The sequence below is a fragment of the Glycine max genome, chromosome 5 (genome assembly GCF_000004515.6).
Source record: "Glycine max cultivar Williams 82 chromosome 5, Glycine_max_v4.0, whole genome shotgun sequence".
In the NCBI taxonomy this organism is placed as follows: Eukaryota; Viridiplantae; Streptophyta; class Magnoliopsida; order Fabales; family Fabaceae; genus Glycine; species Glycine max.
In genome coordinates, this window is record NC_038241.2 from 4,101,225 (window position 1) to 4,153,699 (window position 52,475).

General features: G+C 31.7%; 7 protein-coding genes and 1 pseudogene across 9 annotated transcripts; 5 read left to right on the top strand and 3 right to left on the bottom strand.

Annotated features, from left to right (window-relative positions):
• The first annotated feature begins 5,634 nt into the window (after nt 1-5,634).
• LOC100791667 (GDSL esterase/lipase At3g48460) lies at nt 5,635-7,362 on the top strand. Its single transcript, XM_003525578.5, has 2 exons — nt 5,635-6,323; nt 6,694-7,362. The coding sequence occupies exons 1-2, from the start codon at nt 5,688-5,690 to the stop codon at nt 7,198-7,200; spliced, it is 1,143 nt and encodes a 380-aa protein (XP_003525626.1). The 5' UTR covers nt 5,635-5,687; the 3' UTR covers nt 7,201-7,362.
• A 3,117-nt stretch (nt 7,363-10,479) lies between these two features.
• LOC100787245 (E3 ubiquitin-protein ligase AIRP2-like) lies at nt 10,480-12,786 on the bottom strand (annotated as a pseudogene).
• A 3,314-nt stretch (nt 12,787-16,100) lies between these two features.
• LOC102661132 (30S ribosomal protein S21, chloroplastic) lies at nt 16,101-17,268 on the top strand. The gene is made up of 2 exons (XM_006579527.4): nt 16,101-16,532; nt 16,750-17,268. Exons 1-2 carry the CDS (start codon nt 16,132-16,134, stop codon nt 16,868-16,870), a joined length of 522 nt encoding a protein of 173 aa, XP_006579590.1. The 5' UTR covers nt 16,101-16,131; the 3' UTR covers nt 16,871-17,268.
• A 5,666-nt stretch (nt 17,269-22,934) lies between these two features.
• On the top strand, nt 22,935-27,228 carry LOC100802610 (26S proteasome non-ATPase regulatory subunit 6 homolog). The gene is made up of 8 exons (XM_003525598.3): nt 22,935-23,168; nt 23,250-23,364; nt 25,554-25,644; nt 25,724-25,869; nt 25,964-26,183; nt 26,303-26,411; nt 26,638-26,806; nt 26,889-27,228. The coding sequence occupies exons 1-8, from the start codon at nt 23,039-23,041 to the stop codon at nt 27,061-27,063; spliced, it is 1,155 nt and encodes a 384-aa protein (XP_003525646.1). The 5' UTR covers nt 22,935-23,038; the 3' UTR covers nt 27,064-27,228.
• A 1,148-nt stretch (nt 27,229-28,376) lies between these two features.
• On the top strand, nt 28,377-36,088 carry LOC100797467 (aarF domain-containing kinase 1). Of its 3 annotated transcripts, none has more exons than XR_414191.4 (12): nt 28,377-28,665; nt 28,760-28,888; nt 29,078-29,272; nt 30,374-30,421; nt 30,498-30,626; nt 31,543-31,667; nt 32,405-32,515; nt 33,470-33,578; nt 33,800-33,918; nt 34,719-34,872; nt 35,173-35,292; nt 35,458-35,598. XR_414191.4 is itself a non-coding variant. In XM_041015911.1 (12 exons), exons 1-11 carry the CDS (start codon nt 28,543-28,545, stop codon nt 35,623-35,625), a joined length of 1,410 nt encoding a protein of 469 aa, XP_040871845.1. In that variant the 5' UTR covers nt 28,377-28,542; the 3' UTR covers nt 35,626-35,643; nt 35,774-36,088. The 3 variants fall into 3 exon arrangements, 2 of the variants coding, with proteins under 2 accessions (XP_040871845.1, XP_003525637.1); XM_041015911.1 differs by lacking the exon at nt 35,173-35,292 and adding an exon at nt 35,774-36,088 and having other exon boundaries at nt 35,458-35,643; XM_003525589.5 differs by lacking the exon at nt 35,173-35,292 and having other exon boundaries at nt 28,378-28,665; nt 35,458-35,964.
• A 1,852-nt stretch (nt 36,089-37,940) lies between these two features.
• Nucleotides 37,941-39,018, top strand: LOC100807388 (uncharacterized). The gene is made up of 2 exons (XM_003525606.5): nt 37,941-38,081; nt 38,259-39,018. Exons 1-2 carry the CDS (start codon nt 37,988-37,990, stop codon nt 38,684-38,686), a joined length of 522 nt encoding a protein of 173 aa, XP_003525654.1. The 5' UTR covers nt 37,941-37,987; the 3' UTR covers nt 38,687-39,018.
• A 231-nt stretch (nt 39,019-39,249) lies between these two features.
• LOC100500478 (nucleoside diphosphate kinase 2, chloroplastic) lies at nt 39,250-43,282 on the bottom strand. The gene is made up of 7 exons (XM_003525611.4): nt 42,949-43,282; nt 42,800-42,856; nt 42,552-42,638; nt 41,127-41,207; nt 40,940-41,052; nt 40,758-40,807; nt 39,250-39,464 (listed from the first exon to the last, which is right to left on the bottom strand). Exons 1-7 carry the CDS (start codon nt 43,168-43,170, stop codon nt 39,397-39,399), a joined length of 678 nt encoding a protein of 225 aa, XP_003525659.1. The 5' UTR covers nt 43,171-43,282; the 3' UTR covers nt 39,250-39,396.
• Nucleotides 43,283-44,184: 902 nt separating this feature from the next.
• Nucleotides 44,185-46,198, bottom strand: LOC100815959 (GRAS family protein RAD1). The gene has a single exon (XM_003525617.5). It carries the CDS (start codon nt 45,987-45,989, stop codon nt 44,454-44,456), a length of 1,536 nt encoding a protein of 511 aa, XP_003525665.1. The 5' UTR covers nt 45,990-46,198; the 3' UTR covers nt 44,185-44,453.
• Nucleotides 46,199-52,475: the final 6,277 nt, after the last annotated feature.

The following is a 52,475-nucleotide window of genomic DNA, read 5'->3' on the forward strand; positions in this document are numbered from 1 at the left end:
GGTTAGATGATAATGTGGTATTTGAATATTCTAAATAAACAAATAAATTTAGAATAAATAAAAATGGAAGTATTTATATTTAGAAGAGAGATCAAGTTACGTTAGAAATAATTCTTAATAAAATACTTCATGTATATATGCAGAGTGTTCATCAAATCAAATTAAATTGATGAACCCACTAATTCACACAATTGAAAAAATTTAAATGCCATTTGTACCTACTTAGTTGACATGTAGATATTAAATTGTCAACATATAAATCAAAACTAAGTGCTGGTCTTCAAGCTCTAGCTTAAATGCTTTTAATCTTGATGCCAAATTAGATATTTTTATTGTGTACACTCTTATATAACTTTTTCCTTTTTTTTTTTTTTTATTTTTTAAACCAAAATAAAAAAATAAAAACAAAAATTGCATGCACAATATATATATTATATGAACAATGGCATGAGAGAAGTCGTTCACAAAATCAAATACACTCGAATTTAAATCAAATATCCAATATGACAATATATGAATTTATTGACAATTAATATGTGTTGTTCCAAAAAAAAATGGATTCATAGAACCAAAGCAATAGGTATAATTAGAATCAAATAACTTTAAATCTTAATAATCTAATAATAATGATGGCTTTGATATCACTTGTTTGAATTCTAAGATATCCTTATAAAATACCAATATAACCTCTAGGAACATATCAAGAAGAGTTTTTAGGAATATCTAGATCCATAATGATTGATCAAACAAATGTAACGGAATCTAAATCCGTAGGTAATTTTTTTTATTTATGTACTCTTCTTAGGATCTATTACAGAATGAATAATTGACAGCGTAATCGGTGGCTTCATGGTTCTTCCTCAACCAGAACTTCTTTATTCCTTAATAAGAAGACTTTCGTAACTCTTTAGATGAGAGAAGAAAAACTGTGTGGTGGCTCGGTATATTGGAAACCATAACCTTCTTATAATGTTTTAATAGGGTTCTTGTTATCCCTTAATGAATCTACAATAGCATTGTTTATGTAAATCCATATCATGTGATTTGATTATTTAACGTACTCACTTAATTTGATTACATAAAATAAAACTCACTAATGATATATATCTAATATAATTATCTTATAATATTAGTCACAAATAATTATTCAAATAGAAAAATCCAACAATTCGATCATGATGACTTGATCGAATAGACAAGAAAACTACACCACTTACTTTCTTAACATGTTTTTCTAAAGAAAAAAGTGGGTGAACGTTAATAAATCATATTTTAGTTTTGAATCTTGTGATAAGTTTTTTTAAGTAATGATGCGCTTCGTGTATTGGACAGAAGGGTCCTAGTTATGGAATATATTGATGGGATTCCTATAATGAGCCTTGTTGATGAAATAGCAAGAGGGGCATAAATCCTCATGGCAAGGTTGCAGCAGCAGCTAAACAGTAAGTCCTGAAAGTAGTCTTTTACACCAAACTTTTGTTTTAGTTAATAACTTATACATGACCTAAATTCTGACTTATGACATTTACTTTTAGCTCTCGTCTTTTTAAAATCATCAAGATAAACTTATTCATTCACTCATAGGTGTCTTTTACATAAAAAAATAAGTTTGAGAAGGAAAGCAAAACTATGGGGCTAGGATGTCCTCTAAAAAGAAAAGGACAGCATAAACAAGAACAAAATTAGTAATGCAACAAGGTGGTAGTCATAATGTAAAATGGGCACTACTCGAATAAACTATGATAATGAATACTAATTATTAATTTAAATAGTTCTTTTGATTAATTTAATTTAAAATATTGTTAAACTTGATTGATAATAGCCTAATAAGAATTTTTAACTAATATTTATTGATTGATTTAAATTATAACACCCGGTATTAATTAGGTGAGTTGTATATTTACTTTGATTAGTTTAGAATAGTGCTAGAATTATAATTACTGACATATAACATTATTTTAGTTAGGAAGAGGATAATTATGATACATGGCCAAAACTCTTAAATAATTTTCTTAAAGAAAAAGCAACATTTTAGTAAATATATGAAAGAGAAACTCTTGGGTAGACAGAACTTAACACATCATTTTTTAGGCACAACCAATAAGAATTGTACGACTAATAAAATAAAAAAATAAATAAAAATCACAATATCAAGTAAAATTTGATATTTTTTTCGTTTTTTTCCTAATCTTCTTCCGGATTTTTTCGGTAAATTAAAGATACAGAATATGAGAAAAATTTCTTAAATAACAAAATTTTGTTCTTTATAATAATTTTTACCAATATAAAAATATGCCAAAAATATTTTATAAAATATATTAATAATATTTTCTTTTTTATGATAAGAAAAATTTTAATCACATACACAAACACTATTAAAAAAAATGCATAACTTAAATTATAGAAACAATTAAACACCTAATTTAAATTAATTAATTATAATGACAACAAATTGAAATAAAACTTTCTTTAAAATTATTTTGTTAATATATAATACTCGTGTTTTCTATTAATGTTGAAGGTAAGTCGAAAACTTTTCATAGAATTTTGATTTGATGAAGTGCATGAAATGCGGAAACGGACAACAAAAATATGTATAGCAGCATATTAAAAAAAATGAAGTGAGACTTTATTCTATTTATAATTATAATTATAATTAATAATCATTTTTAAAAATAAAAAATTATAAACAGTAAGTTAAAAACTAAAACACTCTACAAATTGAGAGTTTTTTTTTCTTAATTTTAAATTTTTATTTATAATTTTTATTTTTAAAAATTATTTAATTATAACTATAGTTTGATTTTAATTTTAAACTTTTGATATATTGTATTAACTGAATATGTCTTCATTTTGTAAATGCACTGAATATTAATATTACAGTAATACTTATCAATCCTAATTAAAATTGTATTCTAAAAATTTAAATTATAAATTCAATGGCAACAAAGTCTTACAATCGCTTAAAATTAACGTGTTTATTTGCATTAATAAAATTATTATTTAAAATAAAATACTCTACAATTTTACACCACCAAAACATATTATTTTGAGATTTAAATTATATTTTCTAAATTTGAATTATAATCCTTTATATTTCAATTTCAATGCAATTTAGAAAAAAAATAGAAAGAAGATTATAAAATAAAACAAAAAAAAATCATCAAATTTAATTTTTATATTCTGATTTATTTATTTTATTTTATTAGTTGTAAAATTCTTATTGGTCGTATCTAAAAACGAGTGTTGGATTGGTGTCTAGCTAAGAGTTTCTCTATATGAAAAATTGATACGGTCGTGAATTTACCTTTCTGAACTTTCGATCATTTATTCCTTTACTATTCAAATTGCATAGTCCACAACAAAGATCCTTCAATCGTTGGAGGATATTATCCTCAAATTATTTTTCTTTTTATTTAATTCTTAGTCCAAAAACAAAAAAAAAAATAATATTCCCTAAACCGATATTTATAAAAATAGACCGGTCATTGAATTCATGTAAGTAATGACTAAAAATTAAACGATCTATGGTTAAACTGATAATAATTAAATAATATTTTTTTAATAAAATGTATTAAGTAATTTAAAATATATAATTTATATATAAAAATACAGCTTGTAAACATATCATAAAATGATTTTTTTAGACTCTTTCAAACAATTAAATAAATATTTATACAAAAAATTAAATTCAAAATTCTTCTAATATGGTAAACAGTGGTCGTTGTTGGCCATTAATGAATGACACACCAAAGTAACCAAAGTTGGCTCGCAAATTTACTTCCAACATAACAAAAGAAAGGGCTACGGTACGGATGTTTCTCCCGCCGCTCACCATAAAATCACCGTGAAAAAACAGTTGGTCTGGTGCCAACATGCTCATTTAATGCCTCAATTATTAGAAATTCAATGATTTAATTTTTTTTCCCTAATCAATCTCCTCACCAATATATTTATGGAGCATACTACTTTTTTTTTTTTTACTGCAAGAGATAGTTGTATTTTTTATAAAACGCAAGAGCATGCTACTATTAAATAACCAGTAAATAAATATATAATATTAATAATATAATTTAGTTTTGATTTTAATAAAAATATATTTACTAAATTTTCAACCTGTACTTTTAAAGTACCACTTGTTAGTAAGTTTCCATTTATATTATTAAATACAAATTTGTACTATTAGATTTTATTTTTAAAAATTTAAATATCTCCATTTTTATTTAAAAACTATGGGTTTTGTTAATCAATAAAAATAAAAAATATTTATCATATAAATTATAAGAAAATGTAAAAAAAAAATTATGCTGTCATATCATATATCTTCCAAGAAAAACTGATCAGCATTTATAAAAAAATATTATGATGTCAACCTAGTTAATAAGTCTAGCTCCCCAGCTACCCCTCTCAAACCACAAGTATTAATAGGATTATTAATGTAAGATGAACACTACTAGCTTAGATCTGCATAGACTGCACTGCAAGACGGTGCATGACAAAAGAGTAAGGAAAAAGTTACACCCTAACAGTGTCACACTTTTAATAGACACCAGTGAGTTAGCATTAAAATGTAATATTTTTTTATTTAATATAATAATATAAAATAATATAATAATACATTTTATTCCACAGAAGCAGTGGTCGGATAAATAACTATTACTGTAGAACGTTATGTGACATAAACCAAAAAAAGAGACTCATGTAACACTAACAAAAGCACAATGCTCGGACAGTCTTGAAAACAATACGTAATTTGTTGTTTTCTAAATTTTAGTTTTGAAAAATAACTCTTATTTTATAAATTTTTATTTTTGAATGAAATTGTTTTAAGAATTATATTCCTTTTATTTGGTCCAAATTATTTCTTACTTTTATTCTTTAATGGAAATTTTTTCATAAAAGAACATTAAAAAAATTATTTATTTTTATTTCTCCTTTTCTTTTTTTATTTCAGTTATTAAATCTAAAAACATATTATTTGAGAAATTTTAACTTGAAAATAATTTTTAAACTTAAAAGAACTATAAAGGTATTAAATAATCTTAACATTGAATTTGTATTTATATTTTTAACTTCAATTTTAAGTAGTTTTTAAATTTCATAAAAGTTAAGTCAAATTATTTTAAGTATTTTTTTTATTATACATGTTTTTTCCTTTGTAATTCAGAACACTTATAAAACATGAAGGAGTCTAATTCTAGTAGTTGACAATAGGTTATTTAGGAGAAAAATATGTCACCAACATTTTTGTTTTTTAATCTTACTTTTATGTCCTTGTACAATATACAGTTTGTTTTAAGTGCTTACCGTTTGGCCGACCATTAAAATAAATGATAGTAAAAGTAATTTTTTTTGGGTGATCATAATATGATAGAAAATGTCTATTAAATTTACCAATTATATAGTTCATGAGAGAAAAAAACCTGATTATTATCTCTAATAAAATAGTCTTTTTAATTATATATTTTTTTATCTAAAAGATTTCAACCTTGTTTAGTTTTACTCAGATAAACAACATGTCAGCAGGAAAAGTAATTTTTTTATAAGAAACTAAAAGTAAAATTCGTTATAGTTAATGACTTAATGTTTAAACCTTAAAGTAATGAAATTGTTGTATATATAAGCTGAAAACTCTAGCTAAACTGGCAAAGACTCGTGGGAAACCAAGTAAGGTATACCATTTGAAAATGGCTTCTTGTGTGTCATCCATGTCTTCTACCATCCTCATCCTAATTGCCATCTGCACACTGTCCTCACTTCTGTCAGCTGCATCTGCAGCAACAGAGGAGGGACGAACAAGGCCCTTCAAAAGGGTCTATGCCTTTGGAGACTCTTTCACAGACACTGGCAACACCAAAAATGCCGAAGGTCCAAGTGGCTTTGGTCATGTTTCAAACTCTCCCTACGGCACCACTTTCTTCAACCACTCCACAAACAGGTACTCAGATGGTAGGCTTGTGATTGATTTTGTAGCTGAAGCACTTTCACTGCCTTACTTGCCCCCCTACCGTCACAGCAAAGGCAATGACACTTTTGGTGTTAACTTTGCTGTTGCTGGCTCCACAGCCATAAACCATTTGTTCTTTGTGAAGCACAACCTCTCCCTTGATATCACTGCTCAGTCCATCCAAACCCAGATGATATGGTTCAACAGGTACCTAGAGAGCCAGGAATGTCAAGAATCAAAGTGTAATGATTTTGATGACACTCTGTTTTGGTTTGGGGAGATTGGAGTCAATGACTATGCCTACACTCTTGGATCTACTGTCTCAGATGAGACCATAAGGAAGCTTGCAATCAGCAGTGTCTCAGGAGCTTTACAGGTATGATTTAGGACAAAATTTACAAATAATTTTTTAGGTGCTTATTGTGTTGCTCTCCCATCAAAATTGAAGTCTCACTTCTTTAGTTGTATTTGGTGTTATTCTCTTATCAGAATTGCTGTTTCACCTCGATAATTTGTGTTGACCTTTAATTCAAACTTTTATTAACTGAGTTATCGAGGTAGAAACTCTAATTTCAATTGAAAAACAACACTAAAAGCATCTATAGATCTTCATCTAAGTTTTGTGGTATCGTTTATTGTCCTAATTGTTCTTTAATTTATTCTAAGTAGTTAAAACTCAAAAACTTGAAATTTTGTGCACAGATCATCTAATCCTAATTTTATAATATTCATTCTTTGCGTTGCAGACGTTGCTTGAGAAGGGTGCCAAGTACCTAGTTGTGCAGGGTATGCCTCTAACTGGGTGCTTGACATTGTCCATGTACCTGGCTCCTCCAGATGATAGGGATGACATTAGATGTGTTAAAAGTGTTAACAACCAAAGCTACTACCACAATCTTGTGCTACAAGACAAATTACAAGAATTCAGGAAACAGTACCCTCAAGCTGTCATACTTTATGCTGATTACTATGATGCCTACCGCACTGTCATGAAGAATCCAAGCAAATACGGATTCAAAGAGACCTTCAACGTTTGCTGTGGATCAGGAGAACCACCTTATAACTTCACTGTGTTTGCCACATGTGGCACACCTAATGCCACTGTGTGTTCAAGCCCTTCTCAGTACATCAATTGGGATGGTGTTCATCTCACGGAGGCCATGTACAAAGTAATTTCTAGTATGTTTTTGCAAGGAAATTTCACCCAACCTCCGTTTAATTTTTTGTTGGAAAAAAAGGAGAGGGTGGGGTGAATGGTTAGTATTTGGGATTTGCTTGTCCCTATGACTTTAATGCATCAGCTAATGTAACTATAAGTGAGGGAATCAGGTCTTACCTGTTTTGCTACAACTTGTGTCCTCTGCACATCATATATGATGAGAAGTTCTAAGGAATATGTTGTATTTGTATTAGTATCTGCCAAGGCTGTCTTAAACTCGGTATTAGCTAGTGCTTACTTTGTTTAGATTAGTTGATTTTGGGTTAATAAAGTGTTTTTTCTTTTCTTTTTACAAATAAATTTAAAGAAAATGTAATTTTATAATTTTATTCAATAAAAAATTATCAGGATGAATTTATTAACTTTTACAAAAATTATTTAAAAATTATATTAACCATAATTTTTTATTAGTTGACACTTTACAATTTAAAAACTCTTTACACATTCCATGCATAGAAGTTAAGCTTTTAAGAGTAAAGAATTGAGGTCGTGAATGTGGGAAAAACTTAATTGCCCCAAAGAATTCCTACGCCTTCATATATTTTTAGATGTTTTACCCTTTTTTATTATAAAATTATTGATTTTTAGAATTTCATAATTAATAATTTCTTAAATATGCTATTTTTTAATGTCAACTATTAGTGGTGTACTAGTACTTCATCTGATTTTGAATATAAGCAAAAAAAAAAAAAGTGGATTGGTTTCAAATAAAAGTAATTATCAACTAATTATGAAGGCAGTTTGGCTCAATTGATTAAACATGTTACAAAGTTATTATAGTATCCATTTTTTATTCTCACGGATTAAAAAATTTATCAACTAACTTTATTTTATTTAATAAGACTATTCTTAAAATTTCTTTCAATATTTTTAATAATTCTCTTTTATTTTTGGTGTAGTTTCTCACTATCATATGAAGTATTGTACACACCAAAAAAAGTAGTGTATGCAATTATTTTCTCTAAAGAATACAATACTTCTTTTGGACTTGATTATAAATAAAAATATTTAATTTCATATTGATTAAGGATATTAATTAAGTTTATTTAATTTTATTCATTTCATATAAAAATGAACCATGTTTCTTAAACTGCACTTGATCATATTTATTGAAGATTTTGTTCACATTTAAATTAAATTAAGGATATTTTTAAAGTAATACTTCCTTTTATATTATTTATAAGACTTAAATAAAAAGTTATACTTATTTTTTTTTAGAAGACTCATGATATTTTATATTAATTATTTTTAAATTAAAATTCCCATGGTTGAAAGAGATATTGAAATGAAAAATAATAAGAAAAGAAAGAAAAGAGTACTAAAAACAATGATAATTATTTTACAAAAATATAAATTTAAGACATATTTATTACTATAAATTAAATTAATCATTTTCCTTAAATCTAATAAATTAGATAATTAGATCTAGGATCAAAGAGTAACATTAAATAGAGTTGAATGAATCAAATTTACTTAGAGTATTTTACTAAAATTAGATTTTTTTAAGGTGAAATGACATATTTGGTCCTTTATTTTTTTTTCTTTGTTCAATTTAGTTCTTAATTTGATTGATCATTTATCTTTTTCTTTGTTCAATTTAGTTCTTAATTTTTTTAAAAATTATTTTGATTATTTATCTTTTTTTTTTTTTCAGTTTAATCATTTCATTCATTTAGGATTGATGTGTTAATCATTTAAGAATGAATTTTTTTTGATAAAAAAGAAATGGAGGGAAAGGAAAGAAAATTGAACCAAAAAAATTATTTTTAAATAATTAATAACATTAATCTTAAATATATTAAAGAGACAAACTAAAATAAAAAATAAGATAAAAGATCAAACTGAAAAAAAAATAAAAGACTAATAAAATTTTTAAAAAGATAAAAAACTAAACCGAAGAAACAATACGATAAAGAATTAAATTAGTTTTTTTTAAAGATAAAGGAATAAATTAGAAAAAAAGAAAAATAAATGAATAAATATGTCATTTACTTTTTTTATTTATATTTGAATTCAGATGTAGTATTCAAAGACAAAGGGTGGAGAGTTTCAGAGAAAGTCAGAGAAAAATGAATCCTAAACATACATTTTTGGCCTTACTTCTTCCAAATTAAGGGTAGGCCTCTTGGAACCCGTGAAAGGAATTAAAGGATGGAGGAATCTAGAATACCACATAGTCACATACTATTAAATTCAAGCCATAATTTTGACTTCGTTCATTGCAGTCTGATGCATTCAAGTCTGCTTGATGTTTGCAGAACTTGATCAAAAGTAATTAGCACATGCTGGTGGTTGTGGACAGTTACCTCCTTTAGGAAAGAAAAATTAAAAGGAGCACATCAAACACAAAATCATACTACTATTAACAACATTGGGGAACATTTAATGCTTACCTAAGTCGACGGCCATAATAATTGAAAAAGATAGATATTATACATGAATACATCCCCTTCTGTTGCTCTCAGTACGGTAATTGGTCATTTGCATTTTGCTGCATTAATTCAAACTCCACAATTTCTTTTAATCTATAAATGTTAATTTGTTAATACAACAACAACTCACCATATGTGACCAAAACACATTTTTACCAGTCTGCAAATATGAAGTGTTTATAAAAAGGGAATTTTAAGCACTCTAATAAACATATACTGTACATTACCTCACAATTACCAGTCCTGAAATGGTAGTGGATCTCCTCATCATCATATAAATTATAACTAATAAATACATATTTCATCTTATCTCATTATAAGAAAAAAGAATACTTTTACATTTATAAAAAAAATAGTTAAAAATCATTTAATTGTATCAATCTCATTTTAAAAATATTTTTTCTAAATTATTCATCATTAAATAAAGTCAAATTAATTGAGATTTATTTATATTTAAAACAAAATATATCTAATTTTTGTTGCTCATGTTGGATACAAGAGAGAAAATATAGGGGTTGTCTAACTTATTTCACAAAAAATATAGATAAACAACTCCATGGCAAATTATTAGTACATTCTTTTATATATTTCAAAATTATTGATATTTATAATAATTGTTTAACCTCATTTTTACTATAGATAAATTAGACATATTCGGTATACATATCTCGCTTTATTAATACTAATAGCTCTGTTTATCTCCACTTCAATAAGGATTTTCTCTTTCCTTTCTACTCAACCATACAAGGAAGATGTTAATGCATAAGAAATCTGAAAGTAAGTGTCACCTCATTTTTTTATGATATATGGTTAAATACACGCAAAATTTGTAACAATTGAAAACTCGACAAATAAAATCAAGGAGATTAGGGGGGAAATGAACGAACTCTATAAACATATGATTAACATTTTTTCTTCAATTACAGTAAGTACTCGTAATACATAAGAAAAAGAGCATCTGGGGTATATTGGGGAAGGTTGTTTATAAAGAGATAGAGACGCAACAAATCTTCTGTGTGTATGGGTTGTATATCAATCACATCTCTAGTGCATGTTAGAACCCACAAATCCCCCGACTTAACTCTTTATACTTCCCCGGCATAATGGACAAGATTCTGACCTTGTGTTCCTGTATCATAAAGAGATTAAAAAAAATAAAAGATGTATTAAATATTAATTGCTAAGAATAACTCCATTCTTATAACAACAATTACAAGTTAATTTAAGGGAAATTGAGCTTATGATTACCCGTCACTGTAACAATTTATACACATGGCGTGGCAGCAATTAGGAAAAACCATTTTGGTGCAAGACTCTAAGCAAATGCCACACTCATGTTCTCTCTCCAAGTCCAAATCAGATGACTTCCTCTTATCCTCTTCACTCCTATTGGAAATCATCTCAATGCTGTGATCATTTTCTTGAGTAGTGTCAGCTTCTACTAAATCACCATGAAGGCGCTGAAGTGAGGGTAATATAACATCTGTATTTTGTAGATCAATGAATGCATCTAGTTAAACGCTGAAAGAAAAACGAGAACACTATTGAATGTACTCACTGCTCACTCCTTCATAAAGAAAAGTAAACAATAATGCAAGGTTTACACCACTAAATTGAGTATATCAAAGGGGGAGAGGGGGGTATAATTGTATAAAGCAAAATGCAATAATACTACAAGACAAAACTTTTATGCAGTTACTTAAATGTTGTTAGTACTATTTTCTAATAATAACTGAAGTTCATCTAACTTATGTAAATGTAAACCTTTATTATACACATTATTGAATTGAAATTTTAATATCAAAAGTACTCAAGGAACTGAAGTTTTAATATTAATAGTTTCATGGCATCCATGTATGTAAATTGTGAGTTTGCAACCTTCTATATGCAGTAACATAGTGAATGTAAGCGGAAGAAAGGGTTAGCACTTACTGTAGAACTCCCTTATGGTTGCTTTCCTTCCACTAGAATAGATATCTGACTTTCCATTGCTGTGCACCTAGAAACGAAAACAAAAATAAAAAAGATAGGTCAATAAAAATAAGAAAATTGAAGAAAGAAGCCAAGAATTAGGCATAGATAAGAAAGAAGGGGAGAGACATTAACCTTGTACGCAACTACTCGGTAAAAGATTCAAATGTGTAGAGAGCACAGATAGACACGAGCGTGAGTAATCCATCCATTGAAATAAGAACAGAAAAACTGGTGCCAGTTTATTGTAAACTAACTTCATTTGAAGGCAAGCCCTGCCCTTGCCCCTTGGAATAGAAGCTGCCCTGCAAATGGTATCAAATTTAAACCAAAATATAGTATATCCTAATCCAATCATCTCAACATTTATGATAAATTTATAAGTATTCTCAGTTCCTACATGTAAGTAAACTAACCTAAAATTATTAAATGGATACAGTGCCAAGGTCACATAGATGCCCTGTCCTGTTAGCAACAAGATTGATTTTTAATTGTCAAGAATTTGTATTAGAATTTAATTCAATCTCAAAACGTAGTTTATAAGGTGAAAATTATTTAAATTATATATACTGTTTTGGTTTGATGATAGTATATTATTATTTATTAATTAATGTGAAATATTTGACACATATCTTCGTGACGATGTTTGGATATATCAAACAATAATCACTATGATAGACTTTAATATATTTATTTTAAAATTTAAGTTTAAATCTAATTTGACTCTAAAATCTAATTCATAAGACAAGAGTTAGTCTCTCGTTTATATAAAGCTCTATCGCTACTCAACGTGAAATTTCTACAAATTGAGTATTCAATTTTCACTAAACTACAACTACTCAAGAGGCATGGTAAGGGTGAACTTGACTTATAGAATGTCAATAACATCAGTTCACAAAATGAAACCGTATCCCCTACTATGCTATGAGCATAGCAACAAAACACGAAAGAGAGAAAAAGAGAACTCACAGCACATTGGCATGTTGGATATCAGTCTCAAGTGTCTTGAGGGAGTCTAGGAAAGAGGGTGCTGAATCGAGCATTTGGTAACGCAACATTGCTCAAACTTGGAATTGTGTTTGTGTTTGTGAAAGGAAAATGGAGAATAAAGGGGGTGGCACAACACTGAAAAATGGCATGGAAATTTGTTGGGAGTTGACCAAAATTATGAAGAGGGAGAGAAAAGGTCCTTTGAGCCTTGGAGACGTTAGTGGCGCTTTGTTGACCTGCAGTCCCGTTTCGGACAGAACACTGTTATCATTGACTAAATACATGCACACATGCATGAGAGGGATTCAACTCAACATTTGAACATGGACATTTCTTTTGAAAATTGGTCTTTTGTTTGTTTGCCTATAAATTTTTTAATACCTACCATGAAACTATTAGATTGGTAAAAATTCTGCCTAAAATACACTTTTATTTCAATTTAGTCATTTAATTAGTTTTAAATGACTTAAAATGATTCCTTCATCATCAGTTTAGGATTAACATCGTTTATTATTTTAATATAATGATTTTTAATAGTCACAACTGACAAATTATTTTTTTTCTGAAATATTTTCGTCGTGTAATTACTATAACGACAGTTTTTAAGTGTCACTATAACCCCTAAAAACAAAAAAAAATAATATTAAAAAGACTTTCATTAATTAATATTTCACTTAAATGCTTAAATTGATTCATAACAATATTTTAACTCTTTTTGTTGAAGATATTTTTGTCAAAAATAACTTTTATTATTGTGATTTGTGCAATTAATAATTTTTTTTAAGAAACGTGTATTATCTTGAAAGACAAATAATATGAGATGACGAGACTGGTAAAAAATAAATGAGATGACGAGAGTGAATGAATTTACAACTAAACTCTAACTCCTTTAATCAGAGGTAATTTTTACAAAGAAAATTATGTTGTCTTAATAATTTGTATAATTAGTAGTATTTTTTTTCAAATAACACTACCTTGAAAGTAAATGATACTACTATCTATACAGGAGAAACAATCTATACCTCAAATTTTTACTTGAAATACTTCATTCGTTTTATATCATTTGTTTTTTATGTAATATATATATATATATATATATATATATATATATATATATATATTTAAGAAAGGTTATATATATTTTAAAAAAATATTAAATACATAAATTACTATAATTATATTTTCTGAAACATATAATTTTGAAACCGAGGAAGTATTACGTAAAAATTATATTTTCACCGCAAGTATTTATTATGACTTTATATCTAAGCTTGCAATTGCATTAGTACAGTACTACATGTCTTCGACTTTTCTTTGATCTGTGTCGAGCTCTTAATTATTATTGTCTTCGGTTGTTTCACTTATTTAATGCTCTCTCTTATGCCACCGCCGGGGAGGAAATAGAGAAACAAAAATACTCCTTCCATTTCAAAATACTAATTGTTAAGATTTTCTTACAAAAATCAAAAAATATTTTAAGAGAATTAATATTTATTAGCACATAATTTTATTAAAATATCTTTTTCTCTTAATTGTAATAAATATATTATTAAATCTTCCAAGACAACGTTTGTTAATATAGGATAAAATTGAAATAGATGTTTTAATATCATATTAAAAAAACAAGAATATCAATCAATTTAAATTTTTTTCAAAAGTTAAAATTACAGTTATTTTGAGCGGGATGAAGTATGATTTGTTTAGACGAAATAAAAAAAATGGAATTTGTGTTAATAGATATAAATTTTATTAAAATTGTTTTCTTTTTAAGAGACACTTATGAAATGGGGTGAAAATGACTAATGGTATTTTATAATCTTTTCACTATTTTTATTCATTCAAAGGGAGTAGTGATAGGATGATATAAGAAATAAGTAATCGATAAAATTAATAGTATGTCATGACAAGAAGAAAAAGAAGAAAAAAAGTGTTTGCGAAATGTTTGTAAATTTTGGGTATCTAAATATCACTTGCTCATTCAAACAATGTCTTTCAAAGAAAAGAACATCCAATGCCTCAACCCGTGAGGGAGAGGGTACAGCCTAGGGCTCGGGGTGCTAGTAGCGGCTTTAAAGGTTCTTCCTTATGTTTTTCATTGGGCAATTGAAACTGCCCACCATCTGTCGTTGGTCCATTGTGTCTTTCAAACAAATTGTCAACGTTTATTCCTTGCTTGGAAAGACGGATCATCTTTTATTTATAGTTACTTTGATGGTCTCATTCATGATTGTGCTTTGTTGCTAAACCAGAATTCTCAAAATTCTTTGGTTTCTGCTAACTGGCAAGCTAATAGAGTTGCGGATTCCCTAGCGAGATTAATCTTTTTGGTTAAGGATTTTGTTTGGATTGAGGATGTTCCTCCACAAGTTTTGGTTACTGTAGAAGATGATGTAAGGCTTATTTGCCTCTTCTATTTTATCTCAATGAATTATCATCTTTTACCTCAAATAATAATAAATAAATAAAACAAAAAGAACATTCGAACCCTAATTCATGACCTTCTGTCTCGCTAGCCTTCCCGTTATCACTAAACTACCAGCCCACCACCGGTGGGACTATACTCCCTTTAGAAGAACCTTCTTTTCAGCAACTGAGTTAATGTAGCAGTTGAACCACTATCTTCTTTCATGTCTTTTTTCATTAGGGTCTTTCAAGTATACCTTATACATTTTATCCATAATATTTTTATTTAGCTGATAAAAAAATTGACCCGTATTGCAGTAAAAAAATAATAAAAATCGATCTATATGACATGTAAGTGCCTATGTATATATTTCTAATGCAAATCGATGTCTCACTAATTACTATGCTAGTTGAGTTGAACAATTATTTTGGACAGTAGAGCTTTTTAAACATTAACACTTATAATTTTCTTCATATATCTTTTTTCCTATCTCATCATATTACTTATAATATTTATATTTTTTTCTTTTATTTCTCTTCCATTAAATGTCAAATAGATTTTTGGATGTTCAAAATACTTTAGTTTAAAAATTTAAGCTGGTATATCATGAGAAAAAAAAGTTGAAGTTATATTTTAAAGCATTTCAATTCAATCAAAATGTTCTATATTATTTAAAAAGTGTGGTTTTTGAAAAAATATATAATGATAATAATATTTTTTTATTAATGTACAACCTTTTATACGATAAAATGTTATATTTATATTGATATTGTTTATCTTAAAATACATATTATAAAATATACCTTAATCATGATTTATATTTTGAATTTTGTAATTTAATTATTAATATATTAAGCCAAAAAATTAAATTCATCCCATCTCATTGCATATATTACCAAATTTTAATTACATAAAATTAAAAAATAGAGAAATTAAACTCTTGGATAAAAGAATTATAAAAATAAATTAATTTCAAACCATTCCACAAATACCCATTACAGACTTATTAAAAAACAATGAAAGCCCAATCCTGGGACTATATAGACAAGATAAGAGTCCAGTCCACGTTGTTGGTATTTGCCACTAACCGTGGGACCCAAAACCTGAGCCCACAGTACACAATATTTAGTCCCGAAAGCAGACCAAAATCCAAAAACCTGAGACTACAATGGCTGTCTCCAAAATGTTCCTCTCTTGGTCTTGGGCGTTACAACGCTCACAGTCACACCCTGTTCAACTTCCCAAAACCTCGTCACGGTCTTCAGCGGTTGCCGTCACAGCATCAGCATCAGCATCTGCGCGTGCAATTGGAATCGATAACGATGTTTCAGTTAAGAGTATATTATACCCTGCACTCTCCCTTTCCAACATTCTTCACTTCAAGTCAACCTACAACGTGCAGATCGTGGTGGGCGAGGACGAGCCTGAGGACAGAATCGTCAACCGCTTTAAGAAGGAGGTCCTCAAAGCCGGTGTGCTTCAGGAGTGCAGACGCAGAAGGTTCTTTGAGAACAAACACGACAAGATCAAGAGGAAGGCCCGCGAAGCTTCTAGAAGGAACCGAAAGAGGTTGTTTACTTTCCTTTCCCTATCTAAATAAAAGCAAATTTATATTTTTTTTAGTTGTTTTTTTATTGACAAATTAGTTTGATATTTTTTTTTCTGCGGGAAGAGGGTTCGGACCTACGATCTTTTTTCCTTCCTTTCTTTTTCAATCACGCGGCCAACTTTATATTTCCTATGTTTATTTAGTTTTATTGAATTTTTCTGATTGTTGTCATGTCAGGAAGCCACAATCAAGAGCTTGGGCACAGAATAAACACGGTTCTGAAAAGAAGAAAAAGGATGCTGATGATGATGATATTGATAATTGGGAACTTCCACATGTAGATATTCCATATACTTGAAGTTCTGATACAGAAACAAACACAGAAGAAGAGAAAATATCACACTCTCTCTCCTAACTTCAATGCCTTGTGGTGTATAATTTTTACTCCAGTCAACTACAGTTACATCCTTCTAGGAAAGTGGAAAACATTTGTTAATTGTATTTTAATCTGATGATTGTACAGGCCTTCCTTGTGTCTTAGCTAGTTGGATAAGAAGGTGACTTCAGATGAGTGTTGTCTGAAAGCTGATCATAGCTGTTCATAGTTCTCAAATTTTACTTGTACCTAATGTAGCTCAAAGTGTTTATATAGGACTCTTAATCCATGAAAATGTAAAATTTTCACCTTGGTGTCAGTCATATATGTTGTTTGACACTGGACACGTTAATCTTTGGAAAAAGGACTAATTGATTTTACATGTATGGTTTTTAGGCATCGTGATAGAGTTTTTGCGTTTACTAAATAACTAATGTAGCTGTTACTAAATATCTTGAAAACGAATTTGAAACTTGGAAGTGTGCTTCTTAGGAATCAATCTCACTGGAGAGGAAGAAAGGAGGTGAAGTAGAGGGAAAGAGAGGCAAGGAACCAATATGCAAAGAATGCAATTTCATATTATTTGATGATCTGTACAGGTGAGGTACAATTATGCGAATGTGCATGAAAGTTAGCATAGTGAGCTAACTGACAGAATACTATATAACACAACGATAATGCAGTTACGAGAGCTAACAAGTAACTGAATGTAGTTTGTTTACACATTCAATATGTGTGTTTCTAGCAAAATTTCCACACAAATGACTAGAGAAAATATATATAGAAGCAACTTTGAATCCAATTTTTATCAAATGTAGAAGCAAACAAGCACTTAGCGTGTGCAGCATGAGATTGTGAAGTAGCAATAGCATGTGCAGCGATATCATTAAATTATGAGGCCACATTAGATAAGAAAATATAATTTTTTTCCTCTTGTAAGAATGCAACAATTGGAATTCCAAGTGCCTTCGAAACTGTTATTTACATTTTCTCACCTACTGTGTATTCGGTTTAGAAAATGTTATTTTTAAGGGGGTTTAGAAGATGTTATTTTTAAGCCTTAATTAAGTTTTTTCTTTCTGAAATATAAGCCGATTTTAGATTATTACCTAACATTTATTATTTTTTTCAATCTAGTACCTGAAAAATAATCCAAAACATTATTCATTTTATCGTTTGGGAGATGATAAATGAAGGGACCTTACCAGAAAAATAAAGAGTAATGGAAGAAATTCAACTAGTGAGATCTACTCCAAAATTCAAGACATTATTCATTTTATCGTTTGGAATAAAATTAACTTCTGACAGTAGTTTATTTGAACCGAGAGTGCGTATTGGTCTGGGTATCGAAGTAAAAATCCTCTTTAATGTTGTAGACAAAACATTGGTGGTGAAACTTGTAAGTAAGAAAATTCTTCTGAAATGTGGTATAAAAAAAGCTTACAGAGAAAACATACATTTGTCTGAATTTCAAATATGAAAAACTTTCAACATCATATTGTTGTTGTGAGTATCTAACAATGAGAAAAAACTACATGAAAATGCTTATGTAGAATATGAGACGGGGAGATATTATTGAGCGAATCAAAATTACCTTAGTCTTTTATTTGTGTTTTAGCTGTAAGTATGTAGCTTAGCAATTTTTTTTTTACAAAAGTAGAAAATCGTGCAATGGAATGAATGCAAGTTATTTGAGTTTCTTTTTGTAATGGACTTACAGAAAATGGAATCATATCAATATCATGGCTTTGTAATGCTTTTCACCTGTGCATGCATGCGAAGAAATTGGTTAACCATTTGCTACTCATTGTAAGTAATCAATGGTGAACATTTATTCCTTAAAGATTCGCTTCTTTTGGTAGTTACCTGAGCTGTAGTTGAATTCTGTGAACTCAGGGATTTATGTATAAAGGTTTACACTACTCGGAAAATGTAAAATAGAACACTTTGCTGCAGTTGCAACTTCTAATTCAGAACATCGTTGCCTTTCTGAAGACCAAACATTATTTACTTAAAATTCTTCTGATCTGATACAGGTACCTATATGGTACGCCTAAACGACAGGAGATATTGCTTACGTGATTCTCTGAGAGTAAAAGCAATCCCTGATTGTGTCTGTTTGCAACTTTTAACTTACTACTTGCACTGAGTGCTTTCCATGTTTTGAATTTCTTGTCATGCTGGAAAAATAATAGTCATTTTAGAAACATAAGTAGATACAAAGTCTTGTTGCACTTCTTCCTTTTGTTTCTCTCAGCCAAAGACATTCATCCTTGGATTTAGCAAAGGTGGAACAGTACGTGCATCGTGCTTAACCAGATATTGGATGTAATGCGAATTCACCAGGTGTGGGACACCCTATCCCTATGGACAAAAGGTTCAGTAGATCCAAGGAGATTAATTTGTATCTAAAACAAAGGAAGGCTTACTAAACAACATCAGCGAGATTCATTATGTTGATGTTGGTGTGAACACTGCTGAGGCATACTTAATTACTAACGATGATGTGTTTAAGAGAATCTCCAAAAGGCTCATTGAATCTTTTATCCCTTCTTACATGTCAGACTATATGTAAAGACTAATTGCAAATGATTATATTCTGTAAAAAAAAAAAAAAAAGCATTGTAATTATAAGTTTATAACTTTCCACTTTCAGCATGATTTTGCTGTGTAAATTTCCAACAGCTGGATTGTTTAAACTAAAACTGTGACACAAGTAAACAGAACATAAATAAACACAAAGTTGTTTTTTTCTTTTTTATGAGATATCAAAGAGCAATAAACTGGATATAGAGAGTGTGTATTGGTTTGACTGTCAGAAGTAAGAATCCTCCTGAATGTTGTAGATAAAATATTGGTGATAAAAAAAGTTCCTCTTAAATGTTGTATAAGAACTGCTTGCAGAAAAGATACAATTTTTGGGTGAATTTCAATTATGAAAATTGCTGTGGGTATATATGGACAATGGAAAAAAAAAAAACCAAGACGGAAATGGATGTCTTACCTGTGTATGTTATGTGAGAGCTAGATAATACCCTTGGTAATAGATGTCCATAAGAAGAGTTTAGTTTTTCATAAAAAGAAAAGAAAAAAGTGATGGTTCAAGAACAAATGCTGGGTGTAAGAAGAGAAAGTCGTGCCCTTACTTAGGTCATAGGTTGGCATAACTCAACTCAAGCAGTCCATGTAGCTTGTCAGAGTGTTTATAAACATAAGAAGATAGCTCATGCCTTCTTTTTAGCCGATGAAATAGAAGATAAAATAATGATACCCATACATCTATATTTTTTAAACACCTAACTAACACTTATAATTTCTCTATCTCTTTTTATGTCACATCATAATATCTATAATATTTGTATTTTTCTTTATATTTTCTCTCACACTAAGTATAATAGCATATTAGGTATCCATAAATATATTTTTTCAAGGATAGATTATAAGAATATATAATGTTGCCACTAATAGCATATTGGATTAACTTCTTTCTTGTAGACCATTCCTAATGTTCGCTATAGTATAAGAATATATGACGTTGCGACTAATTTCTCTTGAGACAAAATTCAATAGCCAAACTACAACCATCTTGTCACGTTGCCATGCATGACATCAGACCTTAGTTTCATCAAATTATTAACTAATGTTGCCATATCAACAAAACCAAGTTAATTTATTCCAGTCTAGAATATGGCTATGAGGGCCATTAGCATGGCTCTTCTACTTGTGTTCTAATTAATTGTTACCTACCAATAAAAAAGAACGCAATGAAATGGCTGTTCTCCTCTCCTTAATTTGTTATAAACGAGTGAAGTCTTGACAACTTGCCAAATCATAGGGGACTTGAACATCATATGGATAAGTCCTTTGAGGATTGAACAACCTAGATATGAGTTCCAGTTTCACTGTTCGTAATTCTCGGCTTCTAAGACTACACCTACAACCATATGAACAACCACAATATAAGGATTAGGTTCTGTTGCAATGTTAATGATCTCTTGAAGAAAGGATCGGAAATTAGAGAGTAACTATTTAACTAGCAATGATAATGACATCTTAAAAAGAGGGGATTTAATCCAGACACAGTTGCTCGAAAAATTTGCCATTGTAGAATTCAAATGAAACGAAAATGCCATTTAGCAGGAAAAGGAGCAACAAATTGGAACAAAATGGGATAGAACATCCATGACACTGACACTAATCACCAATCAATGAACATGGATCAACAACAATTGAAGGTCTGAATCTAGTAAGGATGTGAGAAACGCATGCAACTTCGTTACCCGATATCAGACCTGACATTTGGGCAACTTCGATCAATAGTTATCGAGAATATCAAGCACAATGACTATGAGAATATCATTAAAAGGATTTAAAGAATTGCCTTCAAGTTTTATTCTATTTCTCCTTATATCTCACATTATCTTATAACAAAAATTGTCGAACAGGGACTTTAATTATAACATGACTTGGAAATCCCATTAGTGACTTTAAATTAGAACATTATACTTTAATTTTAAGACTTATATTGTTTATATTTCCTTGAGATAAAAAATATCATACTTTAATTTTATAAATTAAGTTTTCTCAAAAATTAATAATATTTTTTTGTATATTAAGGATGTTTTCAGTTAATAGTTGAAGACTGGTATATATTGGAGACATATGATGATCATGAAAGCGAATTTAAGTTTTTTCAACAATATCTTCTTCATAAACAAAGCTAGAAATCAAACATTAATCAATATTCCTAAAGGATTTAATTACCAAATGTCTTGAATTTATTAGTTTTCAAAACTAATGGTACAAGTTTAAAACTAATTATCAACAATTATGAAATGTCTTAAGAATTTGATTAAAATAAAATATAGGTCTACAAAGACTGATCACAAACTCGACTATGTTTGGATTGTTGTTCGAGCAACTCCAACCTACGTTTTCAAAAGCACTGCTTTTGATACTTTTGCGATGAAGGAGTATTTGACTTAATTTGCATTGTCGCAATTCCAACAACAATATAAACACATGCGCCTAGTTAAACAGATTTAAACATAAAACAAAAAGAATTGAAACATGTAAACAAACTACTTATTCAATTAGTTTGCTCTAGTTCTCATATTGGTACTTTACTTGACGTATTTTGAACTTTTTTTTTTATTTTAAAAGAAGTTGTATTTTTTTTTAGTTTTATGACTTGTTGACTAAACTTGAATCAACTCAAATTTAATTGAATTGATTCGTCTATTGAACATTAAAAATGACGTAATTCGATTTGTGTGATTTGACATAAAATTTTCTCTAAGTGACATTTATATATATTTTTAACATATTTTAACCTCTAAGAAAATAATAGTTAATTTTTAAAATAAAATAAGATGGTGTAAGTTAAGAATATCCTAAAACAAAGAATGCAATTTATTGAACTCAAATATTTAAAATAACAAAAGTAATTGCCATTATATATCAAAACAAAATAAAACTAGAATAATTTGTCTCATTATTATTATTTTGCAATTAATAATATTTAGTTAAATTTGAAAAGCTCCGCAATGATAAGTAGTAACTTGAACTTGGCAACATAGTTTAAAAATCTGATCTAACTTAGTTGGTTGAATCAGTCTAACTGAAATTCTATGGTATAATCAAATTAGTTTGGTTATTAGATCGATTATATATCTGGTTTGAGATGATCCAATCAAATATGATCAGTTTGAGATAAACTAAAGGACTCAGATCGGTTTTTAAAACTCATTTTGTGTAAAAAAATAAAAAAATACTTCAAAACACTTAAAAAATCGAGAAGTAATCATATTATTAAATTATTATTTATGAACTTATATTATCAACTTTAATATTCAATTATTATTTTAAATTTTAAAATATGAATAAATTTTTTTTAATTAAATAATGTTAATTATATACTTATATATAATACATACATATATAATTTTAAATTTTTTAATATATACTAAATCAAATCTAATAAATTAATTACCCATTAATCGGAGCACTGACCTCATATTGGACCGGGTGTCATAAATGTGATTCGCAGTGTTTTTTTTTTTTGCGAAGTATATATGATATATGATAAACGAATAAAGACAAAAAAGAAGAGTGTATTTGGAGGAAGGAAGGTAAAGGAAGCCAGAGGAGATGGAAGAAGAGGGTTCTCAGCAGCCACAGTTGGTGCTTGCCGAGAAGCTATTCCTTCTCCGACAACCCGTTCAAGACATTGACAAGGTTCGCTACAAGGAGGATGTTTTCACTCACATCAAGGAAAACGGTAACTCTCTTTCGCTATCTCTCTCATCCCCTTTCGATTTTTTCCCATCTGAAACATGTTCTCCCTCTCCTTTCTGTTCAGAGATGGTCCCTTTGTACGAGACCCTAGTCGCCGATTCCGTGTTGGACTTGGATCGTGCCCTTTTGGACTTCATGCGCGCTAAAATTGAAGACGAGCTCACCAAGCTCGACGAAAAGTGAGTTTCTCTCTCACTTTACCTACGATGCTTGCGCCGAACCCCATTCGGGGTTTCGGATTTGAAATTTACTAGGTTAAATTGGGAATCTGAAGGGAAAGTAATGGAGACTTGTACCAGCTTAGGATATATGATTCTAATATGTTAATTCTTTTTTCTAATTAACCCACCGTCTTTCACGAGATTTGTTTATTTGAATTACACAAATGTATTTTGGTTCGATTTATTTTATTCTTATGAATCTTACCGTCACTGGCACCTAGGTTATGGAATTTAAGAAATAATGTGCTGAATGCCTGGTTCTTAAGTGTGTTTGAAGTTCTGAAGTTATTGCAGTTGCTCTAGATAATGTTTTCAATTCTTGTGTTGAATTCAATATGAAAAGTTGAGTTCCATGCTGCATTATTGAGAATTGGGGGAGAGAATATGTTATCATAGTCTTAGTTGGAGAGAACAAGCCTTGGGAACACATGACTTTCACCTAAGTATGTGAAATGCAAATTTTAGCAAGAGATGCAATAGCTGTAACTTTGAGGTAATTATTGGAGAACATACAATACCACAAGTCACACATTTTAGGTCAATCACAGGATCCAACGGGATGGAGGAAATATAGGAATGCTTGGATGTGGTATGTCATTGAAAAGTACCACACAAGCTTAAAGAAAGATTTCACTGTACTATAATGCATGCAATGCTATATGGGATTGAGTGTTGGACAATTAAGAGTCAACTCAAAAGTAAGCTTAATGTCGCAAAAATGGGAGTATAATGATGGGGGATTAGGTACTAGGTACTCAAGGTAAGATAGGATTAGGAATACAATCATTAGATAGAGAATGGAAGCAGCTCCTATTGTAGAAAAAATGGTGAAGTTTCATATTTAGATGATTGGGGCAATCTGCAGAAACACCTGTATGGAGGGCTGACCAGATGGAAGATAGTCCAATAATCGGAGGTAGAGGGAGACTAAAGAAAACTATAGGTCAAACCTTCGAGAGGGACTCAGAGGTAACTGGTCTGAGTCTATCATTGCACTTACTACTATGAGAGAGAAATCTATAGCATCATATGATCCATGTAGCTGATCCCTCCTAATGGGAAAAGGCTTGGTTGTTGTTGTTCTTGTTGTATGCATAAGTATATGATTAAATATTTGGGTTATTTCATATTATAAGTTCATGTTATACCCAATGTTGCCAGTGGCTTATGGCTAGCAATGGCAGCAAACCCCAAAACATATATGATGCATTGAGGATGGTATAGTAGACACTGTAGTTAAGCAAGACATTTTTTTGTAATAAATGTAAACATTGTTACATAGACCTGAAGGATAAGTAAATAATATCTTATTTAATGAAAAATCATCATTAAACAGATTTATATTTCAACCAAATCAAGAACAGTAGAAAAAGAAGAAAACAAAGGTCAATTCAGAATAAACTGTTGATGAAAAGTACTTCAGAGACAATTTTATAGGATGATATGAAATTATGAATTGCTTTCAAGAAAGAGGGGATCAATAAAGACACATTTGTTTGGCTCCAAAGATGTAGTGCTTTGCATGTTAGTTTGAGAGTTCGTTCTGCTGTGTTTTCCGTGTTATTTTGACAAAGAAAAAGCTGAATGACCATTGTGTCCCATAAAATCCCAAAATCATGGGCTGACTGAGAAAAAAAAAAGGTATAAAATATACCAAAATCTACCATTTTTGCTCCAGCAGAGCAAACACAATAGCACCACAATCAATGTCCACCACACCTGAGGAGGCTGCCATGATTCTTCCTGATTGAAGCTATCACATTATGATCCCTTCCACTTGTCTATGAGGGCCAAATCTACAACATTGATTGTATCTCTTAGAGGCTAGAAATCTTGAATCTCGATGCATGAAATTTGGCCCACCTCTACAGCAATAATGAATGATTCACATGCTTTAGATAGATTCCTCTTTTTATTCTAGGTTGGAAACAATATTGTTAGAGTGAAAAGAAGGAAATATCAATATATCTGCAGAAAACTAAAAAAAATATGATACTAGGAGAATGAAAAAATGCTGAGACTGGGATAGATGTATTGCACTTGCATTTTCCATTTTGTGATTCCTTAGGATGCAAACTACGATTTCAATAGTGTCGAGTCTAATAATACTTGCAGTCATGATAATACATGTGGATGCCTCTTTTTAGGATTGCTGATGCTGAGGAAAACTTAGGAGAGAGTGAAGTTCGTGAGGCTCACTTGGCAAAATCCTTGTTTTTTATCCGGATTATGGACAAGGTATATAACAATTATAACTTGCTTATTTCCTATCTGCTACTGGAATCAAATTTTGATAGTGCTCTTTCTTATGTACCAGGAGAAAGCCTTGGAACATCTCAAGATAACAGAAACCAAGACAGTTGCAGTTGGCCAGAAAATGGACTTGGTGTTTTATACATTGCAGCTTGGTTTCTTCGACATGGATTTTGATCTCGTTTCCAAAAGCATTGACAAAGCCAAAAAGTAAGGCTTTGAATTACAAACATCTGTAGTTATGCCCTCTGCCATATTTTTCTGTTAGGAGTTGGTTTTCTAACTGTTCACATCATGGCGGCAGCTTGTTTGAAGAAGGTGGTGATTGGGAAAGGAAGAATAGGCTGAAAGTGTACGAAGGCCTGTACTGCATGTCCACTCGAAATTTCAAGAAGGCTGCCAAGTTGTTTTTGGATTCTATTTCAACCTTTACCACCTGTGAACTTTTTCCCTATGACACCTTTATATTTTATACAGTTTTGACCAGCATTATATCATTGGATAGAGTTTCCCTAAAGCAAAAGGTATGCTGATTCTTTCTTGTGATCATTACACTATTTATCTTTTTCTTTTTTACTGTTGTTATGTTTCTTGGCAAATGCTCTGAATATTATTAATTATTAACTTGGGTTAATTTGCACAGGTAGTGGATGCTCCAGAGATCTTGACAGTGATTGGCAAAATCCCATATCTTTCAGAGTTTTTGAACTCCTTATATGATTGTCAATACAAGTCTTTTTTCTCAGCATTTGGTGAGCTGAAATCTGCCAAATTGCAGTAATTTAGTGTTTTTTTTTTAGTTTTCACTCTTCACTGGAGTCATTTTATGCTATAAAGCTAATTTTTTGCGGTGTTATAGTTTGAGAGTCTGGAAATCATCCAATGTACAATAGGAACTTCAATGTCATGACACTTAATTCATTCTTATGTGTTTAGTTCCATGCTAATAGTTTTGTTTTGTTTTGACATTTGTTTCAGCTGGCCTGACAGAGCAAATTAAGTTGGACCGCTATCTGCATCCACACTTCCGATATTACATGAGGGAGGTCAGAACCGTTGTTTATTCCCAATTTTTGGAATCTTACAAGAGTGTGACAATTGAAGCCATGGCAAAAGCCTTTGGAGTGACAGAGGATTTCATTGATGTGTAAGTAAATACATTTCACAGACCCTATTTGTTTAGTTTTTAGATGTCATAGAAGGCAACTCAATACATTTTTTGCTTCCAGGGAGCTATCACGCTTTATTGCAGCAGGGAAGCTTCATTGTAAGATTGATAAAGTTGAAGGTGTTCTTGAAACTAATCGCCCTGATGCTAAGAATGCTCTTTACCAAGCAACTATTAAGCAAGGGGACTTCCTATTGAATCGGATCCAGAAATTGTCACGTGTGATAGATCTTTAGGTCATTTTTTGCATTTTAGACTAAAAGTTTATTGGAAAGGCAGAGATAACGACAATTTCACGGTATTTTACTACGAGGGTGAGGCACGGCATTTCTGTAGTCCATTTGATGTGCAAATATGATTAATTAAATTTGCCAAATCCAAATATATCAATCAGTTTTCAATTGTTTGTGATGAATGTATTGATCATCTGCTTGCGAATAGGATATGACTAGCCCACATGGCACATATGTTCACACGTGCACGAACACACATGTTTGATCATTGTACTTTGTGTATGGCGACTTTTGTTTCCCTGCTATTCCTACACCCGATTTCCTCCGAGTCCTGCTAGATAGAAATGGAGAGTACTTGATAACCCTATATAATCGGTGAGTGTGCAACGTTTTCTTCTACATGTTTCCCTTCTGATGGAATGAGGCTCAAAGAGATGAAGACTACCATACCATGGCTGTGCCTATATTCGTGCGACCATGGGGCTTAGACTATGATCTCTATCTCTCACCAGTCACAACGCACACAAGGACAGAATGACACTGAATGTCGCATACCATCCTTGTTATGTGACCTAAACCCGTTTTCTATTTCAAAACATTAATAATAATAATGTGTTTACTTTTTTATTTTATACTTTTACATAAAGTATTAGGATATTTGTAAGATATATCACTACTCTCAAAAATAATATTATTAAGGTTCATAAAATAGAAAGCTATCATTTAAATTCCATATTATTATTTTGATCTTAATTGATTAGATGGTAATGTGGTATTTGTATATTCTAAACAAACGAAGAAATTTAGAAGAAATAAAGATGGGGGCATTTACATTTAGAAGAGATCAAGTTACTTTAGAGATAATTCTTAGTAAAATACTTCGTGTATATATTCAGAGTGTTCATCAAATCAAAATAACTTGATGAACCTACTAATTCACACAATTAAACAAATTTAAATGACATTTCTACCCTTTTTATACTCACTGTACTTATTTGTCATGTAAATATTAAATTGTCTACATATAAAACTTAAATGAAAATTATTTACAAACGTAAAAATAAAGAAATAAATACAAATTAACACATAATAATTAAAAAAAAATCTTGACTTTATGTTAAAATGTTTTAAACCCAGTTTTAAAAATACTTCAAAGAGTTTTTAACTATTTTATTTACAAAATAAATTTAAATTCAAACGTGTTAAATACTAATTAATTGAATGTGAAGAACGTGTTTGTTCGAAAAAAGAGGTGAGATGGGACCAAATTATCCAGCGGATAGTAATGTTTCCAAGGACATTTCCACTTTTTTTCAGTATCACAAATAGCAGGATTGCAAGCAAGGTAGTACAAGTGACAGATAGAAAGAGAGTTGTATCCATTCCATTTGCTGGTTTATCATTTATGAGCCACAAACTTGACACCGAGTTAAAAACGTAGCAGCAATAGCACACAATACATCGTATTCGTGTGAGCATACGATGTTGCCTCCTTTTGCTGTCGATATCAACGGTATAAAAGATAAGCTCACTTATCAGTTCCGCCCTTGGCAACGCTCCTTCCAATTCTGGGTTCGAGCCATTGACATTTACACCGGTTACAAGGTCTCTCACTCTCTCTCTTTCTCTCAACACTATTGTTGTATTCATTTATTTCATACATGTTTTCTCTTCAATTACTTTATTCATTATTGTTCAGGTGTTTCAAGTGAGAGTGAATTTCGTCAAAGATGCGCAGAAGCAGGAAGCAATGTGGGAGAAGCAGCACGAGCTTGCCGCCGATAAGATTTTCGCCATGTGCTACGACCTTGGAGGTTTCTTCCTCAAGGTCTTCCAACATTTTTGTTTTTCCATTCCTCGTTTTTTCAATTTTATTTATTTCTCTCCTTAATTGTTTTCTTTCCTCGATTAGGAGCCATTGACCATCAATACCCTGGAATTTTGTTTTTTTGCATTTCCTTATGATTGTTTGTTTTGCTCATCCTATGGAATTGATATGATACTAAATGTGGTACAGATTGCTCAAATTATTGGGAAGCCCGATTTGGCCCCGGCTGCCTGGGTGAAAAGGCTTGTTACGCTATGTGATAGGGCTCCTCCAACCCCTTTTGATGTGGTGAAACTAGTGCTGGAGAATGAGCTGGGACAGGGTATTGATGATGTTTTTGAAAGGTTCGATGTCGAACCCCTTGGTTCTGCTTCAATTGCTCAGGTCCATGTCAAACTTCTCACCTGCTATCTTATTTGTCACTGCCCTGCCCCTCAGTAATGGTTGTCATTTGAATTGCACTAGTATTCTTCTTTCTTCAACATCAAGTGTTTATGCATGCTTGCACTGATTAATTACAACACTAGTTATGGATAACAATTTAAGTTCCTGTTGCTGCCTGGAGCCTTGGAGGGGAGGGGGGGATCAGCTACTGCTGCTACGGTGGTTAGGGTTAATTGTAACTCGTAAGGCTACTCCAAGTGTCTCCAACACCTTAGTTAGTGTTTATCAAATGAGGTTATACTGTTTACTGTTTCAGCTAAAAGGAGAGACATACCTGAAAAATAAGTAAGCTCACTGCTATTTATAAGAGGCAAAGATTTCGGGGACAGGTGATACCTTTGGGAAGGGGTATGCAGCATGTACTGGCCCATGCCATTGCTATGCAATTATTTGAGTGAGATTTTCTGTTACAGTATCGGAAGATAATGCACGTCCATTCTGTTATAGGAGAATATTTTAGATGGGGTTCCTTTGCTATGTAGTGGGTTTCTTGTCTTGGGTGATAATTGATTGGTTGAGGGGATACTGGGTTTACCTAGTGCTCTTCGTAATACTCTGGTGGATCAGCCATAGGGCTGGCATGGTGGCAAGGTGGAACAGCAATAATATCAAATAAAAAAACTTCGTACCCCATTGCCCAGAGGCTCTTCGCTATGAAATAATGATTGGATTTTTTTTATTCAATTCAATCTTATAAAATTAATGCTTTTTTGGAAATAAAATGGAATAATTTTTCATTTTTTGTTTTATTGAAACATGGAATCTTATAGATAAAAGAACAGTTTGTAAAAATTCCCTTTTGGGTGGCAGAATAATTTTGAAGTATCAAAACCTTTTTGGGTATGTAGCATTGTATTTTTTATATTGCAAAATCTAAATCTATTTGCTTTGCTTCTTGGGGTTCATATTCATGTCCATATCTCATAAAAGCCCTCTGAAGGGTGATTAGTCACTAAAAGAATTATATTTTGCAACAGTCTTCAACTCTATATTAGGATTTAGTACCTTGTAACTGAAATATATGTCTTGTGTGAATATTAGGTTCATAGAGCAAGACTGAAAGGTGATACAGGTGATGTTGTTGTCAAGGTAAATGAACCTAATAAGCCCAATGGATTTGAGATGCCAGTAAACCTCTGATTCTGATTTCTTTTGCATATAATAGGTTCAACATCCTGGAATTCAGGATCTGATGATGACGGATATCCATAACTTGCAAGTGTTTGCATTGTACATGCAAAAAACAGATATCAAATTTGATCTATATTCAGTGACTAAGGAAATGGAAAAACAGGTGGACTTAATTTCTTTGCTAGATTTCTTCTTTAATCTATGTGAATTATTTGATTCCCACCTGTTTTCTTTCCGTTTTAAATGGGTTTGTTTATTAGTAGCATCCTAATCAAAGAAGAAACACATTGCTGAATTTGTTTTTCAATTATAGATTAATGTAGAAGTTCATATAAAGAATAAAATGTACTGTGTGCCTTCATTATGAGTGAAATGTATGACAGATTGGTTTTAGAATTTGGATGCAATTCATACTAGAAACATGCAATGAGTTAAAAAGAATATTATACAATCAAGTGGTAAGGAAGTTCCAAACATATCTGACCTTTTTACCTAATTGTTTTGTGCTTTTGAATGAGTAACATTAAATGATTTTTTTGTCCAAGGGAAAGATGTCATCACTCTTACAGAGGTATGTTGGAGTATTTTGATATTAAATCTTAGACTTAGTCTTTGTGAATGCGACTATTGTACTGCTAGAGTGAATGTTCATTTAATAATTGACTATATCACTGATTTTTCTTTTCTATATTGTGTTACTAAGGAGGTTTTGGGAGGAAAATAGGAATTTACACTTTAGCATGCTTTCCTTTGTTTTTGCTACATATATTTTGTTTAAAAGCAAGTTATTACTTCCGTAAAGGAATCTGAACAAGCATCTTTTATTGGCATGTGAATTATGTACAGAATACTGGACTAAAAGTGCTTTATTTATAAACATAGTTTTGATGCTTGAGAAAACACCACTGGTTTACCGCCTTCTACCTTCTGTTGATTTTGATTGTCTTAGGAATTTATATAAATTATTTAGTTTCTTTTCCATGGTTATATAGCTTCATAGTCATGCTAATATTGAGGTTCTTCCTGCAATTTATCATGACAAGTTCTGAACATCTACTTGATGATTTGTGACATTTTAGATTGGATATGAATTTGACTTCACGAGGGAGGCTAATGCGATGGAAAGGATTAGAAAGTTCTTGTATGAAAGTAACAAAAAGACTCCTGTTTTGGTGCCGCGAGTAATACGAAATATGGTTACTAGGTATATGATGCAGTTTAGCATCTTACATAATCTTGACAAGATAGCATTAGTAATAGACAATAATGCTTAACTCAGTATATTATTTTCAGAGGGTAGTGCTAGCTATTAATTTGTTGGACTTAGTGCGTACGGCTGTTTTAGAAATGATTGATATTTTCTTAAGTATAGTTTTTGTCTCCAAAGTCCAAAATTACATGTTAATGCCTGGCGCTAGCTTTACTAATTTCTGTATGTTATCGTGAGTTTTTTTAGCAAACTAGTTTTGCTAATTGAATAATTTAGGTAATATTTTGTTTTTTTGGAGTTTCAACAATATTAAAAGTAAAAATAATAGAAAAATTAGAATGGTAGGGCACTGTTAAGTTATGTGGCAATCAGTATCTATAATTCTATGTTGTGCCTCAAGCATGTCATCATTAACTTTTCAGCTTTCCATAGCAACCATTATATGTTATGAAAAGACCCTTTATTGATAAAAACAAGGTTAAACTGTGAAAACAATAAAAAAAAATATCCACCATGGAAAAATATTTTTCCTATTTTACATGTTCGATCATGATGACTTAATCAAATAGACAAGAAAAGTACAACACTTGGCTTGCTAACATGCTCCTTCTAAACAACAAGTGGGTGTATGTTAGCAAATATATTCTTGGTTAGATTTTTACTCACATATTTTAGTTGTGAATCTTGTGATAAGTTTTTTTAAGTAATGATGTGCTTCTTGGATTGTACAGAAGGGTCCTAGTTATGGAATATATTGATGGGATTCCTATAATGAGCCTTGGTGATGAAATAGCAAAGAGGGGCATAAATCCTCATGGCAAGGTTGCAGCAGCAGCTAAACAGTAAGCTCCTGAGCTATATATCCTAAAAGTAGTCTTTTACACCACACTTTTGTTTTAGTTAATAACTTACATGACCTAAATTCTGACTTATGACATTTTCTTTTAGCTCTCATCTTTTTTAAATCATCAAGATAAACTTATTCATTCACCCGCAGGTGTCTTTTACATAGAAAAATAAGTTTGAGAAGGAAAGTAAAACTAGGGGGCTAGGATGTCCTCCAAAAGAAAAGGACATCATAAACAAGAACAAAATGCACCAAGGTTTAGTCATAATGTAAAATGGTCACTACTCGAATAAACCATGAGAAGAATGTTATGTCATAAACCTAATCCTATCCCATAATGAGTTGAAGAGATCAACAAGGCCTTAAAGATGTGAGCATTCAGCTTCAACTAAATGCACCAAAGTAGAATTTGCATGTTTTCTGCCAAAACCTCTTTAACAAATAATCAAATCATTTTCTTTTAGAAACATACCCTGAATAAAACTAATGAATGTGTCTGCTTGCACTTATTTTTTTACTTAAAAACATTTCAATTTTATATGGATGATAATTATCTTTAAACTTTTACTATTGAAAAAGGGAATACAATAAAATTAGGAACCATCTAACATTGAATTCCTACAATGATTTTTTGTTCCACGATCAAATGTATATACAATACTTTTAAAATATGTAAGCCATACATTTGGCGCAAAAAATAAACAAGAAAATTGTTATACTTAACCAGATTTGATAAATCTTGGCACTCATTCAACTTTGAACATATTTGGTTGCTGTCCTAAATCCTAATTGTTTTAGGCAATGTACACAAACGTCAGAATCAGATAACAAAGGGGAGATGGAAGTTTTAATAACAATAACACCAACTTTTTCCCTGAAGATTTATAATATAGATGATTTTTCATATGTATTTTTAGGTGTATTACACTATTAACTTGTAAAAGTGCAGGAAAATTCTTCAAAGCTTGACTCTAGCATATGGTCAAATGATTTTGAAAAGTGGATTCTTCCATGCAGATCCTCATCCAGGAAATATCCTGATTTGTAAAGGATCAGAGGCAAGTCATCAGCTATATTTGTTTTCTAATATCTCTCTAACTGTTATTTCATCTCCAGGTTAGTATCGTACAGTTAATTGTAGAGATGTTTTAATCAAGAGGAATTATATGGAAATGACTGTGATAGTGGGTAGAATATTGAGAATTAGTTTTAGACAACAGTGTCTAATTTTTTATTTTTTAAACTCACCATCCTAATGTAGTAACTTCCCTCAATTCAGGTTGCCTTGCTAGACTATGGACAGGTGAAGGATCTCCCAGATCAGTTGAGGCTTGCCTATGCTAATCTAGTTCTTGCAATTGCTAACGGTGACCCATTAAGAGCTTCAGAGAGCTATAGGTTCTGAAACATGCATTTAAGTCTTATCTATATAATGCTATCTTGTTTGTTGAAAATAAGAAAAGAAATAAATATCTTTGCCAATACAGTTACAAGCTGAACTAGCAGTGCTTCTGGGAATAGATAATGAAAGCAAGGATTAATTGATGTAGAATATAATATGACTTTGGTTACAAATAAATTTCAGAGTTAAAGAGAGAGAAAGAATTAAGGGAATATTGGAAAAAAATGAAAAATCTATATTACTTATTTCTTCATTGTTAACAAAAGATTTGATGGCTTTCTAAATTGCCCTCATTATACCAAGACAAAAGAAACTGGATTTGGCTCTTCTAAAGTGAGAAAGTAAGAATGTATTTACCCTTAATTTAGATTAAAATATCTCACAAACTTAACCCACTTCAAGTCAAGCGTGGATGCTCCCATAATTTCTCACTTTGTGGAGCCAAATCCAAGAAACTGTGACTTGAATCTCAATTTGTGTGGACTAAAATTGAAGCCTCAAACCATGAATGTATATGAAACATAGTAAACATTAATCACAAAATCTAATGCCCATATACCTTGGTATCCTTTCCTAAAGTCGATTTTTTCCTTATTTTATCTGTCACTATAGATGTTAAAGTGTTTCACCAGAATGGTTTACTGCTAAAAGCCTAAAATATGGATTATGTGAAATATCAAATATGAACTTCCTTGGAGGATGGTTGACTTTCAACTTCATAATTTTGAATTGAAAATGACACAGTTTGTGGGTATGTTCAAATCAAATTATCTAACTGCTTACTTTTGTTTTATAGGGAGCTTGGTATAGAAACCTTTAGCAAATGTGAAAATGAGCTACAAGAATTGTTTAAACTAGCACAGACAATGTTTGATACAAAATTGCCTCCAGGAGTGGTAATGCTGCAACCTTTCTCAGAGGAATCTTCAATTAAAAAAGTTGCTGTTCAGGTATGTTAATAGAATCCAACTTTCCATTTCCTAATTGCTCTTGGAGAACACAGTTACAGGGGAGTAGGGGACAGATCAGTGTATAAATTTTGTCTTGTTATTCTGTTGCACATTGAAAGTAAAAAACCAGAGGTTAAGGTGAGAAAAAAGAGAGGGGTGGAGGGCGGGTTGAATACGAAGGGAAGAAGCCCAACTATACTGAAACAAATCTAAGTTTTTAACTCCCCTCATCATAACCTTTGAGAAATGTCCCAACAGTTTAATATCATATTTTGATTGTTTTGGTGAATCTGTGTACAGATAGTCTGGTGCTTCTGAATGCTACAGTAACTAAAATGTGAAAGAAATAAAAAAGTCTAGTCTCTTTTATGTCCAAGGTTGGTGGTGGCAAACCTTTTTATGACGACTCGGTAGAAGAAAGTATGTTGGCACTCTGAATCAAATTATTAAATAATGCAGTAACTATTGATGCGTGCTAGTTAATGGTATTTATAGTGATGGAATAAGAAGGCAATAACTTGTTAATTTATGCTGCTACTTTTTACTCACTAAATTTTAAATTCTTTCTGTGCCTGTTTATGATAGTCTTTTCCAGAAGAACTGTTTTCTGTACTTCGGACAGTGCATCTACTGAGGGGACTTAGCATTGGACTTGGAATCAATTACTCTTGTGCAGAACAGTGGAGACCCTTCGCAGAAGAAGCTTTGTCCCGAGCTGGCAGATTAAAACGTGGCACTGTGACTCTTGCTTAAGACAGGCATTTCTGAATGGCATGCCTTACATGATTTCTAGTATTATCATTCGTTGGTTGCTTCTGATGTGTCTATTTCATATGAAGATATCTCTCCATCCTACTAAACCAACTACATCTAGTTATGATGTCACTTGATGTTTTCACAGGTAAGGATGTTAAGCCCAGAGGCAGCAAAATGTTGAGTAAAATATTTTTTTGGAGACACTAAATAGGCAGGTCTGGATCAATCTAGTTTGTTGATTCTGATTCACTGGTAACTTCTTGTGTGACGTTTAGGAAAGGTAAATTCACATTATCTCTTAAATACGGTATATAAGTTCGGCATTGATTGCGATCACAATAAGATTTGGTGGTGCCTCAGCAAGTATTTTTTTATTTTTTTTTGAATTTTAGAATGTTTCGGGGTTGTACACATTTCACAGACAAGAGTAATTGCATTGCCATTAGCCCATTATTTGAAATTTTGTGAAGAATGTTTAACAACAGTATGCAGACTTCTAAAAAAAACAGGATGCAGTCTATGTGTATTTGATACTAGATCAATAGCCGTGCAACTCGATACAATTTTTAGATAGCCCACCCTTTTCTTAAAGTTTAAGAGTTACCTACACAAGCAACCGTATGCTTAAATTTAACTGCTCTTTCAGCTCCTCTAGTTCTAAATAAAAAAGTTTTTTTAATGTTGCTTAACAATTTAAGAAAAATAATTAGGGTGTGTTTGGTTTAGATGATAGAAATAAAGAGAATGAAAATAAAAAAAAATTGAATTAGAGTGTAAAAAGGGTGAATCCCATAAAAAAAAAGTACATAATTTCTCTCCAATATTATTTCCATCTTCACAAACAAACACAAACAGCCTTAAAAATGGCCTAACAGACTTACTATTCAGTGTGATTCACTTGATGAATTTTTTACAGAGCTTGTGCAGATACCTGTTTCATACGAAGCATAGTAATAGTAGTATATGACAACATTTTGAACTGGAGATTTAGCAGACCCCTCCTCTGCTTATTCATAGAGTGATAGAGTAATGACGAGCTTTGAATTTTCAGGGCTGCAGTCAAGTCTGTCTCTACTTATATGTCAAGTAATCCCTGTAAAAACTATGTTTAGTTCGACTTCACGTTTGTCAAAATCAAGAATTCAGATTTTCCACGTTAAGAGAAAAGCACCATAGAGTTGCTTCTAGTTTTTCATGTGCCACTAGTGATTTTGAGTAAATGAGTCCCTCAGCACCAATCCAATTTCAGCCTGACGTATGCAATGAGTTTAATTTAAAAAAAATGTTTTACAAAAATATATCCGATTTCCATCACAGTACTCAGCTGGGGGTTATTTAATTTTCATTTCGCCGCATTTTTAAGGACATGATAAATTGAAGTATTGAACCACACTTGTGTAGGTCGGCCGGGAACAGAAACATGACATGCAGTATTGTCTGTCAGGGAATTATCTTTTTGCATTTGCACCATCTAATATGTTATGCTGAAGTATACCTGTTTAACTTTGGAAAAGATTTTTTAATTTCAGAAAAGTGTTTTAAAATCCTTTTAGAACTTTAATCTCAAAATGTATTCAATATTCTTTTGAAAATATAATTCATAAACGATTTACAAAAGAGTAGTACAACAATTTTTACAATAATTTATATAACACCACTTTTTTCTCTCTCTATCATATCACTGACTAGATATTTAGATCTTATATTTCTCTCTCTCTTTTATCTCTTTCTATTAAAATTGTGTTGCACAAGTTATTACATAAATAATATTTCTTTATAAAATACTTGTGGAATTAGGGACTTGCAAAAATATCACATTACTTTTTCTGTTTCCTGAATTTAAAAGCCTATATAAGAGAGAACGAAATCATTTTTTGTTTTCATTTTCTATTTTTATAACAGAGAGCACCCCTTAAATTTCAGGGAGAGTTTAACACATTCTCAAATAATATAATTTTGAAAGAAACGACAACATACGCATCATGTTTAAATAGAGGTAATTTTAGGAATAATCATTAAAAAAACAAACAAGGGATGGTGTAATTAGAAATTAACAGAATCAAATAGCAATCGGGTAACATGGGTTAGGACCCAGCCCAAATAAAAAGCTGCTAACTGGTTTTGTGTCAGTGACAGTTTTATTTTTTCTAAAACAAAAATAAAATTCTCAAAAAGGAAAAACCAAAAGTCAATGGAAAAAGTGTGCGGAGTACGATTCCCGCTTTAACTCTGTAATTCAATCCCGAAAGGGCGCCAACAAATTCTGCTTCCTTCTCTATTTATTCATTTCTCTCATCTATGCAGATTATCCGACCCGGACCGACCCGACCCGACCCGAAGCGAGTTGCAGCACCGAAAAATGTTCGGCAGAATCAGAGCATCCACTTCGTCGCTCGACACCTTAGACGGTTCTCCGTCCAAGATTCTCAAAGACGACACTTTCTCCTTCTACGGTACTCTCTCTCTGTTCATTTGTTAATTATCTTAATTGAAAAAAAAAATACTTCAATGTTTAATTTCTGCAAGTTCAGATCCAGTATGAAAATTACCTGTTTTTTGTGGAGCAAAGTGTTTCTGTATGTATATTGAGTTGATAGAATTCTGATTAAGTTGGCTTCATTTCGATTCAGAGGCTACTCTCATGAAGCTAATGCTTGGTGCGCGACGCGATACGAGTGAGGTTACAAATGATTCTTCAGTTAATTCACCTTCTGCGGAAGAAGCAAATCTCAAGCCAGATTTTAATCCTGCAACAAGCACTTCTTGTTCCGAGACAACGATGATGGACACGGAGTCTGATAACGATAACTCTTCACCTAGGGTTACTGATCACGTTTCTAGTGGGAGCTCGGAACAGCTAAAGCAGAGCAACGTTTCCATTCTTCATTTCTTCAAAGTTAAGGATACCGGACAGGCCGGTGTGTCTTCTTCCGAAGAGGCAACAACGTCAATGCGGAATGGAAGTTCTGAATCTATCTCATCAATTTGTGTTGAATCTGATTGCAGAAGTGAAGTGGAAGGTGTTCAAATTTTGCAATATTGTGAAATGTCGGATTAAAGGTTATACAAATATTTATTACTCCTACTGCTTCTATCAGTTAAATGCCATGCTAAATATTTTTCTGTTGTGTTGTACTGTATCTCACTCTGGTTACACTTGAGTGTGGACCATGTATTGTTATATTAGATACACTGGTTTTTATACCAAAGTTTGGTAAATTAAGAGTGTGTTTCCAGTGAATAAATTAGATGAAGTTGCAAAGTTAGAGTGATTTTGTTGATGAGTAATCACTAAGTATTTTTGTAAGCATTCATTGAACCAATAAGCCTATTCCAATGAATTCTCGGAACTTAACTTGTCTAAACTTTTCCCAACTGAAAAAAAAAACCTCTTTTCCTGTTTTGCTCATCAATCTGGTTAACCGGATCGACTCAGCTGTATTTTCATGAGTAAATTTTCAGTGCATGTGCATTATGCATATTCTAATTTTCTTTAATTACAACTCTTGGTTGCTGGTGCCTGTTGCAGTGGCACTTTAGTATTCAGGTAGCACGGCATGACCCATTCAAATCTGATATGATAGAAAAAGGAAATGGAATGCCAGGAATAGGCTTGAAGAATAGTCAAAATGCAAAATTTTACAAAATTTGAGTAACTGTTTAAACTCGAAGGTTTAATGAAGTGCTACATTTGCCACTGAAAACAATTGATCAGGTTATTGAACCTAGAAACAGCAAGAATCATTGTAATTGGGCATCTGTGGTTTATTATTCTCTCAGCCATGGTGCTTGGACTGGGGTCCATTCGCATACTTCGCCTTCCTTGAACCATAGAGCTGCCATGCATGGAAATAACAGTTAATCAAGAATCACATTATTATGGGTAACATTTACATTGCAGCCCAAATTCCCCTAACTACTAAAAATTGTGCCCAATTCAATTGTATCTACCCAAAACTACACCAAGAATTAATGAAGTGGGAGGAATCAACAAAATAAAGCAAGAAAAGTAACCATTTACTATTTTTAGCACACCAGATTATTTGGTTTGCAAGACATTTTCAAAAGATTAAGAATATAATTTTAGATATGATTACATCATTAACAATGTAGATGGTAAGCTAATAGTCTAAGGCAGCAATTGAGTTACTGGCAAACTTGATGGTAGAAGTTCAGATTAATGGGTTGGATTATTGCATAGATCTTGACCATATGATGTATTCAATATATATTACAATTGCCTGTATCTTGATTGGATATGTATCTTGGTTCTTGAGCAAACTCTCAAACAGTTGCCAGTTTACATGACACAAATGAGTTAAATCGCAAACACTCATTGAAGTTACATACTCAGATTTATCCATGGTTTCAGCCTCAAAATGTACAGTTTTGGACCATATTCTTGTATACTCAGCTCAATGTTTAGCAATATATATTGGAATTATAATGCTAGTTTGAAGTTTCCACTGTTATTTTTATCATGTCAGGTCAATTATTGAATTATGTTCATATTTTAATACTTTTTTTAGGAGACATATTTTAATACTTTAAACTGCTTTATTATGAAGTTGTAATTTTGGATATTAGTAAGGATATGGTAAACTTATGTTTGGATACTAAGATATGTTTTCTAAACGATTAATTTTAAAGAGTTTGCAAGTGACCCTTATGGTTTGAGTTTACTTGAGTTTTATGACTTTCCAAAAATCTCAAGTTTACCATAATACAACAAAAACACTCCTACAATCACTACTCTAAAAGGTATTGCTCATTGTCATAAAACACTCTACTTTTTTTCACCATATGTACCCATAATGTAGTCCTTTCACCAGCATTAAACACTGCAGTAAAACATAATTTTATATTTGCAAAGTTCAGGTCCTAAGGTGGGTCTATTCCATAAATTTTTCTTGGAAATTCAAACTTGTCACCCAAGCAATGCATGACAGAAACCATAGCTGGTGAATAAAATTTAAAATTCAAGCTTTATTGTTTATCCATAATACTTCTGCAGTTCTGCACCCTTCTAATGTTTAAATCAATGGCTAACTTTTCTGTTCTCTTTCACAATTCACATCTATGTTTGTTGCATGTATTTGGGTTAAACTGGATAGCATAAGAGGCCTTACCTATTTCACGCTTGCCATTCTCAGGACTGTCACTGCCATGAACAACATTCCTGGCAAGTTCAACATAAAATCATGTCAATCCTAAATCTTGATACATATGCTATGAAGCCTATCTTGATTATTGACTGAGTGAAGGCACTCAAAAGTGAAAGTCAGCTGCAAAAGATTAAAAAAGTTGTTACCTTCCTGTCTGAACAGCAAGGTCTCCTCTTATTGTGCCTGGTTCAGCTTGAAGAGGATCTGTAGCCCCTATAAGCTTACGGGCCGATGCGACTACCCCAACACCCTCCCAAGCCTGGCAAACATAGCATCATATTAAACATTGCAAAAATGCAGGTGAAATTGGAATTCTATTGGAGCGAGTTATACCATACACACAACAGGACCTGAAGTAATATAGTCAATCAGCTTGGGGAAGAATGACTTTTGTTTTAGGTCCTTGTAATGCTCCTGGAACCATAAACAGTCACAATAAGCCTAATAATTATAATAAGCACATTAAAAAAACACAAAAGAATCAACATTACTGCAAACACAAGATGTAAGTCCACATTATATGGTTCAGTAATCAATCATTTAAACAAGGATACAAGAGATTTTGTAATTGGATGGTTGGAATCAGTTATTCAAGCATTCCATATTGTTGCACTTCATGCAACTACAATCAAATCAAATAGCATATGTTAACAATTATTAGACAAGTTATTTTTTTAATGTTCGATTGAAATCGTATACACAAAATGATTCTAACATACCTTTCAGATGATATAATAGTTAGAATATATCATAATACCTTCTGTGTATCTTGAAATGCCTTAAAAGATCTTTTTAACATATTGTATATTCTCATTGTTTTTCCTTGTTTACTTGGGGGAAAATAATCCTCTTTATCGTATCATTAATATAAATAGTCCACTGAGTTAATATTTTGTATTGATATCATTATATATCCTATTAATTTAATAGATTATTATTAGGAGGCTCCTTTCTCTATTTTCCTCCTTCCCTACCTAAAACCCATAATCAGGTCATGGTATCCACCTTGAAGAGACTTTCATGTCTCAAGTTTATGAGGCTCATTAAATAGTTATTCAACCCCACAAAACCCATATATTGTTTTTCTTCTCACTTTTATCACTCTGTTCCAGCTACATTTCGAACTGTAGAATTCTGTTCCAGCCCTGCTCTTACCACAGATTGGCATTGTTCGAACCTGTCTAACAACATGTTGGCTCTGTTCCAACCTGTCCTTTTGCAAATTAGCTCTAAAGAAAATATGGTTTGGCTCCTCTCCCATTGTGTGCCCTAATGAAGGTGCCTCTCCTGGTATGCACCTTTACAAGAGCACATCTCCCATTGTGTGCACTACTGCACTTACAGTTATTTTTATGTTAATTTGTAACAAGCTAAAGTTTATAGAGGGAGTGCTACCATTGTATCCTCTGTGCATCTTGAACATCTTAGAAGATCTTCAGAACATATTGTGGAATTAATTAGTTTTCTAACCAAGGAAAGAATCAATCTTTTCATCATATTTCCTTATTTAATTAAGGTTAATTGTATTCTTGGTTCGAATAGGACTATCGATTGAGTTAATAATTTGTATCATATGATATCACTATCATTATTGTACTCCATATCAATTTGATAGAATATTATTGGGAGCCTTCTATCTCTCTCTCTCTCTTCCTCCTTTCGTACCCGAACCCCATAATAATCCCAACAATAAGAAAAACCACTGTACTCAACACATGATATACATACACACAAGCAAGTATTGCAGCGAGTACAAACCTCAGCCAATTCCTTTGAGCACTGGAAGAGCTTCAAGCCAGTTAACTTAAACCCTTTCTTCTCAAACCTAGAAATAATTTCTCCCACCTAAAGTTGTCAAGCAAAGGTAGCCAGCCATGAGTAACCATTATTCAAAACAACAATGAGCTAAAGATCAGCATAATAAAAACAGATAAACATCTTTTATAACTTCAATTATTATTTTGTTCTCTATTCCTAAAACCAGAAGAACAAATTAGGAAACTTACGAGGCCACGTTGCACGCCGTCGGGCTTGACCATTATGTAAGTCTGGTCAACTTGTTCCTGCAAATTAGAATTAGAATAATTAACAATTACAACCACGCTTCTCATAAATCAGACTAAGAAAATTGAAATAGTTGAAAGAGAGAGGAAACCAGAGAAGCAATTAAGTGGGGAAGGAAAATGGCGGGTTTGGAGGAGGTTCTGGCGCGGAGGGTTTTAGCATTAGCATAGGGAGGAGGGTGATATAAGAAAAGATGGGATTGTGAAGGAAATGCTGTTAGGTGTTGATGAGTAGAGCGGAATAGAGAGAGAGTGGACTTGGGTGAGCGTGGAAGAGAGGATGTGACCCAAACACTTCCACACACAGCTTCCATCTCTGTCTGCGGCTGTGAGAGAAAACTACGGCTAAGAAGAACCAAAATTCCTCGCTCGCTCTCTCCTTGGATTTAATAGGATGGGATAGCAAGGAAAGAAAGCCACTTTTAAATACTTTTTTTATATATATATATAAGTTGTTTTTCCCACTTTATTACTGTATTTGTTTGGTTGATCTTTTATGGTAATACCTTTAATTATTATCTCATGTTTGAATAGACAGTCAAATTTTAGATTTAAAGAATTTAAGTGTCAAATTATTTATGTGGATATTTTTTTATTGATATTTTTCAAACTTTAAACATATTTTTTCTTGCTTGAGATATTTTATTATTTATTTATGTCGAAAACAGAAAATACAATTATTAAAGTATTCTTTTTTTTATTGTCAATATATAAGAATTAAATATATATTTTTTCTATTGTACAAAATATTGAATGTTTTGAGAATGGATGGACAAAAAATACACAATTTAGAAAACCTGATAACCAAAATTGAACAATTAAAGACGTTAAATTTTGAAAATTAAGCCAAATGTTTAAATTTTGTTTAATCACAAGTAAAATTTTGAAAATTATTAAAAAATATTAAATTACTTTTAAACTAACTTTTTTTTCATTTTTTTAACAGTTGAGTATAAAATCAATCGCTGCAAATAATCTTAAATCTTTTTTTTTATAGTTTGTTGTAAAATTTATTTTTTAAACAATTCAAATGAAGAAATATAAATACATTTTTCATTTAACATGGTTAAACTATTTTATATAATTAGTTATAACAACACTGATCTATAAATATAACTGATTATTGAATATTTTTCCAACCATTAATTTAAACACGCCCATTATTGAATATTCTGTGTACTTGGGTGGTGAATATAATTTGAGTAACGTTACATTCACTATATTTTTACAATTATCCTACATTTTTCTCCTCTATGACATCAAATATTCTGTGAGTAACTATGAACTTATGTCCTATGAATAGCTTATAATTTCACATTTCGCCCGAATGCACACCAAACAAGTTATCAATTTATTTCATCTTTTCGATCCCCGAGCAGCCACAACACAGAATTACTGGAAAAAGACATTATTCTCACACAAAGTTTTAGTGTGTTGAACAACACAATTTGGGTCCTAATTAATTCACAACACGCATATGAAAACAGATTATTTTAGCACACAACAGCTCCCATATATGAAACTGTTATTTATTGACACTGATCCCAGACACCAACTTTAAACTGCAAGGGACAGTGGAGATTGATGGTTATTCAGGTCAGCATTTCCAGCAAGAAACTGCAACAATAGGCCTCGATTTCCATCCAAGAACCAAACACCCCTTCTCTTCCACAACAGTATACCCCTCACAAACCTTGTTCTTGAGAAGCCACTGCTTCGCCTGAGCCACCATCTTAATAGGCGCAGCCTGAAACCCAGCCCTGCTCATTCTCCTCCTCCACTGGTCCACTCTCTCGTGTCTCTCCATCCTCAAAGGCCCCTCACAACTCACAATGTTCTTTATTTCCTCAGCAAAGTAAAACTGCTCCATCTTCGCCCTCTTAGTGTCATACTTTGGCAGCATAACATCCAACGAGTCAAAAATTGAAGAGTAATAGTGCAATGATTCCATAAACCTCCCTAGAAAAAAGGGTCCATTATGACTCGAGTCCTGCTCCACCATCACCAACACTTTGGGTCCAAGCCCGTGAATCATCTGCAGCACCGAATTCAAAGCCCCGCGGCTTTCCTTCACCACGCAATGCAGCTGCAGAATGCTGTTCACCACAAGAACCTCTTCTTCCCTCACTTTAATGTCCTCTGGTTTCAGATTTTCCAAATTCTTCTCCACCACGGAGAACTCCAAGTTGACGCCCAAATTGTTTGCATAAACGGAGAGTTCTTCTCCAATGGTTTGAAGCCTCTCACAGAGCCCCACCCCCGTGATCCGCAGGCGACGAACACGTTCGCCGCCTACACGACCGGCAAGATTCTGGATCAGACCTCTCCATTGGTGTCCGTGTCGTAGACCCAGGCTCATGCCTAGGTCCACGACATGGACAAAACTCTCACCCTCAAAGGCTTCCAATATTGTGGAATTAGCCAAATAGTGTCCGAACTGGATGTGCGGACACAGTTCATAAACCAACCTGAATGCTTCCTCCATTTCGTCTGAGGCCACGTCCATGATGTTCATCATGGAGGGCATCATGGGGCCAGCAGGCCCGATGGGCTGAATCAGATTGAGCCTCTCGATCAGGCCTTGGACGAAACAGGAAGCAACTCTTTGGAATGAGGATCCGAACACTAAAGCATTCGCTTTAAGTTCGGATAGTAATATGGAAGCGTGTGATTTGTCACGACAAGCCACCGCTTCCGCACATGCTATTAGAAGCTGAACAAGCCTCACTCCATCTGCACACCCATCTTCTTCGCCTCCACTACTTTCTGAACTGTTTGTATCTTCTACGGGTTCAGCTGCGAGATATCTTTGAGTGTAAGTCCGTATGTGATCTCTGAAGTGGAGCTTTGGTATGCTATTCCTACTACTGCTGTTGTTGGTGTTGAAGAAACTATGGCAATTAATGCTGTTATAAATAGGGAAGCACACGGTTCTCTTTACCCTTTTGTTATCCCTGACGATGGTGCCATCGCAAAAGGGGAAATCAACCAATGTAGAAGTGCTATTGATCTCCGAAATAGGTTGATGAGGGTAATAGCCATAGGCCCATAGATTTTCCCAGATATCAAAAGCTAGAGGTAGATTTTCCCCATCGATTTCTCCGTTGTAGGCACTATAAGGAGGAGGGGCCATTTAACAGTTAAATTTTTGCAACCTTTTTTCTTTCTAAAGATATTCAACAACGCTCTGAAAGAACGTTCGTCCAAATGATGTCAGTATATATAGCCACGGAGCTTAGCTTCCTCGTAGGTGCGTGATTATCTATGATACAATAGATACTGTCCTGTTGAAATTAAGCAAGGCAAACATTGCTCAATTAGATATCTCCGAAGCATCGTTTTTCCCAGGACTTTGGAATTTCGCGAAAGGTTTACGCTAATTGGCGCAACAATATAATACATTCCGTAATTAAATAATATTTGTTTATTTTGTGGCTTTCTATTTTGTCCTTTTCTTTGTCCTTTTCTTAAGAGAACCATATATATGTGCATGATAAAAGGTAGTTTTAACATTTAGTATTATTATAATTACTGCAGCGTAAATTGAACCAAATGAGTAGAAAATTTTCTATGGATGCGGCTGCGGCGGTTACTATTAGGACATCTTTAATCTAAGTTTTTTATATGGAATTTTAATTATTTTTTTATTTACGTAACATTTTATATGGTTGCTGCATTGTCATGTTATTTAAAAAACTTATCCACAATTTTATTTTAATACTGAAAAATCACAAAAAAACTTCAAAAAAATCCATATATTTATATTTTTTTAATTATAACTTAACTATTGTTCAAATAAAATACTTAATTCATTTTTTGAGTTTTTATGTATAAAAATAATAAATATGAATAATTGAAGAAAATATCAAATATCTATTAAAATAATTAATTCATTTTTATTTCTAATTATATTTTTTTTAACTTTCCTCAGACACCACAGTAGAACCACCACACACTACAACCCCTCTTTCTTGTCTTTTTTTTTTCTTGATCTCCCCCACTTCTTAGTTCCTTCATTCTTTTTCTCTTATTTTCTTCATCATGAACAAATCGTCGATCATCGCGTCACCACCATCCCAACCCTTCCCTTACACAACCACTGTTCCCCCTCGAGCCACCATTGTGGTCCCTCCCTCATGCAACCATTGTCTCGGCACCTTCCTCGTGCAACCACCATTAAGCCTTGAGCCACTGTCGCGAACCCTTCCTCGCACAACCACCATCGTCACTCCTTGATATGGTGAATCTGGTTTGTAACCTAAGATGGTTTTGTTTTGTTGGTTTTTATTATAGATCATTTGGGACGATTTTGTTTTGTTGGTTTTTATTCAAGATCTGAGATGGGATTATCTTTTGTTGTTGTAAATCTAGATTAATGTTAACCTTCTATGTTGTTGGTTTTTAATTTTTTTTATTCCATTCTGAGATGAGATGTGTTGATTATTCTTCTTCCCGTTATTTTTTCTCTTTTTTATATGAGTGATTGATGATGGATAATAATGTTTTATTATTAAGCACATGCTTCTTATATAAGATGTGTTTCTTCTTCTTAACGAACTCGTTCCGCCATGGAGACAATCTCCACCAAACAGTTTCTTCACGAAATTGTATCTTTAAGTGAAGGAATCCAATAACAATCCCGTTGGAGATGACCTTAACTCTACCACTGGTTCAAGCTTATCGTTTTCTAACCTCCTTTTTTCACAATCTACATTATATTGTGCTTATATAACTCACTAAAATCCTTACTACTTACTAGCAATCAATTTTGAGCGACGCATAGAAAGTGAAACAATGGATATTGTGAAAAATTCAAGTCTCACATCGACTAAAAAATAAAATCAAATAATAGTATATAAATGAGAGACAACACTCACCCATCGAACTAACTTTTGAAGTTGAATTAGGTCGTCCAAACTCATATTTTAAACTCAGTTGTCATTTATGGCTTAATGAAATTAATTATTGTTACTTAATTTAAATAAGTTATATAGTATAATGAATTTGATGTATTTTACAAACAATTGATATTTCAACGAAGATATCAGGTTTTTACACCACGAAATTATCTATTAGTAAGATGTATCATATTATTAGTATGGAATTGTTATGTCTATAATAGCAATTTAGGAAAATGCTTAATAGTATGGAAGAGATTTTTTTGTTTTTTCTTTTTTTCTTCAGCTTTTACAAATTTACCTTTTTTTCATTCAATCTTCACCACTTCTTCTTCCAGTCTTGTACTCCTCTCCCTTTGCCTCACCGCCTCGATCGTCTCCACCTTCACGACCGGCGAATGCTAAACCTTTCACTGCCTTCGACCACACTACATCCACAGAAATAAGGACCTACTAGAAAACAAAATCTAAGAGACTAACAAATATGAAGCAAGCAATTTTTACACTTTTATTTCTTCCATGAAAACGTTGTTTAAACACATACGGTGGATAAAAATTCAATCTTTGGTGCCCCTAACGGGAAACAACAATAATAAATAAAAAACCTCCACATTGTGCAATTTTTTAGATCTGAAACAATTGCTTGTTTCAAATTTAGAACACGGTTTCATTGTCGTCGCGTTCTCGCTGTCTTACTTTGCCGCTCTTGCGTGGCGGTTGACGGGGACGAGTTGGGATAGAATCCGGGATAAAATCAGAAGATTGTGATCTTAATTATTATTTCTTTTGTTTTAATATTTTAATTTATTATTTTAAAAATAATTACACGTAATAGATGATAACACATTAACACGTCATGTACAAAATAATAATAATAATAATAATATTATTATTTTGTATCTCAATCCGTTGGTACCATGTAGCACCGCTCAGCAATTTAATTTAAGAAGAAGGTTATTGTAACAAAACATACATATATGTACTAATGATTTGAGATTATGGGTTAGTATATTCCGCCATTAATAACTTACCAAAAATAATATTCCTTTGAGATTAATTGGGCATGAACTATCAATTATGCGCTTAACACACTAAAAAAACATACATATATGTGTATTAATGATTTGAGATTATGCTAGTTTTTGCTATTGTAATCATTGTTACAAATTAAACTGTCACTGTAAACGTAACGAAATTTACACGTACAGATGATACATCATATTTATAGATCGATAACGTTGTTTGTGTTAGAAATTGATATATTAATCAAAATATCAAGTATTTTTGTACAATATATCACATTGTTAAAAGAAAATTATACAAAACCACGGGTAGTGATAAGTATTTCAAACTCAAAATTATACAATATATCTACTTTTAATATTTAATGTAGATACGTATTTCAAACTCAAAATTACAAAACAAGTTAAAATAATTTTATATTAATTAATCTACATGTTCAATAATTATCATATTGTTAATGTAAACTAACTAACAATATCTATACTAAAAGTTTAGTTTCAGTTAGTCAATTTTTTTAAGTTGAGTTAGCTAGTCAAAATTATACCAAGTTTAATGATTTTAATGTCTGAATTAATAATTAATCACATATAGTGGAAATTACTTTCAGTGGACCAATGGAAGTTTTTGGTGTTCGAGCAGTTCCAACCCTATCAAACAACTTGTTCTGGTCTAGGCCTACCAAAGAAAACTATATCTTTGTTACACACATACACGAGAACTTGGACATAGACAGCATCCATTTATTAAGGAGGTTAAATGGTGTGAGTATGACAATTCTGTTGTTGAGTAGTGCAGTTGCGGTGCTTTGGTGTTTTCTGCATAATAATTGCACTAAGATTAGAATTTAGAACTTATAACCTCATGTAAACCTAAACTCCTCGTTACTATGTCGATCAAGCTGTTTCTTCTTCTTCTTCTTCTTCTTTTTATAATGGTGGCACTGAGATTCAAACATATATATGATCTTATACATATTACCTCAAATCCCTTGTCATTAGACCGGTTCAGTAGCTAGGTTGATCCAGTTCTCATTTTGAATTGAGTTTAAAAAAAACAAAAACCTAATTTAGAAAACCTTATTTTAGAAATTGGTTTATGGAAAATCAATTCCTAAAATACCATCAACCAATTTCTAAATTAAGGTAAAAGAAAAATAGTATTATTCACGTTAAGAAATCAATTTTTAAGAATAGTATTTTATATAATTAAGATAAATATTTTTTGGGTTCTATTATTTAGATAAATATTTTTTTATTATTATTTGGGTGAAAAATTCATACGGATGTTTCCATTTTAATATTAGTCCTTTAGTTTGTTCATTGCTTTTTAATATATTGTGAACCGCTTTACTCGGATATATATATGTTCAAATTAAAACAACTCCACTCAATGATTCTTTTTTATTTATTAAAAGCGATAATTGTCCTACAAAACACACACATCCAATCCAGTGAACCCCTGTTAAATTACCTAATGACTTTTTTCTTCTTTTTTTTTTATCTGCAATATGAGATGCAGTGGTGAACTACTGGCATATATGCTCCACTCACTCCTTTTGCTATTTGAAATTAAACATATATTAAAATTGGGGTTAAATACATTTTAATTTATTAATCTCTACAAATAGGATACTATCTGCTTTTAATTCTTAAAAAAAACCATATATCTCCTAGAAAATGTGCCATATATAAATTTTATTTCTGTAAACTTATTAAAGATTAAAAGCAGACAACTTTTTTTTATAAAAGACAGACCCTTATAAAAACAGAGACAATTTATTTTGTAGGGAAAAACATAAACTTCTTATTTAATTACTAATTAATACTAAAAACATATTCAGCCCTTTAAAATATCTCAAACTATATAAGTGGAACTAAACAAATTAAAGTGTTAATACTTGAAAGAGGACATATTATGTCAAAAAAAAAAAAAAAACTTGAAGTAGGACATATTGACTTCTCGTACTTCAGAAACTTACTCAAATAAATTGCAATTAATATATTGAACAATGATACACTTACTAAAAAAGAATGAAGACATAAAAGTTATATGGTTTACTAATTAATTAACTAGACACCAAAGGTTATAAACAAGATACAAAGAGATATAGGAAGAACAGAATAAATATATATATATATTTCTATTTGATAAGAAGCATTTATATATATATATGAATTATGCGCGCTACGCATAGGAAGGGGCATAAGCTATGCAAGCTAGAAAGAGAATGGCAGAAGAGGCACCATCCTCTTCCAGATTGGAGCTGCTCCTCTTGAACTTGCCAGCTTTTCCTTTGTTGCACTGAATTTGTTTCTGCAGCTGTTGTTGCTGATTCTGGGCTTGTGGTTGCATTTGCTTGTTCCTCTTCATTGCTTCTTCCACTTTAGACACCATTATTTCCTTCAGTGATGTTGATAAGCAAACTGAAATAGAAAAATTAGGAGCCAAGTAAGAGAGAGAGAATATTGTGCATGGAAACAGCCCTACATGCACCTTCCCCTTTTATAGAGTTTTCTAGTACCAAAAATGCCCTTGGTAATACAATGGATATTTGCCAGTTTTCACTCAGTTATCAGTTACTTCAAGTGGTATAAGGTTGGGGCCCCCTTTCCCGTATTAATTAAAAATATGAGATAGATGCCAACCAAGAAAGTTTTGCTCTACTTGTATGTTTACAATGTATCCAAGTTGTAAACTTGGAATGAACTAGTACCATTGACAAATGACAACTACATATTGCATACCATTATCACAGAAGATCCCCTACTTTACACTGTTATGCCAAACTTGATGAATTCCAATATTTGATGGTAAATTTCCCAAATCTATATTACCCCATATATGTGAATCAAATTAACAAGATGGAAACTATCTGTTCCCTTCCATGTCCGAATAATAGAAAAAAAAAAAAAAAAGACACCTAAGCAGAAATTATTCACAAACAAGGGATAATAAAATGAGAGTTTTTAAAAGCAAGAGAAAAAAAATTATCCCAAAAAATAGGTGTATAGAGTATAGACTATAGATGATTGTATATAATTTTACAATGAATATGGGATTATGTATGTGCTATTGCCAGACTAGAACTTAAACCGAGATCGTCTTTATTATATTGTTGACATTGCTTAGGAACAAATACTAATCATTAATTGAAACAGCATGTGCGTAATTCTTTTAATTTGGCTCTAAAAGAGCATGATCATCCTCTTTGCATTTCAGATTATTGATGATAGAATCAAATAATAAGGATTGACGATGTTTTAGTTCATTATTGAAATCAATGATTAGTGCATACAAAAGCTCATATGAAGTTGTCATAAAAAAGAGAACATGTATACAATTAAAATCTGAACACCCACCATTACATGACAAAAATACTATCATTTCTATGGATTCAAATTGTAAATTAAGGATAGATACGAAGATGGTCAGCATTTGAATAGTGTATTTAAAAACACTTTAGAAAATATTAAACATGAATTTCCAACGCTATTAATAGTTACTTTTGCATCACTTTCGATATGATTTTATTCTAAACGTGAATCTCATATTTGAACCAAACACCCATATAGTCTACGCGCGCCATAAACGTTGTAGTGAATTCTTGTCGTGACCCTGTGGGATAGAGAGCTCTTCATGTGCGAAACCATGTGAGCATGTGCCCAACTTCTCGTCTTCTTTTTTTCTTTTTTTTTTTC

Bases quoted from the DNA above. Each gene is read 5' to 3' on its own strand.
- LOC100791667 (XM_003525578.5), top strand. From the start codon at position 5,688: ATGGCTTCTTGTGTGTCATCCATGTCTTCTACCATCCTCATCCTAATT. The intron at 6,324-6,693 runs GTATGATTTAGG...TTTGCGTTGCAG, and splicing joins GTGTCTCAGGAGCTTTACAG to ACGTTGCTTGAGAAGGGTGC.
- LOC102661132 (XM_006579527.4), top strand. From the start codon at position 16,132: ATGGCTGTCTCCAAAATGTTCCTCTCTTGGTCTTGGGCGTTACAACGC. The intron at 16,533-16,749 runs GTTGTTTACTTT...TTGTCATGTCAG, and splicing joins TCTAGAAGGAACCGAAAGAG to GAAGCCACAATCAAGAGCTT.
- LOC100802610 (XM_003525598.3), top strand. From the start codon at position 23,039: ATGGAAGAAGAGGGTTCTCAGCAGCCACAGTTGGTGCTTGCCGAGAAG. The intron at 23,365-25,553 runs GTGAGTTTCTCT...GCCTCTTTTTAG, and splicing joins CTCACCAAGCTCGACGAAAA to GATTGCTGATGCTGAGGAAA. The intron at 25,870-25,963 runs GTAAGGCTTTGA...TCATGGCGGCAG, and splicing joins AGCATTGACAAAGCCAAAAA to CTTGTTTGAAGAAGGTGGTG.
- LOC100797467 (XM_041015911.1), top strand. From the start codon at position 28,543: ATGTTGCCTCCTTTTGCTGTCGATATCAACGGTATAAAAGATAAGCTC. The intron at 29,273-30,373 runs GTCCATGTCAAA...TGTGAATATTAG, and splicing joins GTTCTGCTTCAATTGCTCAG to GTTCATAGAGCAAGACTGAA. The intron at 30,422-30,497 runs GTAAATGAACCT...TGCATATAATAG, and splicing joins CAGGTGATGTTGTTGTCAAG to GTTCAACATCCTGGAATTCA.
- LOC100807388 (XM_003525606.5), top strand. From the start codon at position 37,988: ATGTTCGGCAGAATCAGAGCATCCACTTCGTCGCTCGACACCTTAGAC. The intron at 38,082-38,258 runs GTACTCTCTCTC...ATTTCGATTCAG, and splicing joins CGACACTTTCTCCTTCTACG to AGGCTACTCTCATGAAGCTA.
- LOC100500478 (XM_003525611.4), bottom strand. From the start codon at position 43,170: ATGGAAGCTGTGTGTGGAAGTGTTTGGGTCACATCCTCTCTTCCACGC. The intron at 42,639-42,799 runs GTAAGTTTCCTA...TGACAACTTTAG, and splicing joins ACGGCGTGCAACGTGGCCTC to GTGGGAGAAATTATTTCTAG. The intron at 39,465-40,757 runs GTAAGGCCTCTT...CATGCATGGCAG, and splicing joins GAATGGCAAGCGTGAAATAG to CTCTATGGTTCAAGGAAGGC.
- LOC100815959 (XM_003525617.5), bottom strand. From the start codon at position 45,989: ATGGCCCCTCCTCCTTATAGTGCCTACAACGGAGAAATCGATGGGGAA.